This window comes from Haliotis rubra, unplaced genomic scaffold, assembly GCF_003918875.1.
Source record: "Haliotis rubra isolate DU_JTF1 unplaced genomic scaffold, ASM391887v1 Scf1593, whole genome shotgun sequence".
NCBI lineage: Eukaryota > Metazoa > Mollusca > Gastropoda > Lepetellida > Haliotidae > Haliotis > Haliotis rubra.
In genome coordinates this window covers 76,928-146,695 of record NW_025765551.1, presented here as the reverse complement: position 1 = coordinate 146,695, position 69,768 = coordinate 76,928, and the positions used below count along the sequence as shown (strand labels likewise).

Below are 69,768 nucleotides of genomic sequence, written 5' to 3'. Positions count from 1 at the left end.
TGCCATTACGCATTATTGCTCTACCAGCAGCAACCCATGATAGTCGTAAGGGGCGACTAACGGGATCGGGTGTCAGGCTCGCTGACTTGGTTGACACATGTCATCGTGTCCCAATTGTTTAATTCGATGCTCGCTGGTGATGATCACTGGATTGTCTGGCCCCAGTCTCGGTTATTTTACAGACCGCCGCCAAAAGCTGGATTATTGCAAAACAAACGTATACTCGCCATTTTCGAGAGCGCTGTCCCCACTAGTTCCAGTAGATGCTATATGTTATGCCATTCCTGGTTCGATGTGATTGTAAAATGTTAACTCTCCCACAAGGCGTAAATTAATATTAATATAATTGCGCACTTCAAAACATACATCGATACATTGACAATATAAATTATGTATGCAGTTTGCAAGTGTGTTGCCCTACACAATATTATTCTTCTGTAAAGATAGCCGTGAGTCCCATAAAGTCATCTTTTCATGTCTATAGGGGCAAAATGTCAACCTTTCTTCAAAGTGTAGAATATTGACAATGTTTATGTACACATCGCGGAGTTTCTCGATAATAGCTTCGTCATTTGGGAAATCTATTTGTCACATTTAAAGCAGAAAAATCTTACAGCATAGCTAAAAATACAACCAATATCTAGCTTAACCCAAGCCTTATCAAACAAAGGAACATATGTTACAAAAGCATACGTGTATCTACAAAATCACATAGACAATGGACACACATTGGAATGTTTCTGCAAGTACATAATTCTCGACATTTACCACTTACCCTTCATCTCCATTTCCTCGACTAGTTCCAGTGTAAGGTGACCCTGTAGACACTGTCCCGGAGAATACACCCCTCAGGGGGTTGTCTAAAGTTATTGTGAAAACTTTGGTTTGCCCATCTTTGAGAAACGAGTGTTTCAAGAACGGTTTTCTGAGGTTTTGTAACACTGCATCCGACAATGATATGCATCGTTCACATAATTGACAGACTATTGTCATTCCGTCTCCGGTTTGCACAACAGATGTCCTACAAACCTTTTACAGTAACAATCAGTCTCTGTCAGCGTCGAAAGTTTTCGCAATGTCACAGTGCCTATGTCACAACGATGCCGTCCCATCGCTTCGCGTGTCATGTACAGCTGGGTCTTGCAATACAAAGTGTCAAAACAGAGGTATACCGAGTCTCAATTGCCACAACACTTTTGAAAACGCGTTTTATTGGCATTTTAAGTGCTAACATTTAGTTGTCCCTCTGATAGTTAATGCCCAATGCTTATTCGTACTCACTCATAAAGCACGAAAGCTGGTCTTGAGATGTGGTCTTCAATGTCCCTTTGGAATATTATCGAACAGCCTTTGTCATGGTGCTATGAAATAACAGTTGAGCATCGTAATATTGTCATGGCAACGGGATAAACATCCTGACAACACCGAGGTATTTACATATCAGGAGAGTATGATTGATTTTAATTTTGCACTTCCTTTGTGCATGTCGATACAAAGAGATGTGTGCAGGAGCCGATGTTTACACATTGCCTTGCTGCTCGTGACGACATGCACGCCATCAAATACTTCATGCATAAATTTGATTATAAACAAATCCTGTTTAGCGATCACACCAATAATTGCAATTGACAATGATTTATGTACCCTTTGTCTGCTTCAACTTATAATGTGTTTTCTGTACACGTGCAAACAACTGACAACCGCTTAGTTCCGTCGGGGTGGTGTGGGGATATTTTGTAGGGTACTCGGTGCTTCATGGAAGGAGCCAGAGTTTACTGAATGCGAATGTGGTAGCCATGCGTCTGTGTGTTGTCGCAGTGAGCTAACCCGTGAAGATCCGAGCTAGAACTGATCTTCAGCAACCCATGTTTGTCGTAAGAGGCGACTAACGGGATCGGGTGGTCAGGCTCGCTGACTTGGTGGACACTTGTAATCGTTTACCCAGTTGCGTAGATCGATGGATTGTCCGGTCCAGACTCGATTATTTACATACCGCCATATAGTTGGAATATTGCTGAGTGCGGCGTAAAACTAAAGTCACACACTCACTCACCTCCTCTGAACATTACTTCATTTGATTATCGACCTAAGACCATAACATCAATAATAATTTCCGTGAAGATAAAATAAGATGCACTGGCACGCACAGTTTTAGCACAGATTTAACGTAGAAAAATATACATTTTCCTTGGATGCAGAAACATCTTTTAAATCAAGATGTACCTTTCAGTCTGCTCTAGCTTATTATGTCATCGAAGATTGATTTTATTCATTGAATCAAGCATCTGAAACATGTGTTTTGGATGCGGCAGTTGTTGATGCTGGCCCAGGGTTACCCATGGCAACACTGTCAACACTGCCGCTGCCGTTTGGTTTTCTACAATGCTTTACAGTTGTTCGATCATGACCCAGGTAAAGCTTTCAGACGTATTGTCATAGACAAAAATATAAACAGACCAAGTCCATATTTAAAGCTTTGGGAACCCAACTGAAGTCCGATGCAATTTGTTTTTACGACTTGTGCCATAATCTGTTCGGCTTTGTTCCGGTGAACCAATGCAATCTACTCGCATTTCTTTGTAACGAATGCCACCAGTGAGGTAGGGTACACTGCACTGTTTATGAACACTTGATATCAGCACAGTTTGATATCGATTTCTCAGTGCAAAAGAATACCCAGTCTTGACTATTCTCAGAATGAAATTCCGTTTGGTTTAAATGCAAAAATAGCTCTCAAATTTACCATAATCACTTCATCACTTACTTTTTATATGCAGATGGCTATCAGTGTTGGACATAGGACGTATCATTCTCAGCAATCCTACAATCGTCTGAAGGAGGAAAGGAGGTTACCATAAGTCCAGTTTCCACCATTGCCGAACTGGGCTATAATTTCGTGGCTCGACTATAGGCTGCTACGATTTATGTCCCTTCCATGCCCCTCCTTATGGCCAAGCAGATTCCCCCTTATCACGTAACTTGATTCGTAAAATACGGTGCTTGTTCTATATTGTAATGAAACACCTCATAGTGCACCAATTATTACTTCATTATAAATATCTGTCGACGCTAATTTGATGGTACACGTGTTTTGCAAATCCACAATCGACCGAGATTTGCAGGGCAGTTTACAAACTGGATGGGAATTTCATTATGCGAGTTATATTTCACTATGCAGAGACTCAATTTGAGTCGAGACAAATCATAACAAATTTAGCTTAAGTTCGGCCTCGGGAACTTCCTTGCCTCGGGTAGAAGCACACGATGGACTCTGCTTTTAACCAAGGAAAATAACCTTGCAAAGATGTTTAAACGATCATTTATTAGAAAATAGATATTTGTTTTGGAATAGAGTCTTATTTACATTACTAAATGTATGTTAAATATGACACGTGTTAGATATATATATATATTATTTTAATAACGGAACAAAAAGCACGTGAACGATACATTTAACAATTTACAATAACGGTTGCAAGATAAGGTCGTATCGGAAATATTTCCGCCACGTAGCTTTCTTTGGACTTTGGATATACTCAGTCTGATATTGTATTAAAATGCACAACAACATAACATCAACGTACATATCACAGATATTCGTGTTCATTACTGTGGTTAAATCCACGAGTACTGCAGGCATAGTTAATAGGGCGTAAAAAGCTGAAGGCCAAAAAGTGTTCATCGAATTTCATACACGTTGAAAGTGGGTGATGGATGGATTAATTGCATATGTTAACATAATACACAGTCTAAGTCTTAGGCTCAGTATTATTCGTTACACTGCTTTACTGAGTCTAACAAAACCTAGTAGAAGGTCGCGTCACCTAACCTTTGAGCGCCCTATGACCGTCTAATCAAACGCGAGACGGCCGAACGGATTTAACCAATCAGACAACGACTACTTGTTAGGGTTCGGCGGGACTTACAAAACGGTTTGGGGATTTTCTGTTCCCTGGTCGCTGACACTGATCTATCAACAAACAAAAATCCGCATAAAACACAGATATTTGACCTGCAGTATATACGCTTAGGGGTTTCTAATGACATGGTTACTATTTGCTTATATTTTCGCAAGATGACATCCTTGAATATTGACAAAAAGCGCTATTTTCAGCGTCTGTCTACTCATTGCGTGTATCACTTGGAAGCAATCGTGCGGAAAATAGCATTCGGAATCGTTCAAGTCTTTGAGGTAAAGGTTCAAACGGTATGTGCGAATGTTAACTTTCGCGATTTGGTTAGCTGTGTTCTGATTGGTCAGTCCAAAAGGTTAGCTGACGCGACCTTCTACAAGGTTTTGTTAGACTCAGTATAGCAGTGTAACGAATAACACTGAGCCTAAGTTTACTTAGACTGACATAATACAGTATTCAAGAATTGAACGACCAAGAAAATATCTTTGATTGTAATACCAGTCTTTGATGAACAGAAATATCCATATCATGTACCACATGTACGTGTAATATATTAAATACAAAATTAAATGTCTAATTATTGCTGTATATTTTAAAATCATTGCTAAATTTGTACAATCCTTTATATCAGTACTAAAGAATGATGGACATATAAATGACACTACCAGCATTGTAATGATGTACATGATCCAGAGCTGGCGTATTTGTAACTAAATTGTGCAACAGTATAGACGTTTCAAATTCATGGCTCAGTTAAAGCTACTATCATTCGTGCTTGCAACAATGGCACAAATTGAGTGAGCGAGCTTTCACTCTGACTTGAGAAGTATTCCAGCAATTTGATGGTAAGGGATATCACACATTATAAACTTTCATGGATAGAAACTCGGATGTTTAGCCTCACGAGCAGTCACTTACAAAGATGTCCCACCGCCCTGTTATTCAGGAGGTGGTTCACAGGTTCTGACACTGATGGATTCTGCTGAAGGAATTGGTTGCTAATTGTTAAGTACATAATCTCCCCCGAGGTTCAGACACACCTGCCACGATACTGAAATACCTGTATCCAGCGCTCGAAATAATCTCCGACCCGGAGGCCCAGCACCAGTTGTTATTGTATCAGACCGGCAGTTTCAAATATTTGCAGGCCCTTGTGGCCTTCAGTAAATTATGTGTCAATGTTGTTTTTCAACTGGAATCTTTCCCATATTGTTTTTCTTTATGAACGTTCGGGAATCATCCATGATCCACCATGTTAGGATACTTACAGTTTCACTTTCTGGTATTTCAGCACTTTGCGCATAGGAATGTCAACACCAGCCTTTAACAAATAAAACTTTTCTCAGCGCCATAGGCTTCGCTAATTCAAACAGTGTGAAACTGTGTACAGTGTAGTCTATTTTGTTATTATTGGTTTGATTTTAACAACATGGGCCTGCAGATTTCATTCAGAGTCTGTAGATTTTAAGGCCTGCAGACGGCAGCAAATGAAAGTATTGCAAACACTGCCTGTAAACCACTGCTGTATTCCCTAGGCAGTATAAACTGATGTGGCCAGCAAGAGGAATGCTTAGGATGAATGTTGAAAGAGGTCCCAATCAGGCCTTCCAATACGAAGTATGTTCAATGATTTCAAACATTGGTTATGGCAACAGAATAATTTAGCCTTGATATTCTCAGGGATATTTCAAAGCAAAGCAGCCATATTGCCCAATTATGGTTTGGTCGTTCTGCAGCTAGTCCACCAGTAGGAGTCTTTAGAATCCAAGTTGTAACAGATGGTGGAGATGTTACCTATTTCACTGCTTTTCTGTTGAGTAGTCTCTGATAGCAGTGGAGCCAAATGTCAAAGTTTTAGACCGCCGTCATAAAGACGAGAATAAGCAACAAACAAATTCACAGGGAACGGAGGAGCTTCGTCATCACCTGATCCTGAAACTATGGACTCATCGAGGGTGGTTGATATAATTCCTTTCAGTATAAGATACTTTAAGATCATGATAGGGCGATAAGCACTTCCGCAATTTGTCATTTTCATTTTGATGCTTGCGGAAATATGTCTCCTGTAAGCATGTAAAGTAGTGTACTTAATTCACGCACAGTTTGTAGTTAGGTTCAGAACCGTTCAGCGATCCCCTGTAAGTCGTAAAGATTCCATAACAAATTATTTTCTTGTGACTTGAACGTTTGAAGTGTCCTTTGAAATCAAATGCATCAGTTGGGTTGAACTTTGCTCTGTTTATCGTTTTTGTCATCTCACCTTTGATTAGGTAAAAAAGAAGAAGAAAAACTCAACATAATCACCACTTTGGTGAAACCCACGATAACGAGTTATATCCCGACACATCGGGAATCATGATAATCAGGATGAATCAAACCGAATATGATTCTGAGGGCATTGAACTAGTCGTGCTACCTAATAATAATAATCCACATTAACTGCCGGGTAGAAAGAAGTATGACCAATATTTGATGATGGCTCAAATTGAAACGGACAAAATATGGTCATTCGATGGTGATGCATTTGTGGGAAAATGTCAGTAACGAGTGTGCTAGCTGGGTTTTCGATTTATAGGGATCAAATGATGAATGTGGTGTAAGGGTAACCATGGCCACTAACAGAGTCCAGTTTTATCACAGTTCAGGTAAATAGTAATAATTTAAGGCACCTTAAATGTAACACGTAACACATAACACGACAAACTCAAATAACAATATCACTATACAGACACAGATTGATAACATCGATACACTGGCCACAGCAGTTGCGAAAGAAGGCACGATGTATACTGAAGGACAAAACAAAGTATACCGAGAGTAAGTAAACTTCAATTTGAAACTGATCCATTGTTAACTTTGATTATGTCTGTGTAACCACTGCTTATTTCCACCAACAGTAAAATCAGCGGCTGGATAATTCTTTATAAAGATACAGTGGTTCAATGAAGACCATTTTGCATCCAACTGACCAATTTTGTACCGAAACACTCACATTAAGGGAAATATTTCACGACATTGCTTTGTATGAAAAGACTGCACTTGCATTGCGCTCTTGCTAGTTTTTACATTTACACAATTGCCTTGGGTAAATTTGGTCAAAGGCAGTCTTCACTAATAGTATAGTGTCACCCTGATGTGGATTGAGAGCACGAGGCCTTGCAGGGTTTTACGACTTTGGTGGAAACCCATAAGAACAGGGAAATTAGTTTCCACAATCACAGATTCCTTGCTCGCCTCACGTCTTCATCTCTGCAGTAACTAGCTAGTGAAACCAATCGTCCCGTAGCCCACTGAAAACAAACGGGAGATTATGTGAGGTACTGCTTGTTTAGGATGTTTGGGACGCATCCTCTACGATGGAGGTGCTGAAGGCTGAGCTCTTTCTCCCCAGCTGTAAAAGGTGTACACTGGAGTAAAGTTCATATTGCCTTTTGTGTGCTCGTCGTCATCCTCATCCTTGATGTTCACTGGCCCAAACACGCTTTCTGCGTATGATGGAGCTGAAATGACCAATATCAACATGTAATATGAGCAGGAAATGTAATAATGCATAATTGCATTTTCATATATACTGTTCGAAATGTTAGGAAAATGAAACCCTGCAAACAAAGCCCCCACCCCAAAAACACAACAACAACAAAAAACACCCCCAAAAATAAAAAAATAAAATAAACAACAACAAAAACAACAAAAAACAACAACAAGAAAACAAACAACAAAAAACCCAACTCAACGCTTGTTGGAAACATAGATGTTTCCTGGCAACTTTCCTAGAAACAGTAATGAGCACTACGCTGTTTCAATATCCGAAAATGGTGTAAATAAATAACGCTATTCAGTGTTCAATTGTTTTACCTTTGATAAACATATCACCTGTAGCTATGTCCTTTAGCACGCTTAACATGAATTTACTTTACTTAAAGGAACAATGTTACACATTTTCGACACTATTTAACCTATATTATATTTATTGGCGCATATGTACTCACTTTACCTTCCTATTGATGCAATAAAAGACTTATTATTCCTTACGACTTGTCTGAAATCGATACTTGATACTTCGAGGCGAACAGCTTCCAAACAGAGAACACGTGCCATATAGGGAATGTAAACAATTGCTCCGTACATCGAAAACTGGCGCACGCAGTGTTGTCGGTGTTTGCAGAACTGGTTTCAGTCACAAGTACGTAGGAGATTCGTCAAAAGCAATCAAAGGGACATAACTCTCTGGGTTTCGCTTGAAATACTAGTAATGTTCTGCAGGTAGAGGACGCGAGAGTCGATTTAATGCAACGCTGCAGTAATTCATTTGAACTTTTTAATTTAATCTTGAAATCTAAATGCGTAATGTTTTGGGAATGCATTATATGGTAGCTTCCCCGAGGGCTGATAGTTAGTATCATTGAAAGAAAAGCTTTATTTATTTTTAGAGAAGTGTGGTGTGATATAGTGCCTTTAAGTAGACACGCGACTTGACCATACAGGGACTTACTTATGATATCAGCAGTTTGTTGTATTGTTTACATGCGTGTGGAATAAGTAAGTGTGGGGTGCTCGTCTATATACTGCCTCATAAACAGCCGGCGATACCTATTCGCCTAATTGAAAATGAGGGAGACTCTATCCCAATCTGTCTGAAAGCCTTGAATGTGAAATAAACAGTTGTACATCTGAAAACATGACATCTCTCCCTGTGTAGGAGCGCTTTCATGTCATTACAAAAATGTCACTAACCAAGGCCATCGATTAATGACTGAAATAAAATGTCAGTTCACTGGGTTGCTATTGAAAATCTTTGCACTTGTTCACCCGGTGTTGCCTCTAGCGTGTGCAACTTGTTTAAAAACTTAACAATGCGCTATGTTTACTTCTCGTGACACTTCAGGTTGATAATTGATAATTTTTTATTTCTAATCGACATCGATAAGAATTATCGCGGTAATAGATTTTCTCAAAGGTCAATGTGGAAAAATATGGGCTCGGGAAAAGAAATTGATTTTAATACATTATATTCCATTCGTAAATATGTTTAACGCGTCCAGTCATTTTGCTTGCGCAAACAGCACACAGTATGTCCACGGCCTTGGCAAAATATAACATTATTTAAAACAGTAAATACAAAATCAAATTCGATGAAACTGGAGAAAGGTCTGTTGTTTCAACACAAGAAGCTTTTCATTATACATCGATGCCACGTAGCGTTTTAACTTCAGTAAAGCGTTCAAAATGTTTTAGGGTATACATATGGAGTACATTTCAAAATATTTTTCAGATGAACATTTGACTAGCCTTTGCGTGTATTCATGACGGGTACCACGGGTGGTGCAGGGTACACTGGCTGTACATAGCTTCAAAAATCCTCTGTCTCTTTTATGTTTGATTGTCTGGCCCAGAATTCACCGTCCGCATCCGTTCATCAAGCAAACAAACACATGCTCTTCATCGTATCTCTCTATGTTGGATTGTCTGGTCCAGAATCAATTGTTCACCGTCCGCTGCCATGCAGCTGTAACATTGCTGAGTGAGGCGTTCATCAATCAAACAAACACATGCTCTGTCATCGTATCTCTCTATGTTGGATTGTCTGGCCCAGAATCGATTGTTATTTTCACAACAATAAAAAATGAAATCAAATCATAAGCGGGAGGTCGAATGTTTAAACATATAAAAATTGAAAGTGGCTGTTTTTGTCTAAATTGACCCCCAACGTGGTATAAATAACTCATAGTTTAATCATTCTATCACTTTCTAACTATGTACTTAATAACAATATTCAATAATTAGAGATTTTGTAAATATTCTTAATTTACTTAATATCGGCCAGTTTAAAAAAACAAAACAAAAACATATTTAAAATTGACAAGTTTGTCTTGAAACCAATAAGTAATGAGTATGTATTAGTTTATTATTAACATGTGGTTTAGTGTACCAGTTAGAAGCTGGCAAAGGTTGAAATATGTGTTTTATCCAGAGTCACAACGACTGAAGGAGATGCAACTCACGCATTGACGGTAGCGGTGATGTTGAAGATGGCCGACTGTCATGGTAAAGCTGAGACTGGTGTGTGTCCTGGGTTACAGGAGCGAACCCGTATTGTTCCAGTGTGTATCTGAGCGGTATGGATCCGATGATCACTCTCAAAGGTATTTCCAGCTGAAAGCCAGGTCCCGCAGGCTCAACACATAACTGAAAAACGGCGAAATATCAAGGTCACTTTGCGCTTACAAGCATCCTAGCGCATACAACATTAAGGACATATTTACCCCGGATAACCCAAGCTGTCTGTGAGGCTCTAGTAGGTTAATATGGTCATATCATTTACACCACCTGGTACCAATTTCTGCTAGGTGAAGAGAGTGAGTGAGTTCTACGCCGCTTTTAGCAATATTCCAGCAATATCACGGCGGGGAACACCAGAAATAGGCTTCACACATTGTACCCATGTGCGGAACCGAACCCGCGTCTTCTGCGTGACGAGCGAACGCTTTAACCACTGGCCTACCCTACCGCCCCCTGGGTGAAGAGAAGGAATTGTAAACCAACTCATTTGCCGGCGGTGAGACCAGATGTGTCACGTGTGATTCGTTCCCACCTGTGTGCAAGGGATTTCAAATGTGTCGCTGTTCACCCAGTAGCGAATATGTATGTGGATGTAAAACCTTTCTAGATCGTCTAGGTACGGTTCACAAGGTGTACCATTAAGCCATTCAGCGTTACAGAATAACCCGATTTTCACGTTGAAATATATCTGCCGAAAATCTTCATAGAATGTTGTGTAAATGTTCTGTAACCAAAAATAACACCATGAAATTTGGCCATTCTTCTGATCAATGTTTTATCCCAACAAGTTCAGTGACAAACCGATACCAGGAAACAGGGGACAGACAACTCAGTTAAGAATATCGATATCGTGTGTGATCACATATTTCGTCGATACAGACGAGGCAGCGACGGAGCACTGAAGACGCCAGATGACTGAAACGTGCCTTCGAGATGTTGTTTCAAATGTCAACCTACAAGTGGTGCAACTGAGCTAGGGTTACGGGTAGGTTCTTGTCCGAGCTGAGCTGGATATTGGCGCTATACAAACATGAATGAATATTGTCCCTGTCTTATGCCACGTACGTTTCTGCCAGTAATTGCTGTCATTCCTGGAACTGTCAAGACTGTTAACTCTGGTAGGTGGATATCAACGGATGGTTGCTTTGTTAACATGGTGAGTGGGAGAGTGGGTTTTGTTTTACGCCGTTTTTAGCAATATTCCAATAATATAACGGCGGGGGACACCAGAAATGGGCTTCACATATTGTACCCATGTGGGAAATCGAACCCCGGTCATTAGCGGGACGAGCGAACGCCTCAACAACTAGGCTACCCCACCGACCCCATTACGTGGATGACTGGTCCATAGCAAGAACATTAATTCGTGATATTGTCGTTCGATGAACAATAATAAAATAAATTAAAACAAATCAATTTTGTGCCGCCAATCCCGTTGGCACAATACCAACGTTGTGTTGGCAGTGAGATTCGAAAACAAATCTTTATGAATATGTATTAAAAGATGCATTGTATTACTTTGAAATAAATTGATTTTCATTGAACTTAATGTGAAACACAATTATTTTGTACTAGATTTATAAGGATTTGCTGAAATACTTTTTTCCAGGCGAAAATGTTTCACTGGTGACCACTGATTAACAATACGTCTACCTTTATGAAGTACTCTAGGGCTATTATTCTGCACCCAGGTAACTTGGAAGGCGGCACTGGCGGTATTAAAAGCGGGTCTCCGTCCCAGATATCGGTGTCACCAGGGAGGATTTCACCACGCGAGATTTCCGCTATTTTCTGGACGTCACTTCTCGACTTCCGTGTTGCGTGGTAGTACCTCACCTGGATATGATATAAAGGCACATTATGGATTAAATCATAGAACCAGTGATACGAGTTCTAACCACGAAATTGAACCTTAATTACACTAAAAGTAATCTTATAATTCTTTTTATAGGGAGGTTGTACTTGACGGGAACAAAAACAGTGTTTTGAAACATCACAAAATTCGACCCCATGGTACTGAACCGTTCATAAAATGGCTGCAGTACACAGTAGAGAGCATATTCAGCTTCAACTGCCTAACGATTAATGCGATGCGCGGCGACCTTGGGCTTTGAAGTTTCAGATTTATCAAAAACAACAAATAAAAAAGTCATCCTGAATCCCAACAAAGCCAATTGTTTTAGACTGTCCTCTTACACCGAGTTATGAAAAACTGTTTTGTTGGTATTTTTGTTTGTTTTTAACCACACAGTCTGTAAAACTACATCCACATCGACCATGTTATAGTTGGAATCACTTGATCCTATCAACTTACTGATACCTCGTGTCTCATAGGCCTGCTTGGCCGGGTGATATATATATATATATATATATATATATATATATATATATATATATATATATATATATACTCTCCCCAAAAGACACGCATATATGAATTTCAACTGTATTTTTATGTTTATTTTGAAACATTTTGTAGGCTTTATGAGTCAATGAAATATAGCGAAATTGCACACTGGGAATGCAGACTTATCCGTCTTTGGCACCAACTCGAGGAATGTCAGTTTGAGTGTCACATGGATACGTGTGGTGGCGCTGAAGTCAATACCTCGTGTGACCTCCGTGGGCATCCAGAACTGCACGGCATCGCCTCGGCAATCGATTGAATAAGTCTCAGAATCTCGTGTTGCCCAATCGCAGCCCACTCTGCCTGTAGTGCCTGTGCGAGTTGTTGAAGTGTCTGGGGCTGAGCTAGGGTTACGGCGTCGCACCTGTCTGTCCAGGGCATCCCACAGATGTTCGATCGGGTTTAAGTCCGGTGATCTTGAGGGCCAGGGGAGCACATTGATGTTGTGGTTCTGGAGGAAGTCTCTAGTGTGACGTGCTGTGTGGGGCCTGGCATTGTCCTGTTGAAACAACTCCCTCTGGCGATCAATGATTGGAAGAAGGTGTGGGCGTAGGATTTCGTCACAGTACCGTTGAGCTGTCAGGTCCCCTGGATCATCACCAAATCACTTCTCCTACGGCAGCTGATCGCTCCCCACATCATAACACAGCCCCGGCCGAATCTGTCCACCTGGGGAACGCAAGCGTCGGCGAAACGTTCACGTCGACGTCTGTACACCCGCATTCTTCCATCGCGTCGTTCCAATAGAAATCGTGATTCATCACTGAACCAGATTCTACGCCAATTCGGTAGGTTCCAGGCCTGAACGTTGGTGCACCATTGAACTCGATGTCGACGATATTGTTGTCGAAGCACAGGGCCAAAATAAGGTTTTCTGGCACGTAAACCAGCCTCTCTCAACCTGTTCCTGACTGTCTGTGCAGAAAGCCTCCTCAAACCGGGTATTTGTCGAGCGGTACTGGTCGCCGTAGCTGTTCGATGACGCAGGTGAAGTACCCGGATGTACCGATCCTGCGCCGCAGTGGTCGCTCGAGGTCGCCCACTACGAGGGGCATCTCTTACCGAATTCTGCTGCCGATATCTCTCCTAGAGCCGTGAAATGGTGCTTTGGTGAACATTCATGCGTCGGGCAACTGCACGTTGAGACTGGCCAGCTTCAAGCAACCCAATGGCGATATGACGGTTGGCTTCACTTAGACGTGGCATTTTGCGTTCGTCAACAATATTCCAAATACAGTGAATAATCGACAGACAGCGATCAACCTTTTATACCCATCATTGAGACTATCTGATCCCCAACTTTCACGTGCATTGCATGTGAATTGTGTATTCTGTGACACTACACGCCGAAATTGAAAATCATGCTGTTAAATACGGGTATTTTACTGATGGTGCATTTTGTTGTGATGTTTCAAAACATAAACAACATAGGACTCATAAACAGTGCAAAACCTTTTGTAAACTGAATCACGTTTCAATTCATTGCTACATGAAATTGCTATTTTCATGATGCGTTTCTTTTTTGGGAGAGTATATTTAGTTTGACCTGTCTGTATGTCCGTATATTGTGTGACACGTACTTACTACTTACTGTATAAAAGGCTTCAGCCTGTAAAGATACATTCACATCCTAACATGATATGATTGGTATAATATTATATTTTATGAACCTCATGACACCTCGTGTCTCATAGGCCTACTGGCCGGGTGGTATATATTTTAATCTGTCCTGTTTGTATGTCTATATATATATGTATACTGCGTGACACTCAAATAAGATATTTTCTTACTTTACGTACTTATTAAAATACGGACCCTTAGATTCCAAAGCGGCAGTTTTTTATGCAACAAACTACCCGGTCCACCGAGGAATACATCCTACAGTTGAAGCAGCGCCTTAAAGAAATGTCAGATGTTCCTACAGTGAAAGGACTCGTGAAGATCCGGGTAAGAACTGATCTTCAGCAACCCATCCTGATCAGGTGGTCTGACTCGCAGAGTTGGTTGACGCATGACATCGTATGCCAATTGCGCAGATCGATACTCACAATGTGTATCACTGGATTGTCTGGTCCAGACTGGATTATTTACAGACCGCCGTCATATAGCTGAAATATTGCTGAGGGCGGCGTTAAACAACCAAAAACGAAAACAGTGGAGGCAGCCCCTCAAAGAAATGCTGGACCCACCACGGAATACGTCCTGCAGCGGAAACAGTGACATAACAGAACGCTCCATCAACCACGGAATACTTCCTGCAGTGGAAGCAGGGATTAAACAAAACGCTCGATCCAGCATGGAATACCTCCTACAGTGGAAGCAGGGCATTAACAAAACGCTCCATCCACCACGGAATACTTTCTACAGTGGAAGCAGGGCTTTAACAAAACGCTCGATCCACCACGGAATGCTTCCTACAGTGGAAGCAGTGCTTTAACAAAACGCTCCATCCACCACGGAATACCTCCTTCAGTGGAAGCAGTGCCTTAACAAAACGCTCCATCCACCACGGAATACTTCCTAAAATGGAAGCAGTGTCTTAACAAAACGCTCGATCCACCACGGAATACCTCCTACAGTGGAAGCAGTCCCTTAACAAAACGCTCGATCCACCACGGAATACTTCCTTGAGTGGAAGCAGTGTCTTAACAAAACGCTCCATCCACCACGGAATACTTCCTACAGTGGAAGCAGTGTCGTAACAAAACGCTCCATCCACAACGGAATACTTCCTACAGTGGAAGCAGTGCTTTAACAAAACGCTCGATCCACCATGGAATACTTCCTACAGTGGAAGCAGTGCCTTAACAAAACGCTCGATCCACCACGGAATACTTCCTGCAGTCGAAGCAGTGCTTTAACAAAACGCTCCATCCACCACGGAATACCTTCTACAGTGGAAGCAGTGCCTTAACAAAACGCTCCATCCACGACGGAATACTTCCTGCAGTGGAAGCAGTGCTTTAACAAAACGCTCGATCCACCATGGAATACCTCCTACAGTGGAAGCAGTGCCTTAACAAAACGCTCGATCCACCACGGAAAGCTTCCTACAGTGGAAACAGTGCTTTAACAAAACGCTCGATCCACCACGGAATAATTCTTACAGTGGAAACAGTGCCTTAACAAAATGCTCTATTCACCAAGGAATACCTCCTACAGTGGAAGCAGTGCCTTAACAAAACGCTCCATCCACCACGGAATACTTCCTGCAGTGGAAGCAGTGCTTTAACAAAACGCTCGATCCACCACGGAATAGTTCCTGCAGTGGAAACAGTGCCTTAACAAAACGCTCCATCCACCATGGAATGCTTCCTACAGTGGAAGCAGTGCCTTAACAAAACGCTCGATCCACCACGGAATGCTTCCTACAGTGGAAGCAGTGTCTTAACAAAATGCTCCATCCACCACGGAATAATTCTTACAGTGGAAACAGTGCCTTAACAAAAAGCTCTATTCACCATGGAATACTTCCTGCAGTGGAAGCAGGGCTTTAACGAAACGTTCCATCCACCATGGAATACTTCCTGCAGTGGAAGCAGTGCTTTAACAAAACGCTCGATCCACCATGGAATACCTCCTACAGTGGAAGCAGTGCCTTAACAAAACGCTCGATCCACCACGGAAAACTTCCTGCAGTGGAAGCAGTGTCTTAACAAAACGCTCCATCCACCACGGAATAATTCTTACAGTGGAAACAGTGCCTTAACAAAAAGCTCTATTCACCATGGAATACTTCCTGCAGTGGAAGCAGGGCTTTAACAAAACGTTCCATCCACCATGGAATACTTCCTGCAGTGGAAGCAATGCTTTAACAAAACGCTCCATCCACCATGGAATACTTCCTGCAGTGGAAGCAGTGCTTTAACAGAACGCTCCATCCACCACGGGATACTTCCTGCAGTGGAAGCAGTGCTTTAACAAAACGCTCCATTCAACACGGAATACTTCCTGCAATGGAAGCAGTGCCTTAACAAAACGCTCGATCAACCACGGAATACTTCCTTCAGTGGAAGCAGTGCTTTAACAAAACGCTCCATCCACCACGGAATGTTTCCTACAGTGGAAGCAGTGTCTTAACAAAACGCTCGATCAACCATTGAATAATTCTTACAGTGGAAACAGTGCCTTAACAAAACGCTCCATCCACCACGGAATACTTCCTGCAGTGGAAACAGTGCTTTAACAAAACGTTCGATCAACCACGGAATACCTCCTACAGTGGAAGCAGTGCCTTAACAAAACGTTCGATCAACCACGGAATACTTCCTGAAATGGAAGCAGTGCCTTAACAAAACGCTCGATCAACAACGGAATACTTCCTACAGTGGAAGAAGTGCCATAACAAAACGCTCTATCCACCACGGAATACCTCCTACAGTGGCAGCAGTGCCTTAACAAAACCGCTCGATCCTCCACGGAATACTTCCTTGAGTGGAAGCAGTGCCTTAACAAAACGCTCCATCCACCACGGAATACTTCCTTTAGTGGAAACAGTGCCATAACAAAACGCTCGATCCACCACGGAATACACCCTACAGTCCTTTAACAAAACGGAATAGTTCATAGAGTAGAACCAGTACCTTAATGTTTTGTGCCCCAGGATTGTCGCCTTTACTGACCATGTATAATTGCGCATATGACCTCTTCATTCTCCGATTGCTGTGATTGATGATCTCGCCTTTGATAGGAATGGTTTCCCCGGGTACATAACCGCAGCGGTCAATCTGGAACGTGCAGCTGATTGGTCCAGATTTGCAGCAGAGGCAACACAGCGTCTTCTGACCTTCACCTCGTATTCCATCCTGCAATACCAATTACACACGCTGTGCAGCATCATGTTGGTTTATACATTGGTAAAATGGGATCCTTTTAGTTTCCTGTTTCTGTTATATAGGTTGCATCGTACTTACCAATATGACAACGTTCTGTGAAGATTCGACCCGTGGAGATCCGGGTTAGAATTGATTGATCTTGAGCAACCCATGCTTGTCGTAAGAGTTAGTGAGTTCAGTTCTACGCCGCACCCAACAATATTCCAGCTTTATGGCGGCGGTTTGTAAATATTCGAGCCTGGACCAGACAATGAAGTGATCAACTGGGACGCAATTGTGATATGATGACATGTGTCGACCAAGTCAGCGAGCTTGACCTCCCGATCCCTCTTACGACAAGCATGGGTTATTGAAGATCAATTCTAACCCGGATCTTCACGGATGCCTGTCGTAAGAGGCGTCTAATTACATGAAGATAATACATTTAAATTAAAATTATGAATCCCTATGGAGTTATGAGGAAATGTAATAAAATGAAACAAGCAGCCTATCCACGAATACCTTGACAATTAAACATGCCAGTTAGACATTTATACATAGAGAATGGGGCGGTGGGGTAGCCTAGTGGTTAAAGCGTTCGCTCGTCACGCCGAAGACCCGGGTTCGAATCCCCACATGGGTACATTGTTTGAAGCTCATTTCTGGTGTCCCCCGCCGTGATATTGCTGGAATATTGCTAAAAGCGGCGTAAAACCAAACTCACTCACTCACTCATACATAGAGAATGCCCTTGTTGATTTAATAAATACACGACAAAGTGGAGTTGTCTGTTGTGTAAATACAACGTAAAATACATCTCACAAACCTACAATTTGGCGTCACTGTCAACAGTGACTTAAAAGGGACAAACCTCTTTACAAGCAATCTCACAACACAGAATCGAGTATGTGAATCCCAATGCGTCATGAGCTTGTATTTGTAAATCACTGTTTAATGGCATTAGCGTATCCTGTCCCACTGGAGACACCAATCACGAACACGAGCAAGTCAATCGTCTATCTGTAACCCAGTTAATGCTGTACTCATCATCATGGAGAATTTCCATCGGTAATCGTCTGAAAGGACTAACGAGGGTTCACAGTAATGACACCCGTAGATGCACTGCCAGTCTCGGATACGTCTTTTTTGTAAAGATTGGAAGGGTGCAGCTTTTCAGAACTGGGGAGTGTACTTCCACACCAAAACAGAAGGCCCGGGTTCGATTCCCCACATGGGTACAATGCCTGAAGCCCATTTCTTGTGTCCCCCGCCGTGATATTGCTGGAATATTGCTAAAAGCTGCGTAAACCCACGCTCACTCTTAAGGCCTCGTCCAACCAGGCTGTATTCGGGTTTCCATGTTTACAACGTTCAAATCGATGGACACAACACCAATCAGTGTCATCGCTGTTTCTCTATGGTGCAGCGGGAACGAGACAAAGCCTATGTTCTTGAGGCTGGACAAGGGTTCGAATCATGAAAACTTAAAACTACACACGGTGAAAGATGCATATGAGTTATGATCACTGCCTGTATCAAAACTTGTCAACGTGTCAATGTCCCATGCATTTCGCGTATTCTTTTGCTTCCAATACTGTCACTATTTTCAAAAACCGCTTTTGTGTACAAAAGCTCCACAACGTTCAGTAGTATTCGTATCTTTTTAAACCATTTCAATAATTTTCTTTGAAACTTCATATTGAGCGGCCACTCCGTCCCGTAGTCTGTATCACAGTCCCTGAACAGCATTATTTTCCTTAATGCCAAGCCCTCCCTGCAATGCTAAACCCCTAAATGAGGCAAGTCTAGATTTCCCCAGATTGAATCGCCCATCTCACCCGGGCTCCTTTTCAATTTAAATGGGTGTATTTGTTACTATCAAAATTATATATATTCAGGGACTAAGCGTTAGCCTACTCCGTCCCGGTGTCTTTTTATCAATGGATTGTCACACATATTAATGGTTGCTGTTGTCGTCAACTCCATACATGACTTTTAGCTTCAGTTATCCAAAAAGCTGAACTACCATCCGAGAGACCAAAAACAACAAATGAATAAATATATAAAGGTTTGAAGATAATTATTGTAACGGTTATCAGTACAACACATACATAATAAATATCCATTCACCTTAGATCTTAGACCTTGTTTCTCACGTCGTCAATAAACAACTACACTAACATATATTCAAATGGACTATCTAACCTAACGTTGGATCAATAACCAGTTTACTTTTCTGAAACGATTACGGGACACGGTCAGGGTTGGTTCCTGTTTTAATTAGAAAGAAGTTTGTTTATGCAACAGTGGTTTCCTTTCATTTTCAAGTTTGAACACGGAGTAGATCTATAACTGTCTTTGAATTCCCTTGCTCACATCCGATGATTTTATTCTCCCGTCGTACAACGGCCCACTTCAGAAAAGAAAACAATCTTTTGAATATTTCTGTACTCGGTTAAAGACAATTATGTCATGAGGGTTGGTGAAAGATCACGTCCCCTTCAAAATATTATAGTATTGCGGCATATTGCTTCATGTACAATTATGGTAAAGCCTAAATTGTAAACAGATTTACACAATTCAGGATTGTTTGTTTGTTGTTTAACGCAGCTCTCAGCAATATTGCAGCCGTGTGGCGGAGGTCAGTAAGTAATCGCAGTCTGGACCAGATAATCCAATGATCAACATCATGAACATCGATCTTCGCAATGGGGATACGATGACATGTGTCAGTCAACTAAGCGAGCGTGACCAATTCCGATCATGTGAGTCACCTCTTACGACAGTTCTGACCCGGATATTCACGATTCTAATACATTATTCAAGTTTCAAATCGCAATATCCAATGACGGCCCAGTCAACACGAAAACATTCTTCTCATTACCGGTGGGTATTTTGAGATACTTATAGTGTGTGTTATACGTTCGAGATTCGAATCTTGAACAGGCAAACCAATGACAAATAATATATTCCACAAAGGTGGAAAAATATTTTGATACATTAGTGAAGTGTCAAATTAAAATAACCACCTACGGCCGATAATCGAATCAAATAATCGAATCTGGACCAAGCAAGCCAGTGACTAAAGGCAAGAGTAACGACGACACCACCAGTGTATTTGTTCTGTAACATACAATCATCGTAACAGTTAAGAAACTGGGATTGGATTCTTGTCGCTATTGTGGCTGATTGGTTAGTTATATCATTGCCATATTACCTGAGATGTCCACTCGTCAGGCTTTTCGCTTTATCGCCTTATGTCAGTGTCGTGCCGTGTTATTGCCATGTCGTCTCGTGGTATTGCCATGTCGTCTCGTGGTATCGCCATTTCGTCTCGTGGTATTGTTTCGTGTCGTGGTATTGTCATGTCATCTCGTGTTATTGCCATATCGTCTCGTAGGTGTTGCCATGTCATCTCGTGTTATTGCCATGTCGTCTCATGGTATTGCCATGTCGTCACGTGGTATTGCCATGTCGAGTCATGGTTATGCCATGTCGTCTCGTGTTATTGCCATGTCGTCTCGTGTTATTGCCGTGCCGTCTCGTGGTATTGCCATGTCGTCTCGTGGTATTGCCATGTCGAGTCATGGTTTTGCCATGTCGTCTCGTGTTATTGCCATGTAGTCTCGTGTTATTGCCATGTCGTCTCGTGGTATTGCCATGTCGTGTCGGGGTATTGTCATGTCATCTCGTGTCATTGTCATATGGTCTCCTCGCGTTTTTGCCGTGTCGTGTCGTTGCATTGCCATGTCGCCTCGTGTTATTGCCGTGTCCTCTCATGGTATTGCCATGTCGTCTCATGGTATTGCCATGTCGTCTTGTGGTATTGCCTTGTCGGCTCGTGTTATTGCCATGTCGTCTCGTGGTATTGCCGCGTCGTCTCGTGGTATTGCCGTGTCGTGTCGTGGTATTGCCATGTCGAGTCATGGTTTTTGCTATGTCGTCTCGTGTTATTGCCATGTCGTGTCTTGTCGTGGTATTGTCATGTCGTCTCGTTGTATTGCCATGTCATCTCTTGGTATTGCCATGTCGTGTCGTGTTATTGCCGTGTCGTCTCGTGGTATTGCCGTGTCGAGTCGTGGTATTGCCATGTCGAATGATGGTTTTGCCATGTAGTCTCGTGTTATTGTCATGTCGTGTCGTGTCGTGGTATTGTCATGTCGTGTCGTGTTTTTGTCATGTCGTCGTATTGTCATGTCATCTCGTGTTATTCCCATTTCGTCTAGTGTTATTGCCATGTCATCTCGTGTTATTGCCGCGCGTCGTATCGTCTTATTGCCATGTCATCTCGTGTTATTGCCGCGTCGTATCGTCTTATTGTCATGTCGTCTCGTGTTATTGCCGTGCGTCGTATCGTCTTATTGCCATGTCGTCTCGTGTTATTGCCGCGTCGTAACGTCTTATTGCCATGTCATCTCGTGTTATTGCCGTGCGTCGTATCGTCTTATTGCCATGTCGTCTCGTGTTATTGCCGCGTCGTCTCGTGTTATTGCCATGTCATCTCTATGTATTGCCATGTCAGCTCGTGGTATTGCCATGTCGTCTCGTGTTATTGCCGTGCGTCGTATCGTCTTATTGCCATGTCGTCTCGTGTTATTGCCGCGTCGTCTCGTGTTATTGCCATGTCGTCTCTTGGTATTGCCATGTCAGCTCGTGGTATTGCCATGTTGTCTCATGGTATTTCCGTATCGTATCGTAGTATTTCCATGTCGGCTCGTGTTATTGCCATGTCGTGTCGTGTAACCGCCAAGTCGTTTTTAACTGTTTATATCGCGTCGTACTATCCCTTTGGCATGGTATCGCGTGGATATCTAAAGGCTATAAGGGATGGCCCTAATCAGCCATAGAGCTGTATTCTCAACATCAAAATGTTATGACTTGAAAACACTGAAAACAACTGTAATATTGCTCTGAATTCACGAACATAAACAATTACCTATTCATGTTGTTTTACGTTGCAGAATCACCTCATGCGATCTTGCTCTATAAATGATCAAGGTTTCTCCAAACAGATGGTAGATAACATCTGCAATAATGTCCGAATTTCAAAAACACACAGTAATCACAATCATTGGCATTAAAACCTACCATACTCCCAGGCTCGGTGTTGAGATCCAGTGGATTAATCACTGTAAAGGCTTTCTTCGTTGTGTGGTCGAACTTCCATGGCTTGTCAATGGTTCCACTGAGCCAGTACCGCACCCTCCCTACCGTACCCTCAAACGAGGAGGGGATGCCAACTGGGAGCTGGTACTGAAAGGGGTATGTGTAGCGGCCTGCAGGTAGAGAATGGTTGTCTCCTTCTATGTGTGGCTCTGGAAGTTAGAATGAACACTCGTCACCAACAGTGAGTGAGTGAGTTTAGTTTTACGCTGCACTCAGCAATATTCTACCTATATGGCGGCGATCTGTAAATAATCGAGTCTGGACCAGAATATCCCGTGATCAATTGCAACAGCATGAGTATAGATCCACGCAATTGGGATACGATGACATGTGTCAACCAAGTCAGCGAGCCTGACCACCTGATCTCGTTAGTCGCCTCTTACGACAACATCACCAACAAGGGCGGTGGTGTAGCCTTGTGGTTAAAGCGTTCGCTCGTCACGCCGAAGACCAGGGTTCGATTCCCGATATGGGTTCAGTGTATGAGGCTCATTTCTTGTGTCCGCCGTGTTATTGTTGGAAAAGGCGTGAAACTAAACTCACTCACTCATCACCAACATGTTAATGTTCTTAACGCAACGCTCAGTACGTTCACACGTATATGACGGAGATCAGTCATTTAACGAGTCTGGGCCAGTCAATCCAGTGATTGATGTCATGAGCATCGATCTAAGCAATTGAGATACGATAACATGTATTAAGCACCCGATGTCGCCATTCGCCAACAGGATACAATAATACAATAACCATCCACAATCGAAGACAAATTGGAAAGCTGCACAATTGCTTCGATATGTCGACACTCGGTATTTCAAAATAAAAGCATAATAACATATAACAACTAAGGTCGTACAAAACTGGTTAAATAATACAATATGTAATAAAAGTTAAATCTAAGTCAGTCACATACGTGATTATGCTATTTCGAAAACAGAGCTTCCACTTTATGTGCACCCTTAACCCTTAAACAACAATCGGTTAATTAACAACCCGAGCAAAGAAATGACAGTTTACTGCATCGTATGTCGTGACGTTTTGGTGATGGGTTATTGAAAAATGAGCTTCACAATGAAACGCTGAAATCCTGAATAATAATATGTTTAAAGTAATCATCATGAAAAAGGCTAAATAGGTCTCATGGGCAAAGTGATGTCAAAATGCTCCATAGTACATGCAAGGTACCTTTTTGGTAAAGCATCTAACCCTCTCCTTGTACAGATACCCGGTACATTTGGTGCTGTTGTCAGAGAAAATACGATAAACCGTGAGACACATAATACAATACCTAATACGATCCGTCTTTTCGTGCATTTCCTATCTAGAGGCATCATATTGTTGTGTTTGAAAACTAATGTGAATAACAAATTGACAGTTTGTTTTGGCAACCTAGAACGTATAAACAGTTACAAAGGCTGGAGGTGATTCATTATTTCTAACATCTTATCAAATGTCTTCCGGGTATTTTGCGAAGACATAAGAAATGAATTTCATACAAGGTATTTGCTGAATCAGACAAAAGCAATTTATTCTTAAATTTTGAGATATTAGGGAATGGCTTAATGCTTGTCAAAACTCACGAGCAGCCTGATTTATAGTACTGACTTGGGTACCGTGCTGGAATAGATGTCGTGAAAATAATAAGTTGACAAAAACTACAATATATCCGTGTGGGAAATCGAATCCTGGCCTTCGTGACGTGCAGAATGTTTACGTGAGTGAGTGAGTTTAGTTTTACGCTTCACTCAGCAATATTCCAGCTATATGGCGGCGGTCTGTAAATAATCGAGTCAGGACCACACAATCCAGTGATCAACATGAGCATCGATCTGCGCAATTGGGAACCGATGACATGTGTCAACCAAGCCAGCGAGCCTGACCATCCGATCCCTTTAGTCGCCTCTTACAGACCGCCGCCATATAGCTGGAATATTGCTGAGTGCGGCGTAAAACTAAACTCACTCAATCAATCACTCACTCACTCATTAGCTAAATGCTTTTAACATCTTGGGATGCAGGGTGGTACAAAACATGCATTCATCCAGATACCTTTTCCAAACAGCACGAATACATAGTTGATGTAGGTCTCGGTGACGGAATAGATCTTCGTCACCGTCTTCCGGTTCTTTCCTGTCCCGGAAGTGTGGTTCTCTGTCCATCTTACGTCAGCGCCCCCGTACAGGTGAAGCCTTATTGCTGCAGAAACAGACACCCAGTCAAAATGGTTGTACAGTAGGCAAGGGACAATTAATATTTCGCCAGTAATTCATTATTTTTATTTCAATCTGAAAACATATCATGGCATAATTATTTGTTTTCCACATCCTGATGCGAATGTGGAACCTGGGAATATGAAAAGCATCATTTCTAGTAGGTCCTAATCTTCACTTCTACTTTTTGAGACATTGATATCGTTTCCAAGATGCAGACATAACGTTGTGAAGATAACAGGAATACCGTATTTTCTTCAAGAAGGTCACACGTACCGCTTCCAACATATGATAAGAGGGTGCAGGGTACTCAAACAATATGTTGCTGTTTCCACGATTAATGTGGACTATTCAGCGTTTTTCTGCACAGTGGGAAAGTCTTCTTTCATAGGCCTGGGATAGGGGACACCAGAAATGAGCCACGAACTCTTTAGCCACGAGGATACCCCACCACTCCGGTTTTAATCATAATATGATGAACGAACACAAAACGAGGAGTGTGTTTCGTTAGGAATTTGTGGCGCTATTTCTTAATAGTGAGTGAGTATGTTTAAGGCCGCTTTTAGCAATATTCCAGCAATATCACGGCGTGGGACACCAGAAGTGGGCTTCACGCAATGTACCGGGTAGGGAATCGAACCCGGGTACCCTGTACTTAAACGGGGCGGTGTGATAGCCTAGTGGTTAAAGCGTCCGCTCGTCACGCCGAAGACCCGGGTTTAATTCCCACATGGGTGCAATGTGTGAAGCCCATTTCTGGTGTCCCCCGCCGTGATATTGCTGGAATACTGCTAAAAGCGGCGTGAGGCCATACTTATACACTCACTTACTCACTCGTATCCATCCTTGGTGTTTTGTATAACTTCTAACACATGATACTGGTATCATGTTTAAGTACTGTGAGTGAGTGAGTCTACGTTTACGACGCTTTTAGCAATATTCCAGGATTATCACGACCGGGGACACCAGAAATGGGATCCACACATTGTACGCATGTAGGGAATAGAAGTCGGGTCATCGGCGTGACGAGAGAACGCCTTAACCACAAGGCTACCACTCCGTTTAAGTACAAGATGCATATAACATGCTAACGTGAACCGTACTTTTCAAGTTTATAAAGATTGAAAGTAATCAAGAATACCTCTTTCCTTGTATCTTATATTATTGCTTACATAAAAAGTCGTTTCCCTCAGAAGGATGACTGCAATGAAATATTCTGAAATAGTTATTTTATTTCTGAAATAAACCTACTATGAATCTGAAGATTGAATTCTAAAGGAGTACTCACCTAACAATTGTATGGACCATTAAATGCTTGTGGGTGTTGAACAATCGGCTTTAGTCTTTGCCTTAAGGTATCACACGTTTGAAGAGTTTAGTATTTCAGCAACAAGTAAATCCACTAATCGTTTAAGGTAGTTGGGTGGAAAATGGACGCGTAAACAAACGATGCTTTCACGTCGACTAATAGTTTCGATCAGCAAAAAAGGAGACACTTGAAAGACTGACAGTCAAACAACAAGATATGGATTTTGTGTGCTGAGATCGTATGGATACAGAATATGCTTTGGATAGCCAAACACTTATAATGGTACATCCATTATCTGAACCAACATGATTTTTACACGATCGCGTTAGGTATATTATTGGTACGTCGGTCAAATTGACCTTCGATCAATATTTCATATTTGTATATATCGTGTTGATCTCTAGAGGAAGACTGGGAAGGGAGAACGCGACTCATCGATCATCTGTTCTTTTCGACACCCTACTATCCCATGTTTTTATGTTTACTTAAGGAAACATGAACAGAATTAACTTGACATCAACAAGGTTAGCATGCTTCTTAAGGTCTGGGGCGGTGGGGTAGCCTAGTGGTTAAAGCGTTCGCTCGTAACGCCGAAGACCCGGGTTCGATTCCCCACATGGGTACACTGTGTGAAGCCCATTTCTCGTGTCCCTCGCCGTGATATTGCTGGAATATTGCTAAAAGCGGCGTAAAACCAAACTCACTCACACATTCGACTGAATCGATAATGGGAACTGGATGCTTTGAAATGTGTATCAGCAAACCAAAATTGTAAGAGCCTGAATCATGTATAGGAAGCATCTCGCAATGCCACAGTCCATGGCGCATTGACACACCCATCAGTGGACATGTAAACACGACTGATATGTACTGATGCCCATATATATTGCCTCTCCAAATATTAGTACCTGTAGGTAGGTGTTTGAACAAACACACAAGAAGTGATTATTCGGTAGTGATGTATTTAATACGGCTCTCATAGTTGTGTTTTGGACGTCATGTTTGCAGTGATAACTGCACATGTTGATCACTGGATTTAAACAACAAACAAACAAACTAAGGCACCAGTATTAGGCTACTATTATTTATCAATAAAATATCACCAGTGGAAAGAATAAGTACGCTGATGAAAATGATAATAAAGATAAATAAAAATGTATGTAAACCAAGAAGGATACCGTTAAGATACTGTTCATGCTGTTTGATTTCCTTACTCCAACCCCTCTTCAACCAATATATTTTTACACAAACGTACATAAGGACAGGTGGTTGTTTTTGCAAACTGGAATGAGTGACGGTTAATAAGTCGAAATCAATTTAACATGAGCTGTTATTCAATTTTCATTTTAGAAAACTCTATACTTCTACTTTCTTTAACATTAAAATAAAGATCATTTAAGGTGACATTTTTATCGCTTCCAGAAACATATGTGTCCATCACACAATCGGTATAGGTTGAGCGTGATCAATAATCAGGTATTAGTATTTTCACGAAAGCTATTTATTGACTTCATCTAAATAACCCCTCGTAAATCGCCAAAATTGTGCAGATTATTACGCTGGCAGTTTACAATACCACTAGCGTTGCAATGACGATGTCATAAAGCACGAACTTCCGGTCATTTTACAACGACTGAAAATTGACATTAGTGACAGGTACAAGCACAATATCCGGATTGTTTGCACAGATAGGTCAGCTGGTCTGCGTGGGTTAATTTTATGTTCCATCAGAGTTTTCATTACACTTAGTTCATTAATAGTAGCGTGGTCTATTTGTCAGGTCAAAGCCACTGCTACGTGTAGCCCTGTGACTGGAGGCTAGCGATAGTCGTTGGGTGTCATTTGTCAAACTATTTGTCGTAAATAACACGGCACAGCCTAAATGAACACCAACCTCATAATTCATCAGTCATTCAACGATGATTGCAAAAGCTTTTGCTGTGCCCCCCGTTATTTCGTTGTTGAAATACATGTATTTCAAGTCCATAGATGTGTATTTGAAGATTATAGGCATGCATGTCAAGACTATAGGCATGTATACTACCCGTTAAAGGTTTCGACTCACTAGTGTAAATATAGCCACTTACTTTAGTGAACTGTTCTACACTAGATTTTGAAAAATGTTCCATACTGTTTAAAGGTACTGTTTACACATGAACTGATGTATTGGAAAACAAATTCGTAACGTTGAAAAGAGTATTGTCATGAGATCAATAAATGATGAAACTCAGTGAAAATTAGCGAGTTCTGAACAAAACTTTACGCCAAAACGCAGCTGTTCACATGCACGATATTTGCACCTGCTCTTCAGCAATTTGATGAATGATCCTCGTGCAATTAATCTTCATAAGGTTTGCAGTTGGTTCCCCCCAAGTTAGTGGAGAAATTCATGAGTGAGTCTAAACTTTTCATGGGTAGTATATTTCAAGAACATAGGCATGTATTTCAAGACCATAGACGTGTATTTCAAGATTGTAGGCATCTATTTCAGACTATAGGCATGTACTTAAAGACTATAGACATGTATTTCAAGATTGTAGGCATCTATTCAAGACTATAGGCATATATTTCAAGATTGTAGGCATCTATTCAAGACTATAGGCATATATTTCAAGATTGTAGGCATCTATTTCAAGACTATAGGCATGTATTTCAATACTATAGACAATGATGATATTGTCGCACCATCATTTTTGCCGTAGCGCAGTTTCTAATGATATGGAAACCTAACGTCAAAATATAAATGAAATCTCAAATTGAACAAAGTATTTTCTTTCCATTTGTATGACACAATGAATTCTAATTGGAACTATATTTATTAGTTTAACTAGTTCACTGAACTATCACAGTGGGTGAGTGAGTTTAGTTTTAGCCGCACTCAGCAATATTCCAGCTATATGGAGGCGGTCTGTAAATAATCGAGTCTGGACCAGACAATCTAGTGATGAACATGATGATCATTGATCTACGCAACTGATACACGATGACTTTTGTTAACCAAATCAGCGAGTCTGACAAACCGATCCCGTTAGTTGCCTCTTAAGACAAGCATGGGTTAGTGAAGACAAATTTTAACCCGAATCTGCACTGGAGGTATCAGTAGTAGTAGTAGCAGTAGTAGTAGCAGTAGCAGTAGCAGTAGCAGCAGTAGCAGTAGCAGTAGCAGTAGCAGCAGCAGCAGCAGCAGCAGTAGTAGTAGTAGTAGTAGCATTGTAAGTAGCATTGTTTGCTATTATAATATACTTTAATGCATAATAAGGTAATATTATCTAAAGGTTTTGTTAAATTGTACATTTTATTCATTTAATTTATAAATGTTAATTTTGAAGTAATCTACTTCTAATAGAATTTTCATGTTGTTTTGCTCTAAGGAATAATTTACTCAGCAAGTCTTCAGCTCTGTTTTGTAGTTTTCTGAACCTCACCACGTTAAAGAAAGAAGTATATGACCGCTGAAATGGAAAAATGACGATGAATATACATGAACGTTTAACGGAATAAACTTTGGCGCGGGCGAAAGGATTTTTTGGTGTCTTGCATCCACAAATATGCATGCTGTGTAGTAGTGCATGAAGCAGTAAGAGATTATAAGCTATCGATCTGATCTTATACTCACATGTCTGTATCACCGAACAAGAGATAATGGAAATGTGACAGTGACACGCATCTTATGTCATTACTTGACTGTCAATAATTCAAATGACAAACAAAAGCTATAAAGGATGTCCACACACACAGTGCCAGCGGACTAGTCTTACACAAAATGGAAATGAAATCGACAGTTGTGGTCCTATCAATACTTGATAAGTCAATACATTTTACACCAACACAGTGCGTTTGAAGTAAAATGTTATTTTCCAAAGTTATTCCCAAAGCGACGGTTCCGCCTCAGACAACAAAGTAGTAACCGGTCGATGTTGTATACCTGCTCTCATAACGTATGATATAATGGATATGTGGTTGTCTGATTCCGTATCATGTATTCACTCATGTGAAGACTTAACTAGGATAAAGATATATACCTACAATAAATTTCATTTACTGTTATTGATTTTCTGACATTTAATGCAATCGAGAAAGAGTAATCCCCTCATTGTTTAGATATTTCAACATTGTATAGTTTTTACTTGTGCCAATATTATCCAGACAATTGTAAACGATGCTGAAGGATTTCTTAATATTTTATGAATGCGATTAATTTTTGTTTTTCGGTGCGTTTAGTAAACTTTAAGTGGAGTCAGTCTGTTAACAGTCGGGACAACATGGATAATAATCCAGGCTGTTGCAGGTACCATGGGTAAAAACAGGAGGAGAGGGTGGGGTGGGCTTGGTGGCTATAACGAACAAATCCACTACTCATCTGTAACTGTCTGGTCCTGTCTGCAAATGGAATTGAGATAGTGGTAACATATTATTGCAAAGATGTCTTTAGTTTTTAACTACAGTTTTGTCATTGACACAGAATTCTGTGTTTGTTTGAAAAGTACGGTAAGATTTGTGTTGATTGCAGTTTTGCTGCTGGTATGTGACAGAATGGTACGGGCATATGATTATTGTCACTGAAAGTTGAGGTTCATCAATGAATTTTAGTGATGATGACAAATGTATCTGTAAATTAAATGTCCAATGCAATCCCCAGTTTGCCCCAGGGTTTTCAGATGAAAAATCGATTTTCATTTGAATGTGTTTCTGACGGGTGCCACCAGTGGAGCAGGGCACGCTCACCTTCTCACAAACACCTGGTGTCATCACTGTGATTTATAACGAGTGAGTGAGTTTAGTTTTACGCCGCACTCAGCAATATTCCAGCTATATGGCGGCGGTCTGTAAATAATCGAGTCTGGACCAGACAATCCAGTGATCAACAGCATGAACATCGATCTGCACAAATGGGATACGATGACATGTGTCAACCAAGTCAGCCAGCCTGACCACACGATCCCGTTAGTCGCCTCTTATGACAAGCATGGGTTGCTGAAGATCAATATTCTAACCCGGACCTTCACGGGTCACGAGGGGAATTAGATTTTTACCAGTGTCACGGGGCAATAAACACTGTGATGAAATGTAACAACATACCCTTGTCACATGGGTACACAATGACTAGATTTTCAGTTTTTGTGACAGCCGCGATGACAGAGAGTGTAAGTTCTAACCTCGGTTGTTTGTTGTTTTGTTGTAGGTGGTTTGTTGTTTTACCTGCACTCAGCTTTATGACGGCGGTCTATAAACAATCGCGTCTGGACCAGTCAATCTAATGATCAATAACATGAGCATTGATTTACGTGAACCATTTACGCGTGTACTAAATATATGACAAACCTAACCCTGGTCATACGAGATTTCAAAGGTATTAAAATGCATGCCCTACAATCACAGCATTTACATACGTTACACATGCTAGTAAACACATGAAAACAATGGCCAGATTTACACACCTGTGAAATACATGTAAATACAGAGCTGAGTGTTTGTATATTTTAACACCTCTTTAAACGTGTGTAAATCTGACAGCCAGATGTTACGTAGATTTCAAACGTTGTTCATATGGCCGACGGATGAAACGTAAATTCCCTAACGTTAGTAAATTTGGGTAATACAGACATTTTGTGTGGTGTTAAGGATATGGGTCTGTAATTCGAAGGATCAGTATGATCCAGACCAGGTCTTGGTATGGGAACAACAATTCCTTCAAGCCATGATGGTGGAAAGTGTCCAGATGTCCAGATTGCATCAAATATGAATAGAAGAGTTTCCAAACATGGCTCTGGTAAGTGTTTCAGGAGCTGATAATGGATGTTATCAGAACCTGTAGCAGTATCATGAGCTTGCCAAAGGGCGGCATGAAGCTCATGAACAGAAAACAATTCGTTGTAATCTTCCCCATTTTCTGAATTGAAATTAATAGCTTTCTTTTCCTGTTGCTTTTGATATTTTTGGAATTGAGGTTCATAATTTGAGGAGGAAAAATGTTTAGCCAAAGTATCACCAAGTTTGTTAGCAATATCCGATTTATTCGTCAATAGTTTGTCATCGTCTTTAATATGGTGAATGCTAGATTTAGAACCTTTGCCTTTGTTTTTCTGGATCATATTCCATACCTTAGTCATCGGCGTACGTGAATTGATTCTAGATACATAATTTTGCCAAGATTGGCGTTTACTTTGTTTAAAGGTACACCATGCTTTAGCATTTACGATTTTGAATTTGTTGAAATTATGGACCATATGATGGCGACGGAAATAATTTTCAGCCCTTTTCCTTGCCTTCCTAGCTTGTTTGCAGTTGTTGTTGAACCATGGTTTGCGTATGTGGGGAACCACAGAGGACTTCGGAATACACTCATCAGCTATCGTGGTTATTTCATCAGAAAAACATTTCATAGGATCAGGAACACCAATAAATATGTCAGGTTGAAGTTTGTCTCTAAACAATGTATAACGACCAATTTGCCTTTATAAAGTTCCATCGTGACGATGGAGCAACATCAGATGGGGTTACAGGTAGTAGAATGGTAGGGAAATGATCGCTACCACAGAGGTCATCATGAACTGCCTATTCAAATTCATTAAGCAGAGTTGGGTCTGCAAGTGACAAATCAAGTGAAGAGTATGTGCCGGTACCAGGATGTAAATATGTGTTAGAAGTATCATTCAAAATACATAAATCATTGGCGGACAGAAGTTCTTCCACAATCGTTCCCCTACTGCTTGTTTGCGTACTTCCCCAAAGAGGGATTATGTGCGTTCAGATCGCCCGTTATAATACAAGGCTTTGGAAGCTGGTCATAGAGTGTCTGAAGCTCATTTTGCTGAAGAGAATAGGATGGAGGAATGTAAAGAGAGCACAAGGTGAAAACAATATGCATGCCACAGCATGAAGAGGGGTATTGAGAGAGACCGGACTGTGAATTATGCCTTGTTTCACCAAGTAGTACCTCCAGTGGCCTTAGCACATGGAGGTGAAAGGAAATCATAAGAATCATATTGTCTGATTTTCAGTTGATCTGTCCTTTTTTAAGTATGTTTCCTGTAAGCAAAATGCCGATGGCTTCAGATCTTGTGATAATAATTGCAAATTGCTAAAATTGTTCCAAAGTCCTATGCAGTTCACTGGATTACTTGCTGATAACCGTTCATGGTGGTGTAACTGGTGAACGTGATGACCGCCTACTCCTTGGAGTAGAGACCTGAGGGCTGACCTCCATGTCTAAAGGTTCAAGTCGATTTTGAACCGTAGCAGGGGCTGAGGGAGAAGAAGGCACTTCCAAGGTTGGGAGGGCCCTGGCCCTTCTCAGCTGTTTCTTTTCTGTTTTTGTCAAGTGCACTGAGTTTTCTCTTGTAACATTGTCTGGTTCTGAGTGTTGTGTCAGTTGAACATCTGTTTGTGTTTCGGATACTGATGTGTCCGGTACAGAAGAAACTTGTTCCAGAATGATCTGATCATCATTCACCCAACTGATCTACGTTTGGCAATGAGTAGAAACTCTGGAAGGTTTGACAACAGGTATAGGAGGAGAGGAAACTACAGCTGAGTAAGAAGTAGAAGATGTCTGAGACTAACTAACGTTTTTGCATCATGGTATGAAACATTGTATATTTAATTTTCAGTATTTTTTATTCTCGTTCAAAGACAGGACATGATTTGGAAGAGGCTGCATGCTCCCCGTCACAGTTGACACATCTGAGTGATTCATTTGTACACTTGGAACTCTCATGAGTGGCACCGCAACGGTAGCAAACAGTATTCTTTGCATGACAAGACTTAGCGCCATGAATATACGCTTGTCACCAGAAAAATGATACCAGAAGTAGCGCCTCGCTAGACTTACAGGCCCTATTGCTTCCAAGAATGATGGTTCCATATTTCACTGAATAAACCTTTACCAGCAATGGCGTGCTGAGGAAAAGTGTTATCTTTACTGATGAAATGTCCAACACTTCACCAATCATGGTTAATTTTTGTTTGATAAGTGCGTGATGTCATGAAATATATAAAGGCTATCAGAATGCTTTGCTATAACGCATGTGAGAGCATGTACATTGTACGTGCGATGTGCTTGTGTGATATCTCATTTGGCAATAGATTCCCTAATTATCCATGGGCCGAGGGAGAAATTGAACAAAGGGATCGGAGGTATCTGAACATGGTGTTAATATATTTATACACACGTACTTCTCTTGACCTCCAGATAAACTGCATATTTATTTAAAATACGCAAACTACATTTGTAAATAGGTATAACGCATTCAACTTTGAGTTACTTTGCTTACATTTACGCATAAAAAAAACAAAAAAACAAATGAGAACCCGTCAGGATAACAATGGTGCAATTACAACATGTAGCTCTTGCGAACACGGATATGATCTTTCGTTACTTGTCAGAAAGCCTTTTGATCCCAAATGGTATAATTCGTTTCGTTGCTTACTTAACTTATGGTATACGCGATTTCGCTTCCTTTTCACCATTTCCAGTTTCCATGTGTACCACAATGGCAACCTCTAGCCAGGAGTGTTGACCATGCAGTGAACGAAAACCAGAAATTGTGTTTGAAACTGAACCAGCCTTGGTGTCCTATAAACACCACTAACCACCCTTCCTTCACCTGTGCATCCACGTACCGAGTTTTCATTACAGACTGAGCTGGCAATCTGTTTCAAACATGTCAATTTGCAAAACACTATTCTGCTTACTCATTACTCTTAATGAGTTCATATGGAAGGTGATGATAAAGGTGTCGTGATATAAACACAATGTTTCATGTAGTGGAAATATCTGTGATCATCTTATTGTCGTAACTCCGTTCGGGCGTCAGTGGGCCCTACAACAGTTACCTACTCATATTGCCTGTCCATGGGCATGCAAGCTCGGACTCTGTACTTACCTAGTCCGTCAAAGGTAGCAAAGTCGAGGAGTGAGGGTATGATTACACAATGCTGAGAAAGGTAACACAATGTTGTAATATATGGCTGTGCATTCTCCCTGTGATTGAGCATTTATGAAGGAGAAAAAACATGATGATATTTAATGTTAAAACATTTGACAAAATACATACTACTGGAATAAAGTGACTGTGCATTATTTGATGTTTGATTTTGTAATGCAATAAGATAATAACAGGATTTGTGGTGTTTTCCTTAATCACTAGTTAACTGTTGACTGGATAATATCAACATCTGTATGATTTGACACAAGGCATCGTGACCCGCTGATGAAAGTCAGTTCACACATTCAGTATTGTGTGACGTGTCCACCACTGGCGTTGATGCAGGCTTGACAACGACGGCGCATAGACGACACTAAGCTTGGAGAATGTTGTTCCTTGTCTGAACCAACGTTTGTCCCAATTCAGCTAACGTCAATGGTTGGTTCTGGGTTTGACCTAAACGTCGCTCGATTTCATCCCAAGCGTGCTCAATGGGGGACAGGTCATGGGAAAAGTTGTCCAGGGGAGTACCGGAATGTTCTGCTGTCTCTTCAAATCTGTCAAAACACGAACGACATGTGGACGGGAATGTTCTTGCTGAAGCGAGAAGTTACGTCTCTGTCCTTGAATGAACGGCTGCACATGATTCCCAATGATCTCATCCCTGCATCGCAGACCTGTCAGATTGTCATCGACAATGACAATTTTCGTCCGACAATGAGAAGTGATGCTTACCCATACCATAACGCTATCACCATCAAACTGTCGACGCGTCAGCATAACAAATTACCGTTCACCTCGGTGAGATTGAAGCAAAGTTGGACGTGTTGCAGGCCTTCGGGGCCGGATGTTGTGCTCCCTCAGTCGGTTCCGCATAGTCCTGGAACTGATTGGACATAAGTCAGGAATGGTCCGAGCAATCAAACTAGGAGACTGGAATCGATTCCTTAGATGGGTCAGCCGAATGTGCTTGCTGACGTGACGTCACGCGTGTACTGCCGGTCCGATGCAAATCTCTCGTGTTCCCATTATGTTGAAAACGTCTCCATAGAGACACCAAAATGTCTGGTCAAAATACTCACGCCGGCGAGACGCTGAATTTCTGTGAGCCGCGCCATGACATACGCGCTGTTTAGCCTGAAATTAAGGTACTTTCCACAACGGTTCTTCAATTTTCAACATCAGGTGTGCGAATTTCAAGTGTCAGAAAGCATGCAAAAAGAGAGTAAGTTAATTGTGCACAAATTGCACTAGCCACGCGCAATACGTGACATCAAATTGCATGCAAAACGCTTTGCTACATGTTTATTCAGGTTTCTTTTTATAACTTTTCAAATAACTTTTTATTTTATGCAATTTTTTTGTTATGCAGAGTTACTATTTTCCGTTAGTATATTACTATAACTTTGGAACATGGTGCATTGATACTATCTCTTAAAATTCTATACTATTATGTAGTCATTTATAACGCTGGCAAATGGCAAATGACAAACCGTTAATGGGTTGTGGAAACCCATCACAGTATGAAATATGTGACAATAATGACCAAGGACAAAGGAAATGTCACATAAAGCGACACATGCCAGATGGCAGCGACTGAGCGTTTAAGGAAGGTTGAACATGATAAGCAGGGTGTGACTCGCGATATGCATTAAGGATATGGATCGGGAAAAGCTGCTACTCCACAACGTTGGAGGCCAATACAACACCTGGTGAGGTGAGACAAGACACGCATCTTTCCAGCAATATATTGATTGTGTCTGCCATTTAATTTGTAAAGCGTAACAAGCAAGCAATTAATCATAAGCAGAGACCATATGGTCTCTGTCATAAGTAAAGAAAATGACATTTGGTTAAAGGATTTCCAGCTGTCAAAGTTAGGAGGTCATGGCGGTAACAATAGAATTGTGAGACTAATCTCACGACAACAAGGGTTGGTGGAAAGGAATAAGAAGTGGGACACCCAGGTAGGTATCAATAATTACATGAAATTAAACAAACTATCAGTTACACATACTTGAGTTGTCAGTCCAGGTTTGAAGAGGTCATTATGTCACGATGTCGCATTGGACATTCCCGATATACGCACAAATTATTAGTAAAAGGTGAGGATCCCCCGTTTGGTATCTCCTGTGATGAAGAAGTCACGGTTAAGCATTTTCTGCTCGATTGTGCTGATTTTTCCATCACATGGGTTACATATTTCAATGAGAAAACAGCCAGGAAACTTTTAAAAGATGTCAGTTTTAATTTGGTTATTGAGTTTTAACAGAAATAGTATTGTTTGAAACCATTGATAAATATGTTTTGTAAATAGGTAAATAGCATTCAATAACGACTGAAGCGATAGTGTAAATCCATCTGGGGTTCATGCAGGAAGAAAACCTACCGTAAGTTCCCATGGTCTACCTTCAGTTGTTGGCGATCTATAGCTTGTAGACCGCCTCCGTGGTGTAGTGGTTAGAGCGTCCGCCCGGAGAGCGGAAGGTCGAGGGTTCCATCCCCGACCGCGTCATACCAAAAGACGTTAAAATAGGGTACTTGTTGGCTCCTGTCTGGCGCTCGGCATTAATGGGTATAACAAGGACTTGTCGGCTCGGAGTCAGTATAATGTGTCTGAGTGGAGTATTCATGCTTCACTGCGGCATGGTATCTCAGTGGGCTAGCACTATAAAACCAGCTTCTGTCTGGGCTAGTACAAGCAGCCGCACATACACATACACTAGCATACACGTCGTCATATGAGCGAAATATTCTCAAGCACGACGTTAAACCCAATTTCACCTCACCTATAGCTTGTATTATATTGTATTGTTTGTATAGTTTTATAGTTTTCAATTTACATGCTCGCTTTACACACACACATATATCATACATGCATGCATGCATGCATGCATACATACATACATACATACATACATACATACATACATACATACATACATACATACATACATACATACATACATACATGCATGCATGCATGCATACATACATACATACATACATACATACATACATACATACATACATACATACATACATACATACATACATACATATGAATCAATGAAATTCTAGTTGTTTTTACTGTCCTTTGTTCTGGGGTTTATATTTTGAGTTCATGTGTTATGATTGTTTAACTTGTTATAGTCACGTTTATGGCGTAAATACTGCCGATGTGAGCAAACATCCAAAGTGGCTCATACTCACTCAAACCCGACAATGATGTATCTACTATTTCCGTAGGGGAAAAGCTACGACCTAAAAAGGTCTCTGAAGGGGCCCTGTACAACCCCAATATGTAAAATCAAGACAATATGTAAAAACTAACGCAATATGTAAACAATTAACGCCAAATATAAAAAAATATCTCTAACGCAATGTGTAAACACCTAACGCAAAATGTACAAAAAAAGGAAATAACGTAATTTGTAAAAGATTAACGGGATCTGTAAAATACAGCTATATTGTTGTTTATTGTTTTGGCGACTGAAATTCATTTTTTTAGAAACTTTACTTTATTGGGGTTTTTCAAAATAACTAAGCTATTGCAATATTTCTGACAAAATTAACCTCATTTCTAACTTAATTGATATCTGATCTTTTAGGTCGTTTAACATCAAAGTAAAGCCGATAATTGTTAATATACATGTATAGCGATAGTTCATATCATAATCTATATTCGGCACTATCCAAGGAAAACATTTTATTCTTCATAGTATATTTACATAAATGGTCATATGGGTTGTATTCATTATGTCCTATTCAAGGAGGTTTTACCTTTTGGCCTTTTTATTACCCCCCAACGTGCATGTAGCGCAAAGTTGGGGACATAAAATTACCCTCCGCATTGGGCACGGTAACCAAGGTTCAACTTGCAATTCTGCAGATACATGTCGATGTTTTTTGTATTTTGTTTCTTTTTCTTTTCATTGTTTGTGTTGAGAGACCAGTTTTTTTGTTTTTTTTAAGATCTGTCCTATTTAGTGGTGAATTAATACCAAAACATTTTCCTTTATGGAATAATGTATTAGTTACTTTTCCTGGTAGTGTGTATTTTAATCTCACCTAAAAATACACAAATGAAATGCAACGAATCTTGATAAAAAGGTTTGAGCCATCATAGGAATCACGAGACACTTGGGATTTATTTTTCAGAAACACTTTTAATGAATTTTAGAGAAAATATCATATTTATGATGATGTATTTACAAATATTATATTACTCCAAAATGAGAAAAATTACTGTTTAAGTATAAATGTGTCGCTTGACAGAAATATCTTTGATTTAGAAATGGTAAATCAATCTTGCAGTTTTAGGTATAATGGACATGCAAGATACATCGCAGTGATTCGGGTATTTCAATTCCAATCGTATCTGATTTCCTTCAATCAAGTCACAGGTAATATTGCTGCCAATGAAATCGAGTAATACCAGAGACATTTGAGATTGGATCCCGATGTTGATCGCTCAAATTTAATGAAATACAGTTATTGTATTTGATGCAATTTAAGTAATATGGAATATTGATATAAATGGGTAACATGACTTGTTGTTCAAGGTTTCAGAAAACTGAGTCCATCAAACATGCCAATGCCAAGATCAATGATACCTGCATAAAATTGCGAAATCACAAACCACGCCTAAGAAATTATAATCGTAATTCACAATTTAATCACATAGAGTGCCATTCGCTGTGCATTCTGTGACACCCCTTGAAATATTTGACGCAGTATCAAACATGCGTACAAAGGAACCAGTTATTCTATTGTTTATCTAAATGGAGACATCTCAGTGTAATTAACGTCTTCAATATCTCATTAACTCATTCACTCGCGGGATATATGGTGATCACCTGGTTCTCACGGTTGTATCAAGAATCTTATGATAGAGGTCAGAATCTTTGATATAAACGGAACAGTGACACAAGTTCACCCAAAAGAGATTCTACCCGGACCGAGTCCAGTGATATATCTTGGCTACTTTCCTGAAAATGAAGGGAAACACTACATGACTCCAAATCCACCTGATCAAATTAAGAGTAGAAGAGGTAGAATGGGCAAAGAGAGAGAGGTAGCACAGTTCAGGTCCACAGTGTGACAAGAAGGTTGTCTGGAGCAATGGGACAGTAAGACAGAAAGTTGCCGAGGACATTGTCCAGAACAATTGGAGAGAGAGAGAGAGAGAGAGAGAGAGAGAGAGAGAGAGAGAGAGAGAGAGAGAGAGAGAGAGAGAGAGAGAGAGAGAGAGAGAGAGAGAGAGAGAGAGAGAGAGAGAGAGAGAGAGAGAGAGAGAGAGAGAGAGAGAGAGAGAGAGTCATTTAATAAATGTACACATTTGAATAGCTTCTTTCATATTCTCAGTTGGTTTACTTGAAGTTGTTTCCCACCCGCCAATGAAGCTATTGCGGTTCAAGATGCATGCATCTAGGAACTATTCTAGTATTCCCTTAAACCGCCCATCGTTCATGTACATAGTCAAATCATAACTATTGGCGCTCTCTCCTAGATCAGTTGCTAGGTCCGAAGTCCAATCGTCAGAGCTACCACCTCGATGCCAAGTACCAATTGCAATTAATTCAAACCCCCATACACAATGAATTAAAATTGGATACATTACTACAACATGCATGTTATTTCTAACCAAATTAAGAAGGATTTATAAGTGGTTTTCTTTAAAAACCAAATTCGGTAATCACAGATTATCAATAACGGAATGGACAGTTTGAAGGAAAGGTCAAACCTTCTTGAATAAGACATAATGAATATAACCCAAAATACCATTTATAAAAAAAAGTTTGAAGAATAAAATTATTCCTTTAAAACTTTCGAAAATGGACTATAGGATCGATTAAAATATCTCTATAAACAAGTTAATAATATGTTTATCGACTATGTTTATATGTTTACTGAACGAGGTAACAGTTTGTAAAAAAATGTAATATGAAGTTTAATTTGTTAGAAACATTGTGACATCTTAGTTTTTGTAAATAAAGTCATTTTTTGCCAAATTTGTGAAAAAAATTGATTTCGATTGCCACCCCTAATATTCAAACCTAAAACTGGATTTTACATATTGCATTAATTTTTTAGATATTGCCCTGCAATACACGACTGAATGCCCCAAGGTACACTCCGATAAGTGGTTTTTAGGAAATCGTGTGACAGCTTATCCCAATATTCGACCCCTTCTTTCTTCATATCCTCAATATTTCTAAGTCCTTCTTGGTTTATTCTATCCTTCATCATTAACCCCCACACATCCTATATAGGGTTAAGATCTAGGCTCTAGCTTGACCAGTCTAAAACTTGAACATTTTCGTCCAACAACCATTGTTTTGTGTAGCCCGCAGTGTGTTTTATGTCGTTATCATGCTGGAAAATCCAATTATCTTCATACAGTGTCCGGGCCGTTGGAAGAAGGTGACCATTTAACATATCGTTCCTTCGTTAAATTTCCCGTGAAAAAAAAACACATCGGCGTCACTCCACGTGATGATATCCCACCCCAAATATGAAATTTCGGGCTATGTTTTGGGCGTTACTAGATAGTCTTCACGCTATCTTTTTTTTCCCAAATGTTCACACAGTTCAGAAAAGACAGAAGTTTAATTCATCAGAAAAAATAACATTATCCCAATCTTGATTTTCGTGAGCCCTACACCGGTTTAAGCGGCTCTCTTTTGTGCATCTTTCATCAGTGAGGACTTCCTCTATTAATCATCTCATTTCTGATATTCTCAACGCCTTTAAATATTCCCCTACTCACAATCTGACCAATTCGCTGGAGATCCGTAGTACTGAACTTGGCCTTCCTGTCCCTTCTTGTGCTCAATGCCAACCCCTGAGAGAATATTCTTCGATGTTCTGTATACTGTACTCTTTTGTCACACCCCTTTCACAATAGAACCAGCTTTCTCTTCTGCTGTCAAATCTGCCATGTCAACAAAGGAGGTCGTCTGCTACACCAGGGGAGATAACTACAAGCGTTGCCTCCCATAAACACCTATTTTATAATTCTATTAACAGTATTAGGAGACAAATATCTTCTCAATAATTTCTGATGATGATGCTGTTGTAGAAACCTCTTTTTTAACTTCTCAACCAACTTGCACAGAGAATCATCTCTAATCTTTACAAACCTCTCTTTGGCAGCCTTAACAGTTTTCCCCTCAGTGCTGTTTGATAGACTGATTCCATTCACTGTCATTTTACCATCCTTCACCTCAGTGTGAGACACATTAAGAAGCTGTTGGTAGTAACTCTTGTCCCACTTTGCTGTTTCAATAGCTGCATAGACACTATTTAATGACTAGATGCACTGCTGCAATATCTAGGTCTTCCTTTTGGAACACCATGCTGAGGGCTGCTAGTTCTGGAATGATGTCCATCATCATGTAGAGTGTAGCTATGGAGGTGAAGTCTGTCAACCTCAAGTAGAGAGCCTCCGTCCTGGAACTGTCCTTTCTGTGTTTCGTGAATAGGTGACAAGTGTCCCAAGTGATTTGTACACTGCACTGATGGAGTTATAAAATGATATCCATCGAATTTCACGCACCTCCTTCATTGTCACCAAAGGAGAATCCAAAATTGTCTGTGTGCTTTTCAGCTCCTCAGTCCTAGTTGTAGATTTGCAGAAGAAATGTTACAAGTCTGTGAGTAATTTCTGGAAAGTCTCCTTCATGTACTTCGCAGCATCTGCAGCTTTGGAAGTGGTGAGGGTTAGCCTCTGGCCATGGGCAATGCAATGTACAGGTATGCAGAAAGACTGCCTTCATTTGTGTTGCAACACCTGACCTTTCCCCGGTCATGAGTGAAGCTCCATCAGATCCCCAGCCAGTTACTCTTGACCATGATATTCCGCTGGTCTGCAGAGAGGACGTAAGTTCATCGAACAAAACTTCTGCTGTCACACCCATGTCACTTAATTTCAGATTACCTAGAAAGAATGTTTTGTAATAAATGACCAATTATTTTCTCAACACAAACGTCTGTACTTTCGCCAATAAGTAATGGTTACAAAATCACTTGTAGCAATTGTTTCACCATTTTCTTGTTGAAATTACATCAACAAATGTATCCACAAAATCCGTTGCAGTTGCCATCGACGTATTTGTGGCATTACCTCCGACTTCCAAGTCATCAAGATCCACATTATTTTCTTCTTGCATTGCAAGCATGCAATAGGATAATTGCATAATCCAATACTTCGTTTCACAATGTAAAACATAGTTCTCATTGCACTCACAAGGGCAGCCTCTTTCACTGACAACATTGCTGAATGTTTGTTCCAAACTGGCACGTAGAGCATGATTTTTCACTGATTGAACATGGACATTTGATGGCCAGGCTTGCTGAATTGCTTGACACATGTCATCGTATCTCAATTGCGTAGATCGATGCTCATGCAGTTGATCACTGGATAATCTGGTCCAGACTCGATTAATTACAGACCGCCGCCATATAGCTGGAATATTGCTGAGTGCGTCGTTCAACAACAAACCAACTATCAACTGACCGGTGTGAGCTGACCTGTCAACTATGACAGCATTTATTTGCAAAGCAAACGTCCAAATGCACGAACGTCAAAGGTTTCAATATACATCAGGTTGGTACGCATTTAATGTACAAAGTGTTTGTCCAGGAACCTAAGTGACCGAGTGGTGTTGGCACAACACCTTTTAATCAAGTCATAAACAGAGTATCTTCTGAGTAACGACTTACATGGACACGTGGAATTAAACAAATAAGAAGAAGTGGACACAAGCGTAACCTGTATTATTATCTGCACAAGCCGAACGGAGAAAGTATCTGTGTCGAAATTTTGAATACACTGTTCGGCAATAAAAGTAATATTCTCTAAAACTATCAGTCAATCCGACACATTTGCTATCGAGATCTTTAACCCTGAGATAGTACAGGACTCGGGTGGTTTGTGTGTGTGCGTGCGTACGTGTGTATGATTGAGTATACTAAGTAATTTAGTGCATATGTGCGTGTGCGCGAACGTTCGTGTGAGTGTGGGTGCACTGTATTGTGTTTAGAGAATTTCTTAACTTTTTTCTTTCTTCAAACCAACCATTGATATATGATTTTCAAAATATGATTCTATATCTAGTGTCGCGTTAGGCCATATATTGCATCAGCATTCCTCTCTCTCTCGGGACGGATATTTTAGCTCTCTCTCTCTCTCTCTCTCTCTCTCTCTCTCTCTCTGTAGGGCAACGTAGCAATAATTAATAGCTTACTTAGACATTTGCCTTAATTGTACACAAATGTTTTGGAAGGTAGCAGGATTCGTAATTGGCCACAACACTTTGAACTGGAATTACAGGCATTTAAAGTTTATTAAATGGCCACAAGTTAAACGCCCATTAACATTTCATAGTGCAGTAACGCATGTTAATCGTCCATCCATATCTTTGCTTGGTAATGTGACTACAAACCATGCATGGGCGGTATTCTCCGAAGTGGAACAGAGAATGAGCATTGCGTGCAGACTGATCCACTGACGAAGGTAGGAATGTAATGTTATGATCATGCTTAGGGTGTTGTTTTTGAGTGCAGTAAACTGGTGTATAAAGTCAAAATTGGGAACTGCATCGGACATTATTTTGTGTCACTGATGCATCATATTTGGAAATTTCCTCAACGTGTCTACCATAAAACTTCTTGAAAGCTTTATTGAGGAGTTGAATGTTGTAACCTTGACCAAACAACTCCTGAGTTGAAAACACCAAAGTTGTAAACACCAAAGGCTGAAACCTTTGGAATGGCACGACATGGTAGGGAAGTTGACTACTGGAAATTTGAAATCATCCCTTTTGTCAATTGTGGAGAATTTTTTGTCAGTCTGAATCTTTATGCACACATCTAAATGTGAAACAGTTGAGGTGGTCTATCTTCTGTCCTTGATTTCAAGTTCAGGTGGGTAAATCAGTGGAAGGCAATTGGCTATTTGATAGTTATTGAGCGATATTAGATCCTCGATGTACCAAAAGCTTAAGCTAAACGTCTTGGACAAATTACCTTGTATTGATTTTGCCAACCCAAGCAGAAATTCTGATTCATATGCATGCATGCATGCAAACACACACACACACACACACACACACACACACACACACACACACACACACACACACACACACACACACACACACACACACACACACACACACACACACACACACACACACACATATACTAGGGGTGTCGCGATACGCGAATGTATCGATGCATCGATACATTTTTACTGACGATACGATACGCGATACATGCTTGTGTGTATCGATTCCTATTTTAAAACTTTATCGATTCAAATGTTTATGCTATATCCATCTCCTTCAGAGTCTTGATAGTAAAATTATACGAGCCCGCTCCGATAAATAGATGTAGCTAGTTTTACTTAAAAAAATAGGTTGGAAACTAACAGCTTTTGTGATTGGCTAGACTATTTTGAGTCACAAAACGAAAGTGAATCGAAGTGTTGTGCATGGATTTCTCAACTACAGATTTCGAGACTCCCACTGGGAGTAAATTCAAGTCTAATGTGTGGAAACATTTCTGTTTCCCAGTCTACTATGAAGATGACCAACGAAAAGTGAGTCGTGAAAAGACAATATGTCATATTGTAAGACATTGATCGGATACAGTGGGAATACGACAGACATGCAAGTCCACCTCACTAGATTTTGAAAGGATCCCACTCAGGAGAACACTTGAACAGAGAACGTTGAAGGCTGAATGTTTCATAATTAAATAGTAATGATGATTATTTCTTACTAGTTTATTTATCTTCTGTGATAACAATTTATCATTTGTCACTTATGACAATTGTGACTTGACAGACTTGCTGGGGCAATATATTCAGTTCTAAATTTATGTGCATTTATTCTATACTTGATGTGATGTGACATAGGAGAATAATGGGAAGGAGTTCCTCCATCCCAAATAATATTTTGAGCACCTTTAGAATCCAGCACCACTACGTCTCGTGAGGACGATCTCTGCCGTAGGTCACGTGTCATTAAGACAAGCAACCAGTTTGTGAGAACCCGTCGGACGCGAACCCGCGACCATCGGATTGTTAGTTCGACAGCTAACCGACTGAGCTACGTCCACACTGTTGCACAATGTGCAAATTTATCGAGTCATTCCTGTGACGTCACGGAAATGAACGGAAAGAGTCGAATAGGTCACGGACGATTACGAAGGTTACGGATAGACTTGGTGTCTCGTGATTTTAATCTACGGACAATTGCCGAATGGATCCGATGCCATTTGGCACACTCGTTCCATTCCGTAATCTGCAAGATAACGTGTGGCGTGGAATGAGCCGATATGCCTCAAACTGAAAAGGGTTGTTGACGTCGTGTCCGAAAAAACCCCACAGCGGTTATCGGTTTAGGGGACAGGACTCTCTAAGCACGGCTAACCACACCAGAACGATTAACAAAGGAAATTAACACAAATTATAACATTTCTTATGATCGGCTGTTTAATTAATTTTATCTTGATTTGTCATACCTGTATTAGCTCCATAAAGCTGTGCTGCATTAGATTCTTATCTAACTGATCACCACAAAAGTGTGTGTCCTTTGATTTAAACAAATTCATCCAATATTGTGCCGCTGGTTTCCGTAGAATACCCCAGAACCATTCAATATGTTGGTTGTCATTTCAAATCCATTCCTTTCAATATTCTGCAAAGAGTTCTTTTGAAGATAACTGTATGATCCTTAAGAGCAACGAAACATAAAATCTCATCATAGATAGACCAAACTGAAAGTAAACCCTGATTACTCTTTCTAACCGCTTACTGAATACCATTTTGAGCGAAGCATCCAGGACCAACTGAACAAAATTAATCTGAACAACGAGAAAATACTCGAAGCAACGAGAAAATAATTGAAGCAATGAGAACATACTCTTAGCCAAGACCATTGCTGGTGGACCCCGCCGTGATATTGCTGGAATATTGCTAAAACGGCGTAAAACCATACTCAGTCAGTCTTAGCCAAGAGTAAAGACTCGAAACTTCAAGTTTTTGAAAGACACTTGAATCAACCAGAACATACTCAAAGCCACTTGAAATTAACCGAAGTAACGAGAAAAGTACTCAAAGCATCAAGAAAATAGTCGAGGCAACAAGACATTAATCAAAGCAACTAAAAACAATTTGAGAGGAACAATTCTCAGAAGAGAATTTTTATTACGCACAGACCGGGATATTCAGCATAAGAGCAACAAATGTGCAGTTAAAAATACATATGGCTTATATGGAAGATCGTGCACTTTTCATGATAGTATTACAGGATATACATAGATTTTTTTATAACACTTAGTCGTTCCAGTAAACAATTAATTAAATATTAACACACTGGGTTTTTAATATAGTGGATTGGGATATATGTATTCCGATGACGTCTCAAGAAAGGGCAGAGAAAAATGTAATGCAATTCATCGCAAACATCATACCTGATGAGTGGTAAGTGGTATCTCTGCCATGTTTGAATTATCATGTAACATGGAGATAATAGACGTTTTATGTTCTAATTTGTAAACCCAACATATCAGAAAACATTTACAAATAATCACACAACGCTGTATTTGGGTACGTTTCCGTCAGCCTGGAAAACGTTTTGTTTGATATTCCGACATTGATGATAAATTATTGTACTGCCTTGAATCACATATCATCTTTAGCTGATATTTTTTTTTTTTTTTACAACGCTAGCTTTTGTGAATCTTAAGATAAGTCCAGTGACCTCGTACATGGGAGGTCCAGTGACCAAAATACCCTTTTATGGCACACTCATCACGTGACTTACTGCACGGGCCCAAGTTAATCCGTATTGAATACTCTCGAACCCAAATTCACAACCACTTATTAGTAAATATATTTATGTTCAAGATCTGATTCATGTATCGGCCAAGTCTTGTAGAAAGATATTGAACGGTTTTCGAGTTGTGCTCCGGAAACGAACCCCATCTCTCCCTTTTAAGACTAAGTCCGAATCGTTTCCATGGCAACCGGGAAAAATAAAAATGCCAAAATTCTGCAAATAGCAAAAGGCACCACTTTGGGATGTGTCTCATATATCTGCTACGTTTTGTTGAAAGGTATTGAAAAGTTGTCGAGTTGTGCTCCGGAAACCAAATCCACCCCTTTTTGAGACAAAGTCCATATTGTTTCCATGGAAATCCTGAAAAATAAAAATGACCTAAAATCTGTAATTAGCAAAGGGCACCACTTTAGATTCTGTTTGATATATATACCAATTTTTGTTGAAAAATATTGAATTTTTTTTTTAGTTATGCTCTGGAAACAAAATGAATACGGACCGACAGACGGACGAGGCATCCCCCGCATTACATGCCGAGTTGATAATAATCACATAACTCAGTATTTGGGTACGTTCACGTCAGCCTCATATTTTTTTTATAAGATAGTGGGCATACAAAAGGATAATACAAATCTTTTTAATCAATCATTTATTACAGGCAACTGGAGATCCATAACAGGCTTCATTTTATAACTGTTTGATGGGCATTCTAGAAGTTGGTGACTCAAAATGAAACATACAACTTTACAAGCGTGCCAAGTACATTTGCTTCAGCAGCCGTGACCAGGACATGAGCTGAACCACCTGCACCATGTCTTCACGAGCCTCAACCAGTATCCCAACAACTTAGTCAAGAGGACCATCCACCACCCTCCATGCCAAACCCAAACTGACCAAGCCTGAATCCGCCCCCATCAGAATCACCCTACCCTACATCGGCAAGACCTCCCATCAAATCAGCAGACTACTAAAGAACCAAGCAGGCATGGACACCATCTTCAATGGCTCTGCAACCCTCAGGACCATCCTCCTAGCCAGTGGCCGCAACCTACCCTCCAAAAAGCAGCCCCCCAAAGGAGTGATCTACAAGATTAATTGTGAATGTGGTGACTCCTATATTGCTGAAACCTCGCGTCCCGTTGATGTCCGCATTAAAGAACATAAAACCTCAACAGCAAAATCAGACAGAAAATCAGCCCTCTCCGATCACCAACAGAAATTCCCTATCCATCAAATCAAGTTTGACAAATTTGAAATCCTATCAACCAAGAATCAGGACTTCACAAAAAGAAAACTCTTGGAAGCCATCGAAATCCGCCGCCACAAACCATTGATCAACAGAGACCAAGGATACTACATACCATCGGCCTATGAATAACTTATCAAACTGTAGACTCTATAAAGCATCCAATCAGCTTGTTATTACAACTTAATCCCCCTTGTTTATTGGCTTCGTTCCCAGTCTCATTTGTTGTTCTTAGTCTCCCACTGGCCTCTTATAATTATGTACCAGTTGTTATTCAATTACATGTTGTTGGTTTTTTTTCTTATCATGTCTCCCTGACTGGTGTATATCAATTACATGTAGTTGTTAATGTTAATCTGCTGTTGTCAAAACATACTGTGTATATATGCTCCTCTACATCTGGTTGTAATCACTTTTAGCTTGATAACGATGTAAGAATCTACATCGAAACGTCGCTCTATGCAATAAATAAGAAGTTGTCATCCATAAAGTTGTATGTTTCATTTCATTTTATAACAATTGGTATAGAATTCTTGACAGCTTTTGTTCTTTGGGTTACAGACCGGGAGAGCCACATTTCCGATACAGATAGCCAAAATTGATGTGGTTCTCCCGGCAATAGTTAAGGATGCGCGAACATGGAATGTGGCTCCCCGGCTATGCTGTTAACACATGCTTAGTGATTCAAACGGGTGAACAAAACAAGACATGTTTCCTCATAATTTTATTCAGAACACAACAGGTTTTATTTCTATAATTAGCACAATATAATATGCTAATAGGTATATTACATATACTATTATGACATAATATTAATAATAAATCTTAATCTGTAAAACATACTAGTAATAATGGTTTAGTTTGTTTTCATGTGTACAAACAGATACAATGGCGTAAGATCACAAAACATTATTTACAAACATTCTTTTTTTACACCCCCTACTGCAGATGGAAGAGGTCACCCACATGGTCCGTATACTCCATGTCACTCAGGTGTTGGTTCCGAAGCTTGGTCTTCAGTGATGCAATATGAGCGTCAATGGTTCTTTATTTCTTTCTTCGTGAAGGTGCTGTCCACTGGTCAGATCGTCTCAGGACAGCAACCTCTGTGAGAGACTGCTCACGCTGAAAGAGCTTTACTATCTCGCAAATGTCAGGGTGGCACTTCTGGACAAGTCTCTTTACCTTATTGTGCCATCCTGCTAGGCTATTGCTGGTACGGTGGTCATGGTCTCGAAGTGATTCCAAACCTCTGATCTGAAGGCCTGGCCCTGAACCCAGTTGGTTGTCACATAATCCATTAATGCAGTTACTTTGGGGACGGCAGGAGAGTCAGCAATGGCATCACGCCATACATCGTCCACCTTATCACGAGGTACTAGAGGGAGGGAAGCAGCTCTTCTCACTAGCTTCCTCATTTTCCTTTAGTCCATCACCAATCCTTCCTTCTGCACCCTCCCCCAGATACACTGGGTGAAATGGAAAAAAACACACCCTCCAACAGATGTCCCAGGAAACACATTTCTCACGGCTTGGTGAGCTGCCCGATCAAATTCCAACTGGATTGAAAATGGAAAACTGTAAAACTTGCCTACGAGCAACATCACACAAGTACTGAAACATGCTAACACAGCACTCCTTCTATTGGACAGCAAGCAATAAACTAATGGAAACATATGACCAAACACCTCTTAATGTATACAATAAATCTGATCAAACAATTTTGGACAGGCATACAATGTTCCATCACAAAACACAATATCTGCAGCACACTAGGGGTGGGTATTGCAGAGATTTGTCATATTGCGATATATTGCGATGCGATATTTTTACGATGCAGAAGCATACATTGAGATATGTATTACCATATATTGCAAGAAGCTAATGCTTCATTTATAAAGCATGAAAAGCACAACAAAAAATCTACTGTCAAAACTATGCTATCGTTTGATTAAAGCTATCTCCTGTGGAACACACTTTTAATGCTTCATTTATAAAGCTTCACTATGCTTGATTAAGCAATAGAAACTTTCAATGCATACTCTAATTACCGCGTTCCTCTTATCAATAGTTCCATCTACCGGGAATTTTCAACCAAAAATGCTGCCATACTGAAGCTTTGCCCTAGTATTTGGCACCACAATTAGTATTGTTCGTTGTTGGGGGTCGAGATTTTACAACAAACGCATGACTTCCTGTGTGAAAAACGGAAATATCCGAAGATTTCCGAGTGTTACGAAGTTTTCCGAATGCATGTCAAAATACCGGTTTTCGATCAACGTATCGCAATACGTATCGGTTTCATTTCTGAACCGGTATATACCGGTAAACCGGTTATATTGCGCAGCCCTAAAGCACACAAGTGTTCAAAGTTCTTGTCAGTAGTGAAAATAAGGACGTCGTCACTAGCACGGTGCAGAAACTGGTCCCCACCTTCTGTGTGAGAGTACTTCTCCTCCAACTGGATCTGGTCTGCTGGCAGGAAGGCGGGGCACGGTCTTGTGTCTCTGGCGGTAGAGGTGGTAATCTATTGGAAATGTGGCTTTACCGGCTACAGCCATGTAATTGAAATGTGGCCTTCCCGGCTATAGTCGTTTTTTAAGTGTGGCTTTCCCGGCCTGACACCGTTCTTCGAGAGAGGTGTTTTGCCCAAAATCATACCACACCACATTTGATAGAGTTAATAAGGGGGTACCCTTGAATCTTCTCCATTTAATTTGTACAATTTCAAGTTTTTGAAAGAAACTTAAAGCAGTGAGAAAATACTCTAAGCAAGGAGTAACGCATAGGTGATTTTGACAATATTGGACTCCTGTAGCTGCGGTAAAACAATACAAATATACTATTTCTTTCCAAAACATCATGTTTGTGTGATTGTAAACAGCTTCTGTGCAAAAACGCAGCAATGTTGAACTTGCCTTGTTTTAGAAGTGTTTGAAGTAGGACTGCACGGTATTACCGGTATACCGGTAAACCGCAATATGAAATAGTTACAATAACGTATCGCGATACGTTTGTGACGTGCCAGTATACCGCCAAAGATTTATTTGTTCAAGTTTAACCCATTCAACACCGTACATAAGACTTCCGCCCATATACCCCCCTAAATGTTAATGGTGAGGAAAAATATATATATGCATATTCAGGTAATATGGGTGGTGGTGGGTGGGGATTGGGCAGAAGTCTTTCGAAATAATTGGCATCGGGTCCACTTTGAAATTGTCGAAGAGCAAAGTATGGACGTTTCGAGGAAATCATTAAAATTGAATAAAGTAATGAATAAAATCAACAGTTTTCATAAAAGTTGTCAAACGTACATCTAAGTTACTATTTCCATCTTTTCGTGCGATCATGTTATGTAAGTCAAGTGACATCTCGGCTTTCGTCACCTTGATCTTCATGCTCGGACACGATGTTTAGTGAGAAAACATTTGCATAAAGAATATTTGTCACAGGTCGCCACCTGGCACGATACGTCCAATAAGTTCCATAATTTACGTATATATGGCGATTTGTTGCTTAACACGTTCAGAATAGCATTATTGTACCCAAAACTTTTGTCTAAAGGTTTTCGTATATGAGGACGGTATCCATTGCTCTAATATGAGTGGCTTTGTTTTTACCAATCAGGATCCTTATAGCAGACTGGCGAAAAGCGTCATTAGAAACCAATCTTTATCCAATAAGATTGCTTCTTACCACTGCGTAAATACTCCTGGCAGGGTCACTGTGATATTATTGATGATTAGAGCTTTGGAACAATACCCGCCATCAAATGAATCTTCTAGAGTGTTGTTGATACGGAGCTTCGAAAACGGAGGCATTTCCCAATGTTGTGTCATGTTGCCGGGTGAAAAGCCACGGTTATCGGGAAATAGGCCACCATACATATTATTTGATTAATCTTTATATAATAATTTTCTGATTACGTAAAAATGAAAATATAAACGAAATAGGTAAGAGGATATTATGGCATCTTACAAATGGATTAAAATAGCGGGAGTTTACGTCTCCTTCGTGGTTTATATGGACATTTTAAGTGTGTAAATTTGTATTACTATTAGAAATAAGTTTATCTAAGTTGAAGTTGTATTATTTGAATAATATGATAAACATACCTTTGGTATTTATCAACAGTTGGATTAGACCTAAAAAAATTAAATGGTGTATGACATAGCAATGCTGTTTCACGAGCTGATATTTTCCTTGATAAGCGAAGGCTTCTATCTTATTATAAGGTTGTTTCCCATGTTTCATTTTTGATTTCATTATTCTATTCAGTCTAAAGAAAGTGTACTTTACCTGATACAGAGTGACTTTTGCCCATCGTGAGTGTTTTGTTAAATCATTTCTTCCTATGAGTGGGGAAGAATTCCGCTAGAGTGACTTCGTCGACGTATCCAGCCTGTGCCGAGACGGTGCCGAACAGGAATTGCTGCCAATGGTGGCCATACAAAGTACTGACTTTGACGCCATCTTGTGGACTCAAGTGAACAGAAACACAACAATGAAGTCTGATGTTGTGTTGGCGAATGTTTTGTCTATAGACGTGTGAAAATTCCCCTTTTACCATTGAAATTACCTAAAAACGGGGGCGCGGTGGGCGAGCTGGCTAAGGCGCCCGGCTTGTGATCCAGCGGCCATGAGGTGCCGGGATCGAGCCCACCTGTGACCGGGTGTAAAAACCTTGAAGTCAGCTGTGTGCAGACTCTTTCAGTGTTGTCACAACCCTAACATGAATACGTGCAAACACCTAGTTGCGGGTACGGCAACGTGCAGTAAAACTTGGACATAGTACTGTGATTATGTGTCCCAGTCCACCCAGCTGTGAATGGGTACCTCGTAAGTATGGGAAAGCCGCAATAACTCGGTGCGCCTTGAGGCAGCAAGAGTTGTATGATCCTCAGGGAATTGAGATTGATACTACGATGTGCCGTTGAGATTGACATCCAATGATCGAGGGAAAAAATACCAGCGCGCCTTGAGCATGCACTAGTGCGTGGATATGTGCGCTATATAAATATCCAGTAATAAAAATAATCCTCTTTAACTAACACAATAAACTATTCTAAACCGACAGGAGTAGGAAGCCTAATCATTCCTCTGTGATCCAAACACCGGCAAACAGCATATATGTATACGCAAATGCAACTATTCCCGATGATTTCGATTATTGCTTTATTGCGGCGTTGTTGGATAAGCTGTAATACATTTGAATCATTCTTCTCATCCTGGACATTGGTGGCGCAGTGGCTTGTGCCACTGTCATTGGATCTAGAACAATATCTTCTAGATTACCAAATAAAAGCTCCATTTTTACAGTAGAAGCAAACGCCATATTAACGGCTCTTAAATATATTGAAAAAAACACCCTAAATATAAACAATATATAATCTTTTCAGATTCCCTTTCATGCCTTCGGGCTATTAAAAATGTCTCACGTAGACATCTTGGAAACAACCTTTGCATTGAAATAATTGAATTATATAATAACCTTGCAACTGGCCAATACGACATCGTCCTCCGTTGGTTAGCCAGCCATGTTGGAATTTCTGGTAACACAATGGCCGATTTTTCTGCTACGGCAGCACTCAACAATTCTGTGACACCACTTCTCATTCCATACTCCGATTGCAAAGCTACCATTAGATCGTACATCCGTGATCCGATGCAACAGAAGTGGGACATCCAAGTAGGTACAGTACAACCAGAAATTATTGAGAATTTAAGATTGTAATTTTTTATACTTTCTTCACTCATTACTCACGTATTAAATGTGAATATTAGCAGAACATAACTCCAGATTCAAAGACAGGTGAACAGTTAGTATTTTGTCAAGTCACCATGGGCAGCAATGCAGGCTTCAATGCGGCGGGGCATACTACTGATCAAAGACGTTAGAAAGTCGTTGTCCATGCTGTCCCATTATCGGACCACCTCTTCTTTCATTTCAGCAATATTTGTCAGATTTTTCTTATTGACACTTTCCTTCTTAAGTCCCCAAACATTTTCTATTGGATTTAGGTCAGGGCTATAGCTTGGCCAATCTAATAATGTCATATTTTGGGTCCGAATCCAGGCCTGTGAATGCTTTGAACGATGTTTTGGGGCGTTGTCCTGCTGGAAAATAAAAAAATGTCCATAGAACACGTGAGCAGATGGAAGTAAATGCCCCTCGAGAATATCTGTGTACCGCTCACTGTTCATATTCCCATCAAATACACAGAGGGCGTTGCCCCTAACACAGATATGCCACCCCACACGTTAAATTTCGGACTGTACTTTGGGCGCTGATACAAAGGTTTTTCAATTTGTTTGGTCCAGAATTTCAGTGTATTAGGAAACAGCCATACAGAAAATTTATATGCTGTAAGCACCAGTTCAACCTTCGCTCCTTTTGTTCAGGTTTCATGAACGGTGATGGAATTCCTCGACTTTTCTGCTTACCCATTGCATGCAGTTCAGTTCTAATTGTCTCCTTACAGACAGCCACAGTTCCTCTATCAATCATATGCAGCCTTACGTTTTCTAAACTCCTTCGTTTGTTTTTAGAAACAAGAATACCAAGCCGCCTCTTGTCACCGACAGTCAATTTTCTGGGCCTACCTGCGCCTCCCTGGTGCTCAATGCCATATCCATTTGCAATATTTTTCAAAACACGATAAACAGTGGACAAAGGGATGCCTGTTCTACTTGAAATCACTTTAGTTGATCTGAGGTCCTTGTTATAATACTCTAAAATCAACTTCCTCTTCCCTAAATCATCCATACTGAGGATCACTGAAAATGTCGTCTGCCAGCAAGTAAACAAAGGGGGATAACTCTTCACAAACTAATGAAAAAGGATTAACGGAGTTGTCTCTCTTGAATGAAACCAAGCACTTGATAGCTGGTCAAGGTTGTTCATACTAGAAATCCAATTAAACATATTCCTAAAATTCTCAATAATTTCTGGTCATACTATATCAATAAATTACGTCAAATAAAGCCAACTATCGGTTACACCTACTTGGGTTGTCAGTCCAGATTTGAAGAGGTCATCGTGCGACGATGTCGCATTGGCCATACAAGGTATTTACAAACCTGTTAAAAGGCGAAGATCCTCCGTTTTGCATCCCTTGTGATGAGAGAATCACGGTCAAGCATGTTCTGCTTGACTGCATTGATTTTTCCATCACAAAGGATAAAAATTTCATCGTCAAAGCAATGAGAGATCTTTTTAAAGTTAATTGTCATTTAATTATTGCTTTTTAAAAAGAAATAGAATTGTTGCATAAATTTGGATACATGTTCTGTAAATAGATACATGTTTTATAATTGGTAGTTTAGATCATCAACTGAGATTGTTCAGGGCTGTATCCTCCAAGGGGGTTAAAATACTGTAAAATTATTGTCCTCCTGAGAGGGTACGAAAGTCCCAAAACATTCAAAGTCAATATAATTTATCCACTCTATTTAATCGCATTTAATGTATGCCTTGATTTGTCTAAATTGTTAACAGCTGAGGGGATGGTGTAAATCCAGCTTGGGTCCATGCAGGAAGCAAATGTACTGTAAGTCCCCATGGTCCCTAGTATGGTGATCTACCTTAGTTGTTGGCAATCAATAGCTTGCTTTTATATTGTGTTGTCCTTTATAGTTAAAATGTTTTTGATTTAATTACCGGCTTTCCGTTTCTCTCTGTGATAATCTGTTTATTTTACTGTCCTTCGTTGACAGGTTTTTGTAATTTAATTCCATTTATTATCAATTTATAACTGTTTAAGGTCACCACTACAAGGCTGAAATATTGCCGATGTGACTATAAATCTTAACTCACTCACTCACTCATCCTGGACATACATTCAAATCACACATTATTTATTGTGACATTACTTTTGTGTTTGCAGACATTCGGTTTCGAAAGGAATCAGACATGGTATACGTACGGAGAAGGAATGTCGTATGTGTGACATTCCTTTGCTGCTGTGCGTATCTTCTTTATCCGGGACAGAAGAGGGATTTCATAGAGGATTTCAACGATGAAAATACAAAGGAAAACCCCAGTTTAAAGTATTCTGCACAAACCCGTACACAATATATCGACGGAATTATAAAAAAGGATATTACAATTGAAAATACTAAAAAAGGACAGGATGGATGTCTTGTCAGCACCCTCGATAGTGAAACTTCCATTTATTATACGGATGCTGAGAGACGAGGAAGGTCTCTATTTTTTGAGAGGTTATCACCGAAAGACAAAATCGAATTTAAGGGCCTCCTTAAAGCCTTCAGCAAAGCAGTGTCTTTCAACATCACGTATTTTCTTTATGCAGGAAGTTTATATGGTTCTTACTTCTATCACGGCATGATTCCTTGGGACGATGACGTTGACGTTATTGTCAGGGATGCAGACAAACCATTACTTCAGAAATTCCTGACGCATCTGAGGCCAGAATATGAGGTTTACATGGGATGGGGACAAAACTGGAAATTTTATCACACAAAATCACCAAAGGCTGGTAAAAAACACTGGAATTGGCCTTTTGTCGATATATTCTTTTATTCTGAACAAGCTTCTTTTATCGTAGCTGGCAGGGATAAGCCACAGAAATTCAACAAGAGTGACATATTTCCTTTGATTACGCGGCCTTTCATGGATATGTTGCTCCCAGCGCCACGAGAGACACGTAAGGTGTTGGATTGGCATTACCACTTCGATCTACGTATATGTATGTCGAGCTCTTTTGATCACAGACTGGAAAAGCACATTCCACGGAATTGTACAGCGAGACTTCCTTGCTCTCTTCTGAAAGACAAGTTTCCCTTTGTCACTAGAACGACATTTAATAACATATCAGTTGAAATACTAGAAAATGGCATTAGTGACAGTAAGTGAGAGGCCATAGATTGTTATCATCAGCTTGGGTCTGGACATTTCGTCAGAGGTAAATATGTTTTTGTGCTCATTTCAATATTATTTGTGCATTCATAATATACACATGGAAAACAGGTATAGCAACGTCCCATTCGTGTTCGTGTATATGAAGATAGTGTAGTGGGGTCACGTTGATGTAGATGATGGCGTTGGGTCACGCTGATGTAGATGTAGTTGGGTCACGCTAATGTAGATGATGTCGTTGGGTCAGATGATTTAGTAGGGTCACGTTGATGTAGATGGTGTGGTTGGTCACGCTGATGTAGTGGAGTCAGGCTGATGCAGATGATGAAGCGATGTAGATGATGTAGTGGGGTCACGCTGATGAAGATAATATAGTGGAGTCACGGTGGTGTAGATAATGTAGTGGGGTCACGGTGATGTAGATGATGTATTGGGTCACGCTGATGAAGATAATATATTGGAGTCACGGTGGTGTAGATAATGTAGTGGGGTCACGGTGATGTAGATGATGTATTGGGTCACGCTGATGTAGATGATGTATTGGGTCACGCTGATTTAGATGGTGTTGTGGGGACACGCTGATGAAGATAATATAGTGGAGTCACGGTGGTGTAGATGATGTAGTGGGGTCACGGTGATGTAGATGATGTATTGGGTCACGCTGATGAAGATAATATAGTGGAGTCACGGTGGTGTAGATGATGTAGTGGGGTCACGGTGATGTAGATGGTGTATTGGGTCACGCTGATGAAGATAATAATATAGTGGAGTCACAGTGGTGTAGATTATGTAGTGGGGTCACGCTGATGTAGATGATGTATTGGGTCACGCTGATGAAGATAATATAGTGGGGTCACGGTGATGAAGATGATGTAGTGGGGTCACGGTGATGTAGATGATGTTTTGGGGTCACAGTGGTGTAGATGACGTTGTGGGGTCACGCTGATGTAGATGATGTATTGGGTCACGCTGATGTAGATGGTGTTGCGGGGTCACGCTGATGTAGATGGTGTATTGGGTCACGCTGATGTAGATGGTGTGGGGTCACGCTGATGTAGATGATATAGTTCGGTCACGCTGATGTAGATGATGTGGGGTCATGCTGATAATATATATGATATATGATGTAGAAGCTACTCGTATCGTTATATAACCCTTAACAGATTCCGGTTGGAGCTTGTGTTTGTTTTGTATTAGTTGGTACATTTAACCACCCCTGTAGGGTCTCATACAGGGGACGGCACTCGTGAAGAGCAACCTCCTCGTAGTGAGTGCTGTGTAAAGCTAATAGCTCTTCCCCCGATTGGACCGGGGCATAATACGTTCTCAGTACGCTATTGCTGGTCCTAAAAGGCGACCAAATTGGGCAACCTGTTTGTCGTGGGTTGCGCCACTGTGTCGGTGGAGGAAGGGATTTTGGTGGTTCCAGGAACAGCGTATAACCGATGCTCAACATAATGCATGCGTGTCGAGGAATCCCAATTGCTTGGATTGATGCTCATGATGTCGATCTTTGGATTGGGTGGTCCAGATCCGATTATTCACAAACAACTGTCATACAGCTTTATGATTACCTCACCGTGGCGTTTAACAGTGTTAAAACACGAAAATTATCATTAGTGAGTGAGTGAGTTTTGGTTAACACTGCTTTCAACAAAATGCCAGTTGGACCAAGTATATCCAGCGGATCAGTTGAATGGGAACTAAGAGCAGAGTTACACAATGTTACAAACACGGTGAAGATCATGATGAAGTGAGTGAGTGAGTGATCATGACTCTTGGTTAACACTTAATGAGAGAGAAGAGCAGTGTTACACAGTTTCAAAAACACGATGGTGTTCATGGCGGAGTGAGTGAGCGAGTGAGTTGAGGTTAAAGCTGTTTTCAACTATGCCAATTACATCGTGTCACGAGGTGGGAAAGATAAAATATAGTACAAGGAACATACGTACAACTTTTCCTTAATTCACGAGCAGGGCATATATATACATGTACATGTACTGACAAACCAAATATACTCTTAAAAACGGAGATAGGAAGACAGACATCTTATCAACGCACCACCATGTCTCTTTATCACCACCAATAAACACAAAGCATGCGATGCGCGTGCACAACACAGTAGCCACATACACGTGCATGGGGTGTGATTCTTGATTTTTATGGTTTTCAAGGAGGTCGATAAATCCCCGTAGGCCATTAATTCGAACAATCATCATACATCTGTTGATCACACAGATGTAAGTGTTTGCTTCTAGCCGTTTATTTTTTCGGAAAATGAAAATCGTACACATGCAAACTTCACGTCATACACCAATCATCTTCCAAGAGCGATTACTGTACAAACAACTATGGACATACGAAAGTGCAAGTGGTGATGTATCTCCCATTTGTTTCAATCGTAAATAAAACAGGAAGTTCCCCTACATTTTTTAAGACTATAGTTTTTGCGTACATGAACATGGTCTGAATGTGATCTCTTATTGTTTGCAAAATGCATTACTTCCAAAGTAAAAAACCCCATTGCGTACAGTCATGAGAAGAAATAGAACACCCAGGCATATATTTTGTCTGGAGTCATATTACTTTACTTCATTTAAATCGTTCCAAATAAAGAACTCTACAAACCACTTAGACTGACTGACTGAGTTTAGTTTTCGCCGCTTTTAGCAATATTCCAGCAATATCACGGCGGGGGACACCAGAAATGGGCTTAGGGGTAGCCTAGTGGTTAAAGCGTTGGCTCGTCACGCCGAAGACCCGGGTTCGAATCCCCACATGGGTACAATGTGTGAAGCCCATTTCTTGTGTCCCCCCGCCTTGATGTAGCTGGAATATTGCTAAAAGCGGCGTAAAACCAAACTCAGTCACTGAATACATGGTAACCCGATCATCATGATAAAACTAAACATTTAGCAGAAATTCAGCAAAGTCTCGACAGTTCCGAAAGAACAATAACAGAAACTGCAGTAATGAAAATGTTTGCTCAAAACGTTTCCTTTTACTATTCGTATGCTCCGTTTAGTACCAGGCTGCGACAATAACTATGTGTATCATACTGGACTCGCAATGAGTTACAGTTCCATCCTTGTCGCAGAAGTTGTTCACGTTTGAGCTTCGTATACTTCTGATGCGCACCTAAAATATCCCCATATCGCCACAATGCAGTTTGCTCAGACAGTGACGGAAATGGTGATCCACAGAAAAAATAATACTCTTGTTTGGAATTTGAACATCTTCCGAACGTACACATCCTTTCATGCAAATCATATAATTTGAGTGAAATATGGATAAGATACTAACTGAAATCTGAGTTAACAAAACTTAGATATGAAAATTGGTTTCACAAAACACCTGCATGGTCACCAGAATTACAATCAGCTCGACACAGTGTGACCGACCCGTGAAGATACGGGTTAGAATTGGTCTTCAGCAACCCATGCTTGTCATAGAAGGCGACTAAAGGGATTGGGTGGTCAGGTTTGCTGACCTGGTTGACTCATGGCATCGTATCCCAATTGCGTAGATCAATGCTCTTGCTGTTGATCACTGGATTGTCTGGTCCAGACTCGATTATTTACAGACCGCCGCCATAAATCCGGAATATTACTGAGTGCGGCGTAATACCCAACTCACTCATTCTTTAAAGCCTCGACCATCGCAACACTTCGACGATATTATAACCGAATTAATAATTGACTTTCAAATTTTGACCATACCAGGTGTTTCCGAAGAGGTGAACAACGAACAGCATCAGGATCAACGTGCATAAACTTCTCACGTTCGTGAATTTAAAATGACACCAGGCAGCTTTTCTTAGAAAGGAACACAGAACTGAGAAATGGCAGCACATGGTCCAGGGTGTATATCACAATGCAGGATGCTCGTGGTCTGTCCTGAGTTTGAATTCATAAGGGGTCGTATGGAAGAGCTAGAGACACGCATTCATATACATATGTATATATTTATATATATTTGTACAGCGCCAATATCCAGCTTGTTTTTCCCTCGACCATTGGATTTCAATTTCAAATGGCACATTGTATTATCAATCTCAACTCGCTGGGGATCATACAACTCTTGCAGCCACTAGGCTTGCGGCTTTTCCCATCCTTCTGAGGTACCCATTCACAGCTTGGTGGACCGGGACACATAATCACGGTACTTTGTCCAAGTTTTATATATTTATTATAGGATATGTATATAGCGCACATATCCACGCAACTAGTGCATGCTCAAGGCGCTGGTATTTTCCCCTCGATCAATCTCAACGGCACATCGTATTATCAATCTCATATCCGTGAGGAGTATACAACTCTCGCTGCCACTAGGCGCACCGAGTTATTGTGGCTTTCTCATCCTACCGAGGTACCCATTCACAGCTGGGTGGACTGGGACACATAGTCACAGTACTTTGTCAAGTTCACTGCACGTTGCTGTACCCGCAACTAGGTGTTTGCGCATATTCATGTGGCCACCATCTGGCCATATAGAAACTGATTCGTGGGTTGTTTTAAGTGCATAATGGTTATGTACCGTACACTAGGTGTTGACTGACTGACTGAGTTTAGTTTTACGCCGCTTTTAGCAATATTCCAGCAATATCACGGCGGGGGACACCAGAAATGGGCTTAACACATTGTGCCCATGTGGGGAATCGAACCCGGGTCTTCAGCGTGACGAGCCAACGCTTTAACCACTAGGCTACCCCACCGCCCCACACTAGGTGTTGTGACAACAACACAGGTAGGCTCGATTCCGGCACCTCAAGCTCACTGGATCACTAGTCTGGCGCCTTAGACAGCTCGCCCACCATGTCCCAATCAACATGAAACTATTTCTAAATTCGGTATTCTAATGGGGAAATAAGATTATGGGTATTGCATTTTGTTAAGCTTCGCCCTATAATTATTGTCTGAACCCATTTACGTTGTTGACTGGTGAAGCGACAACCTGCCAGACATACGACGCTAGCCCGCCATCTCATATGCACATAGACACGGATATCTTCCTGTAGGGGTTATCGAGTGATATTGTTCATGCAGGTATAGTGCGTTTGGCTCAAAAGCGGACCGATGCATTGCAATCTAACTCGAAAACTAATAAACAGATAATACTCAATAAAACGCTGATCATAATCAAAACATCAGACGAACTCTGTGATTTGCTTTGTAGATTTTTTGTCCTAAAATTTAAAAAGTTGTTTAACAAACTATTATTAAAATATTGACACAGTTCACTTTTTGTTACGAGGGAAGAGTGCAGAGAAAAGGACAGCTAAGTGTTAGAGAAGCACGTGCACAAGCGCCGACAAAGTTATTGATTCATTAACCTGTGCTGTGCCGTCTCCATCCTTTCTCGCACACCTGGCTGTCCCTTTCTCTGCACTCCTCCCTCGTAACAAATAGTGAACTGTTTCAATATTTTAATGATAGTTTGTTAAACAACTTTTTTTATTTTTAGGACATAAATTCTGCAAAACCCTCACAGGTTTGGTATGATGTTTTGATTATGATCAGCGTTTCATTGAGTGTGTTATGTATATTAGTTTTCGAGTTAGATTGCAATTCATCGGTCCGCTTTTGAGCCAAAAGGACTATAACCAACGGTGCATATGCAAGGACACTCGCGGACTCACACACACACGCAAACATAAACACAATTGGACATTTCCACCACCATCACCAGTTCAACACGAGCCAACCACAAAATATTGTTCACTGGACCAAATGGATGTTCGACTGCTACTTTCACAGTACAGGTGCTTTGAATCAGTGCCGACAAAATATCTCGTCACAAGTAACAAACATACATTACATATTAGAGTGAGTGAGAGAGTGAGTTAAGATTTTAAGCCTCACCAAAACAACTAGATTATCACAGTTCATTTGCTACCCGTAAGAGGCCACTAACGGGATCGGGTGGTCAGGCTCGCTGACTTTGTTGACACATGTCATCGGTTCCCAATTGCGCAGATCGATGCTCATGCTGATTATCACTGGATTGTCTGGTCTAGACTCGATTATTTACAGACCGCCGCCATATAGCTGGAATATTGCTGAGTGCGGCGTAAAACGTAACTCACACACTCACTCATGTGCTACCTGCATGGACCCAAGCTGGATTTAAACCATCCCTTCATCTATTAGCAATTTTCGATAATCTAGCCATAACTTAAATAACACATACATACTACGATTAAAAATAGTAGTAGGTTTAAATTTATTTTGAATGTTTTGGAACCCATTAAATATTAGAAGCCACACAAACTAAATTGAGCCATGGTTTTGTGTGAGTGTATTGTATTGCAACGTTGTGTATATTTTGAGCCGCTATCAACAAATTACAGCTTATATCGTGAATGCCTCACGTAATCAAACTTGAACTTGACAAATCAGTGCTGAAACACAAAATAGTGAGTGAGTGAGTTTAGTTTTACGCCGCACTCAATGTTCCAGCTATATGGCGGCGGTCTGTAAATATCACCCCAACCCCCAATCTATTGGAATGTGCACACTGGAGTTCTGTACAAAGACATTCCAGTTTCATTTTGTCAAATCATTTTTAACAATGATATGTAATGATGAACTGACGCAATATGTGCCTAAACTGGTAGCTTTTCAATGTCAAAAGACTCAAATTCAATTATCGCAAGTTGTTCAGCGAACCTTATATCCCAGAGTCGGTTTACCTGGCATTTGTCACTCCACTGACACCGGGGACGACACATTCACATACTTCAGCCCAGCATAACCAGGTAAGCACTTTATTGTGACAAGCATCTAATAGAGTTCACAACGAAATCTCATTTGTCCGCAATGTCGTAACAGAATTGACCAAATTAATGAATTTTCAGGTTATCGAATTAGAGAAGCTGGGTTACATTGCTGTAAATTTGCACACTTATTCTTAAGAATATACATTGCAGTTGAGCAAGCGTGGCGTCCAGATGATTTACTATAGTTAGGATTGATTGGGTCGTTGGTTTGTTCTTAACCACCGCACTCAGCGTTATTCCAACTATATGACCGCGGTCTGTAAATACTCGAGTCTGGACCAGACAATCAAGTGATCACAGCATGAGTATCGATCTACACAACTGAGATACGATGACATGTGTCAACAAAGTCAGCGAGCCTGACCATTCGATCCGTTAGTCGCATACGACAAGCATGGGTTGCTGAAGATCAATATTCTAACCCGGACCTTCACGGGTGGTGAGACTCAAGCATGCACTATACCAAGGTATCCTCATTGTGCATACTGATGCAAATGACCTCAGTTACTTCAGGACTCGTCTACATGAGATTATTTACAAACAACCGTCATCCACCTGGATGATCAGCTGAGTGTGGCGTTAAACAGTATTAAAACCAAAATGACCATGACTGAGTGAGTGTATGAACGAGTGTATGAGTGAGTGAGATAAGGTTAAGGCTGCTTTCAGCAAGATACCATTTACATCAAGTATGCCATGAGATATGAGAGAGAAGAGCAACTCTACACAGTGTCGAAAACACGATGCTCATCATGACAGAGTGAGTGAGTGAGTGAGTTAATATTTAACGTCAATTCTAACGGTTGCAGTTAGGAAGTGACCACTAGCAATGAAACCTCATTCAGTGTAGGATTTCTGAACGTGTTACCTTACCGTGGTATTACTAGATTTCTTTCTTGCTGATAAAATGTTCTTTTTAAATTTGGTCGAATGAAGACATAATTATGATTGATAGTGGCTGTACCCTCGGAGGGGTTGAAGTAGCGTAAAATAATTGTCCTCCGACGAATGTACTTAAGATCACATCATTCAATGTATGCTGATCATTGCCAGAATTTTGATCGTAGAATGTTTGTAGTTTTAATATATGGCTAAATTGCTGAAAATTCGCCAACAGCTGAAGGGATGATGTAAATCCAGCTAGGGCCCATGCAGGTAGCAAAAGTATTTTATTGTTGGTAGCTTGGATTAGTAACTGGGATTGTTAGTGGCTGTACCCTCGAAGGGGGTTGAAGTATTGTAAAAGTATGGTCCTCCGGAGAGGGTACGTAATTCTCAAAACTTTCAAAGTCAATTTAAACTTACCAGGATTTTTAAACGCAGTATTCTTGTTATTTTTATTTTGGCTAACATCTCTTACAATCGCCGGCAGCTGAAGGGATGGTGTAAATCCAACTAGGGTCCATGCAGGTAGCAAAGGTACTGTAAGTCTTTAAGTTGTTGGCGACCTATAGCCCGAATTTATATTATGTTGTTTTGAAACGATTTAGCTTTTTACACTGAACCCAAGCTAGTTTTAATTAATTTGTGATAATCTAGTCGGTATACTGTCCTTCGCTGACAAGTTTTTTTAAAAATGTATTAATATATTTCTTCTTAGTAAATAACTTTTTGTCGTCACGATATTGCTGAAATATTGCCGATGTGACGTACAATTTTAACTCACCCACTCACTCTTGTTGACAAAACCGTCAGGGCGAAACAAACTTTACTTTTCCAGTACATTTATACACATAAGGGCAGGTGCTGACTTCAAAAACCAGATTCTTGATTTGTAGTTTTAACGCCACAGTCAGCAATATTCCAACTATATATCGGCGGTTTGTAAATATATTGAGTTTGGACCAGACAACCCTATGATTGACATAATATCAACATCGATCTATGAGATATGATGGCATGCATCAAGCACGTCATCGAGACTGACCACCTGATCCCCACAGTTTCCTTTTAGGACAAGCATGGCTTGCTGAAAACCAATTTGCATTGTCGTGTGTATTAGAAGCAGAATATTTCACTGCAATTCTAAGAGTCCTTTGTTTTCCTGTCTTTTACAAAATCATCTAATCCTGTCAATGTTGGTGTCGAGCCCAATCGGCAAGAGAGCAGAATTATGACATCCCCAAATATAACTTGCAATAACTATTTACCAAGTAGGATTCACGTATCGTTCGAATTATCTATGGTTGCATAAATGCTAAGGGTTAATATATAAACCATAAGTAGTTCATGTAACCGAAATAGAAAATTCTGCACGTTAAAAAGGTATCGGTAATTTTACTCGGCACACTATCACCAGCAACGGCCATCGTTGACTTCAAGCACTTCACGTGGAGTAGTGGGGAGTATTTTTTCCGCTTGGTGCAAATTTCGCGGAATTGACAGTTTAGACTACATCGCGCGGTCAATTATTCGCGCAATCAGTAATTGCCGGAACTGCCAGCTGTCTCTTAGGCCGTCACTAATAGCAATGAATACAACCAGAGTGGCTTAACCTGTCAGTCAGCGTGTATTGCTTACTCACAGGAAATCCCTACCTGCGCGACATATACAGTAATACGTTTACTCACGGAAGTATTAAGTGCTTAGGAAGTGAGATATCGTGATGGTACTAGTATACTATATAAAGAGATGAAAAACACGTCAGTCTCATGTTCCGAATTCTGACGATCTGACGATGGCATTGCGAATGTGGTTAAAGAAATCTACCCCAAGACACCTGGACTTTCAGATCCAAATGATTGCAAAGATGAGACCGAGGCCGAAGTCGTAATCGCTGCAAATGCTGCCGTAGATCTACTTCAGGAAGGAATGGCGACAAGTGACACGTCACGTGACCCATCATTCTGTAAAAGGAAACGTGGGGAATACAGTAATTACGATGCAGAAGTACGGGCGAAAATTGCTGTGTATGCGATTGAACATGGTGTTATGAAGGCAGCCCGTAAGTTCTCTTGTGAACTGAAGAAGAAAGTCAACGAATCTACTGTCCGTAGTATGAAAGCCAGTTTCTTGAAACAGCAAAGTACTAGAAAAACAGCAGAATCTCCACGCCGATTGGTTAAGGCTGTCCGAGGTCAGAGACCAAAGCTGGGTCAATACGAAGACGAGATTAAGACCTGGGTGAAACAAACAAGATTGTCTGGTGGTGCTGTTAACACAAGAACATTGCTTGCAGCCACTGATGGAATCATGCAAAAACGTCACAAATCTGTGTTGAAAGAATTTGGTGGACATGTTGAGTTGACTGATTCCTGGGCTAGATCGCTTCTAAGACGCATGGATTTTGTTAATGCAAGGGAACTAAAGGTGTGAAGAAGCTGCCGTCTGATTTCGCCGACATCAAGACAGAGTTCCTGAATCGAGTACAGAATGTCATCGACCAGAATGCCATCCCCGATAACCTAGTCATCAACTGGGACCAGACTGGCCTCTCTCTCCTTCCTGGTGGTGACTGGACAATGGAAGAACGTTGGACGAAACAAGTGACCATCTCAGGCATGGATGATAAGCGACAGATCACTGGTCTACTTTCAATGACCAAGTCCGGTCCAATGGATAATCAAGGCCTTTGACACCATGTCAAAGAGGAAGGACCTCATCCAGAGCGGTTTCAAACAAACCGGGATGTTGTGAATGTGATGATGGATGTATTAGTTGACTATCGTGATATGCAGGAATAAATGTAAATAAAATCTTAATGAATAAATAAAATACTGCTGTATTATTTCTTTCCGAGTTGTTTCATGGTCATCCGTTTTGTATCAAACCATCTGTCATTACGATTGGTCAAAATAGAACATGTGACCAATTTCAATGGCGGCCACAACACACATTGCTGTTTTCGCTAATTCGCGCGACAATAGGATTTGGCACATTATTTATTTTCGGGACATGATTTGGGAAATCCATTAGAGCGACAGTTAAGTATGATTCTTTATGCTGCTATCAGTCGTCATTTTAAGATTCCCGTAGATTTGTCTTCAAACTTGATGTGTTATGGTAACAACTCAGAGGCGAGCGTGGGTAGAGTGAATGAATGAAAGGTTTATTCGCCGTGTATAAATTTTCGCGGTAAAGTATTTTGCGCGAAAAGCGCGAAAATAAAACCTTTACGTTTACAGTATGTTGACATGTTGACAGTAACTGACTAGTACACAGTAGCCAAGCTCAAGGTAAGGGCGGATAACTCATCCCGACCTCAGTCAGTTAGGGCTGAAACCCAGGTCATGAGGGTACCCTCTGTTTACGTTGATTTGAAGCAAATCCTTTCTACAAAGATGGGAAATAGTATGTGCACTACAGGCAGTGGTAAATGGAAGATGTGTAATAGCTATATTTAGAGCTAGACTTGGTTTAATGGTTTTGTTATGATGAAATATGTTTTTGAAAATTGGATGTTTGGGGAAGACTTTGTTATTACACTAATGAAACTTCCTATTTTTAAAGAAAAAAGTATATACTTAACTCATACCTTAAGATATATTTTTCAAGTGACAAAGGCATTTTTAAAACAAATTCAGAATGGGTGACTTTCACATGTGGTCTGCATTTTTATCAATTTCATGATCGAGTTACAGACAGACAGACAGACAGACAGACAGACAGACATTTTATTCAGTAATAGGCCACTGGCCCAAAATACATTCATAAATATGATAAGAAGTTACATGCGTTTTACCAGGGAGACTATATAACGTTGTAGATAATCCCTGGTTTTACATAAAAATCGATCGATCGAGTTACCTACCTTTGAAACCTAAAACCCTTTGCTAATCTGTGTGATTTTGTAAAAGATATTGTGGCTTTTTCAATGAGAAAGGGTCGTTCAGTCCAAAAATTATAGACAATTTGCAAATGAAACAAATTGGGAAAATCTGAATGCAAAAATATAAAAGGATCAGCCTTTGTCTATTTAGAGCCCATGGCCTGTCTGTCTTTGTAATTCTACCATATCATTTAATTTCACATGAGTTTGTATTTAGTATATATATTTTATATTTGTTTTAAAAGTACATGTAGTTATTTTATCAATGTGACAAGAAGAATCATCAGAAGATGACCATCCCTCCAGTTCCACATAAATCCTAAGATCATGTTTCTGATCCACAAACAAACCCTTACCCGGAATCAATTCTAAGTCTAGCCATTGAAATCAAATTTTAGTATTCTGAAAATATCAAAAGGCACCACTTCAGTACTTGGCTG

General features: G+C 40.5%; 1 protein-coding gene across 1 annotated transcript; it reads right to left on the bottom strand.

Annotated features, from left to right (window-relative positions):
• Nucleotides 1–11,570: 11,570 nt before the first annotated feature.
• On the bottom strand, nucleotides 11,571–35,922 carry LOC124271279 (arrestin domain-containing protein 3-like). Its single transcript, XM_046706380.1, has 6 exons — nucleotides 35,887–35,922; nucleotides 34,763–34,814; nucleotides 24,408–24,554; nucleotides 22,284–22,510; nucleotides 16,965–17,186; nucleotides 11,571–11,810 (listed from the first exon to the last, which is right to left on the bottom strand). Exons 1-6 carry the CDS (start codon nucleotides 35,920–35,922, stop codon nucleotides 11,595–11,597), a joined length of 900 nt encoding a protein of 299 aa, XP_046562336.1. The 3' UTR covers nucleotides 11,571–11,594.
• Between the last annotated feature and the right edge of the window lie 33,846 nt (nucleotides 35,923–69,768).

Bases quoted from the DNA above. Each gene is read 5' to 3' on its own strand.
- LOC124271279 (XM_046706380.1), bottom strand. From the start codon at position 35,922: ATGGCGCGGCTCACAGAAATTCAGCGTCTCGCCGGC. The intron at 22,511-24,407 runs GTATCTGGATGA...TCTAACTTCCAG, and splicing joins ATTCGTGCTGTTTGGAAAAG to AGCCACACATAGAAGGAGAC. The intron at 17,187-22,283 runs GTAGGTTTTAAT...TTGGTATTGCAG, and splicing joins ACACCGAGCCTGGGAGTATG to GATGGAATACGAGGTGAAGG.